This window comes from Patagioenas fasciata, chromosome 1 (genome assembly GCF_037038585.1).
Source record: "Patagioenas fasciata isolate bPatFas1 chromosome 1, bPatFas1.hap1, whole genome shotgun sequence".
In the NCBI taxonomy this organism is placed as follows: domain Eukaryota; kingdom Metazoa; phylum Chordata; class Aves; order Columbiformes; family Columbidae; genus Patagioenas; species Patagioenas fasciata.
This window is the reverse complement of record NC_092520.1, coordinates 146,814,160-146,886,042: the sequence shown is the minus strand read 5'-3', so window position 1 is coordinate 146,886,042 and position 71,883 is coordinate 146,814,160. Positions and strand designations below refer to the sequence as shown.

Here is a 71,883-nt window from a genome sequence, read left to right as displayed (position 1 = left end):
CCTAGAGGGCTTGGCCTGGATTCAGTGAGTAACTGAGATAATAACATACTAATGGCTTAAAGATTGGAAAAGTAAAAAATAGGTCTTAAATTTGATGTAACAGCTTGATTAACAGCAGGAAGCAGTTGCCATTTTTCAAGCAATTTTATCTATAGTAAAATAAACTTTTTGGATGGCTAAGTGTTTTTGGTCTCAGAGAGTTAATTACATTGCTCACAGCTACAAAGAGCATTGCTACAAGAGCTGAAGTTAGAACCTATTAGGTTTTGGACTTCAGATGTGAACCACAGTACATCTCTTTCATATGATGTGTAGATAGAAAAAACAAAGCACATAAGCCTGTCAAATCTAATAAGCCTTTGCTACATGTTGAGAGCATCAGCATGACATAGCCTGGATATCCAGATGAATCTGGCCCACTGCTCCTTGTCTTTCCCAAGTATTGAAACAGGTCTGTTTTGTTAATCTGTGTTTTTAATAGTTTTATTTGGATGAAACAGCAATCAGAGGACTAAATAACAAGATCTGCATTATCTAGAAGCTCTCAGAATTATTTTACTGTTGATATTTGTTATTGACAATGATTTTGTGGCAAACACCCATGTCATAAGCAGGAGATATTCAGGTTTTTAAAAAGCTGGAATATACAATCTTTTAAATCTCTCACTGACCTGTCTGATTTGTCATATATTGTACATAACTGAGTTGCTTATTACTATGGCTGTAATCTATGTTTCTGCAAAACTCTTTTTTCTTGACAAGTCACTGAATGAAAAATCCAATTCACTTTGGCATTCAGAGTTTCCCTAATCAGTGAAGGAGCAATGTTTTTTTCTGCTGAGTTTTTGATGAAACTGAAAGCCCCAAGGGCTCTTATGTGGGGTCCCCACAGGGCTGCCCTCACAGCTGTACTGACATCCATCAAAGGACACTCATTCTTGGAGTGTAAAAGTACCATGTTACTGATGTCATCTCTCCATCTGCCAGCTGTGCTAGTGAACATCTGCAACAGTACCACTGGGAATACTTCAGGAGCAGGGTAGGTTTTAAAAAATGGAACATGCTTCATGGTATTTTATTTTTTTTTTTAATTTCAGTTTACATGAACAATAAAATACTTTGGCCCAAATGAAATGTTTTTGTGAAAATTGACTTCAGCTGCATTATTTTCAGCAGGGTAAAAAATTTTGATGGAAAAGTTTGTGTCTGTAATTCTGAATCTCATACGTCAACACAAATAGCTCAGCAAACATTACTTGAAGTTTCCAGCGAGGACTAATAAAATACAGTCCCATCTACACATAATAGACAGATAGAAACGGCTGGTCTGATTTATTACTGCCATTGATTCACACTGATAAATCACTGAACCTTTTTAAGGACTCGGACACCAAAACTTTAGAAACAAAACCTGTTAGTGAGCAATTACAGACTTCTTATAAAGGGCCTTTATAGGAAGCTCTGCAAAAAGAAAAAGTTATGTAAAGTTAACAATTATTGCCTCTCTGAACCTCAATTAAAAACAAACTGGAATTAAAACAAAGCCTAAAACAAAACAAAAAAACCCCACAAACAAAACCCCAAACCAACCAAATAGAAACAAAAACCAACCAAATAAAAACAAAAACCCAAACCCACTAATGAATATGACATCAAAGATCAGTCCAACCTTCTCCTAACCCGAGTTGCTCTTCTGACCTCCTGACCTCCAAAATGCAAAGCCCTAGACCCTACATCACCTTTTCCAAAAGTATCTGTTTACTTTCTTTCATAGTTTCCACCAGTCATGGAAACACAGTAACTGTACAGCAGCATCAACAAGAAACTACCATCACATGGTATGTCTGATTATCCTGCTTTGAAAAGCTAATATTTGGTGTTTTGCTTGTCTACTACAACACAGTAGTACAAGATATGATGCTACCCTCTTTTTTTCAGAGTTCTGCTAATAAACTGTACCCACTGGGAAAGTAAGAGGGCATATCTACACCCCAGGTGACCAAGTAGAACCCCATCACTAGGCTTTGTGTTACTTCTTGGTGGCTCTGCATTGGTACCTCCACACAGGACTGCGTCACATACACTGCAATTACTGACTTGAGTCACTGCCAACTAAGGCTCTCTGTGTTTTTTCCATTATATGGTTGCTGGAGATGACAGAGGGGGAAACTTGGTATCACTTTCAAACCCCTCAACATTTTTCCATGTATGTTTAAAAACAGTAAATGTGACTCCTCCGGGGATAGAGTCTGGGCATGAGGGGGTGACTCCAGCTGAGTTTGCTCTGCCTTCCCTGAGTGAGTGGGTGGGTGGTCCCACTGTTCGGTGCTCCCTCTTTTTGTGGTTTGAACTTATTTTGAGCACACAAAAGGCTTGTTGACAGCCCCTTATGATGGACTGAAGGAGTGCTCCAAACAGACTGTTTTCCAGGGTCTTGTCCTGGCATGTTTCCTCATCTTTTACTGTTTGAAAAGCTGTCACGATGTGCCCTGAAGAAACCTGCAGAAGAAACTTTGGCCTGATTCCCACTTGGCCAGACTCCCAAGCATGACACTAAAAGTCAGTGTTCACTCCCGTGGAATCGCAGTTCTCTTCCACATTTGTTTTCCTCCTCTTCTCAGTCCTCTAATCTGATAAATCATGTGGGGAGAGGCAAGAGAGGGAGGGGGAGGAGTATGTGATGTAACCTCCACCCTGGCAAAGTTACAAGACAACACCACAGTGCCTGCAGCTCACAGTGGTTTTATGGTGGGAAACTCTGAATTGTGCTACGTTCCTCAGAGGCATGAAGATCCACCACATCTGTGTGAGATCCAGCAGGTGATGTATTCACCTTCAGTTGCGGAGAAGAAAGCTGAGCACAGTGTCTGCTTAATGACACATGCTCTCTCAGCTTCTTGTTTTGCTGCCTGTCACGTCCACCCGGAGTGAGAGTAGCGTATAACTGAGGACAATCCTCAAGAAAGGGAGGCTAGAAGCCAGCTGCACCTCTGGGGTAAGTCTGTTCACAATTCTTGGGTTTTCTCATTCATTACAGGCTGATGGTTCGGAGTAAGCAAAGGGAGCGGAATGAACCAGAATGTGTATGGAATGTTTGAGGGCATGTAACCATATGAAATCTGTGACGGATTGACTCTGAGCCAGCTGATAATCACTGACTAATCTCTCTGCTGGCAGATCCTGCGCGGATTACAAGGGCGTGTGTCTCTGTGTCAGGATGTGTATCAGACATGCGTGTGCTAAGGGTCTCGGGATATGTGTCAGAAAAACACACCAAAAAGAGGTCTGGCTTCAGTGATTGATTGCAGGAGAGAAATTTGTGCAAGTATGTTTCTGTCACTGACACAGTGCTGTGTGTGCAGTTGCATGTCAGGCTGTGAGGTCTACAGAAGTGTAGGTATAGCAAGTTTTGTTGACTGTTATGTTTCTCCAGAGTAAATCTGTATACAGTTGGGATACAGAAAAGCCTTGTTAATTTTAACAGGTTTTATCCTGATGTGCAAAGTCAAAAGTACAGTTAGTAAACAGTGCCAGGCATGCTCTATGCATTTGTAGTTCCAGGAGCTATGTGATCTGGGTATTAAGAAACTGTTTCTATCCATAACGCTCCTTAAAACACATTTATATAAGAGACCTTATATTAGACTACAGTATTCCCTGCTGTGCAATGCATAAGCTATTGTGCTGCAGGGGCCCAGCAAGCACAGAAGAGTAGGGGACAGGTCCAAAGGAGATATGGGGCTCTTATACTCAGCAGTCTATGAGAAGTCAAAGGTGAGAATGTGCTTTCCTCAGTACCAGGAGGATATGAAAGTGGAAGAAAGCTGGTCCTGTGTATTTGCTAATGAAGAGAACTAGCTGTTGAAAGTAACTGCAGTGTTTTCTAGGTGAACTTCCAAATGTCATCGAAAAGGTCTCCCTGCTAAAGAAAAGAAGGGAAGAGGAAGAGCATCATATTATATGAGTATTCTACTTTAATATACTATATTATTGAAGGTAAGGTCAAAACAATGTACAAACTGGGCCTCAGAAAGCCAAATAACTACCATAGCTCAGTTAACATCTTTGGAGCTGCAGCAGTACCGAATTAATTCCAAAGTGCCTGTTAGCATTGTGAATCTCCAAGAATGCCTGCAGAAGGATGCAGTTATGCCGCCTGGTGTGTGTCCTTGCGTGAATGCTGTGCCTACATTGCTTTAGAAAAAATATCATGTGATTGATTTCCCAACATGGTACACAGTGCTCCTGGCTCTGGTATTTTGAATGCAGCTACTTAAAATATTTTTAGAGATGAAACTTCAACAAAATATCAAAATCTGGAAATAGAAGTTAAACAACTAATCGTTACAGCAGTTTGTCTTCTTTCCTTTTTAAAACATGACTCTAATCCTGGTTCAAAATTTCAATTTCTACAGAGAGCAAGCTATTTTATTTTCATTAGCTGTAGTCCTGAGCTTTGGTCTAAGGAACCTTCTTATTCAAGACTTCATCAAGGCTAGGATAAATGGAGTTAATCTGATCCTGGGGATGCTAATTTTAATTTCTTTCCAGAACTTCTGATGGCTTCAACTTGGGAGAAAACTAAGGAATTCTACAACTGGGTCCTTGAAAGTGGAGGTAGGTAGAGATGCCTTCTTAAACAGGTATTTCCACATAAATAGCATGATCATGAAGAGCAAACCTAGAAGGAACATGATCCTCACATGAGATCGCTTTTTCTTCACTAGGCAGATTGTCACTTCTCCATGATCACAAACTTTCCTTAAGTCTTGAAACATATCTCAAGGACCCTCAGCTGGATCACCGTAAGGAATGAAGGGATGGGGCATCTCCCATGCCTGTAGCTGGGAACTCTCAGCAGCTTTCTGTTCAATGTACAACAGACTCTGACAGGATGATGAGCAATATTTGCTCGGGGATGCCAGTAAAACCTGTTGTCAAATGAAATATTGACAGAAACCAATCCTCAGTGTTTCGTATTTGACACTTTGCAGTCAGGAGACTTCAGATCTTCAATAGCTAGAGGTTCTGCAGATCCAGTGTGGTCCCACAGGGCTCTGTTGGATCCTCAAATGCAAGGAAAAGCCAGAAAATGGCATGAAGGTAGAATGGCAGGCCTGCATGGTGGCTTTGATGAGGAGGAGGACATCGGGCATGGTGCTCAGGCTGTGAATGTTTCAGAACTTGAATTTCAGAAGAGAGTCTAAATTGGGATTCAGGAGTGCTGATGGACTGCTAAATCTGGAAGTGGAATATCAAAGGGCTCTCAACACAGCTCATAACAGGAATAGTGAAGAACTGGCAGATTTAGAAGGGATGTGAATTAGCAGAGTCATGTGGGCTCAGATGGCATTTAAAAAAAAAAATACCCTGATGCCCATGGGCTCACCAGTGAGCCAAGGACTAGAATTCAGCAGAGAACTTCTGCAAGGTTCCTGGGGCTAGAATGGTGAGAAGGATCTGGGACTTGGGACTGACAGGTCAGGAAGCAAAAGGAGATGCTGAGGGAGTTTAGCAGAGCAGTGACCACAATGGGAGTAGGAGAGGAAAGCACGGATGGGAACTGGGTTTTCTTTGCAGATATAATGTGTCCTGCATTTCTGTGGGTCAGGGATGAGGCAGGATTAGGAGGAGCTGGAATGACAGACAATATGTTGAGATTCCCTTTCCTGTAGGACTGAAGAGCAGTTTTAGCAGAGAGAAGTGTTTTGTCATTTTTCAGTGAAATGGCATGCTTTCCAGAGAGTCCACCCTATAGATATAAAAATGGAGGGATGCAGAATTTCAGGTGTCCTGAGCGTTGTGGGGTGGGAAGGAAACAGCACCAGTGACTGAAGCGATTTTATCATTTAGTTGTGAAGATTTCCGCTCCTGAAAATCCAAGAACTCTTTGTTTTGTTCTGCGCATCCCTACTGCATGTGTCTTGAACTACTTCTTTCACCAGTGTGTGGGACAGTCTTGCAGCCTGTGGTGAGGGCTCCAGCTCGTGACAGGCAAGATCTGTTGACTGCTGTGCTGCAGAATACTGGTGCTGAGCAGAGCAGTCTGCTAGTACTACGCTCCTAACCTGAATGCTGTGTCTTTGAGCAGAAACTGGCACGTGGAGCTCCAGGGTAGGAGAAGGACTGTGGTACTGCTTTGTACAAACACATGAGATACCAATTTTCTTTTTGCCAGAGAGCAAGCTGCAAAGAGCATGCTGAGGGGAAGTAATTAAATATATCTGCCATACTGTGTATGAGATGTGCCAGCTTTGGCTGTGTGTTTTGCTTTTCAGATCCAAGGACAGACTCATGGTTTCTGGTCCACTCTCCACTTCCAGTCACGTTTCTCTTTGCCTCTTACCTTTTTGTTGTGGCTCTGGGACCCTTCTACATGTGTCATCGGAAACCACTGAAGCTGCGAGGCCTGCTGATCACCTACAATCTAGCCATGATGGCATTATCAAGCTACATGTTTTACGAGGTGAGGAGACAAGATTGGATCCTAGGTAAGCATCTGGGAAGTGTTTGAAAGTCAGAGCCATTTCAACAGCTTTTGCTGATGGACTCCAATGAAAGGAGTGGGAGCCGATTTGCACATGTCTATGTTTTGCCACGAGAGGAGTATTGTCCTGTTGAAAGCGTTATTTCCAAAGCATACCTCATTTCCTTCTGTTTCTCAATCTTACTCTTATTTCTTCACATTTCTCAGTCTTCCTCTCAGTCATAAAAATAGCATTGGAAGGTTCCTGAATGACAAAGTTGAAAGCTGAGATCTCCTTGGTAGACACAGAGATGTGGAACCTCCTCATTTTGTCTCAGGTCTGGCTGGTGAGGGAACCATCTCTGAGAATAAGAACCGCTTTTCCAGACTTATGCAGTCCTCTCCAAGAGTGCCAAGCACACTGCAGCTTCCTGCTGCTGAGAGTATTGATGATACTGTTTACTGCTTGTTCTCAATGCACAAGCCTTTCCAGAATACAAGCCTTTCCCTAGGTTATGTAAGCCGTCACTGAAAACTCTTCAAGACCTGAAATAGGTCTGGAAAACATTTTGATGTCAACAAACTTGCCCTTTTAGTTTGTAACACAATCGTTACATTTAGTTAAAGCAAATTTTTTTTAGTTTTTTTTTTTTTTTTTAAATTTTATTTTAGCAAATACTACTCAACCTGTGCTTGGTTGTTCAGTTATACTGGTTACTTGGTCAAGTTTTTGGTTTTCCAGTTAACAGGCAAATGTAACCACCAAAACAAAACAGTATGGGATCTTTGCAAAGGAACAGTGTATTTTGAGAGAGATTCTGAAACCTACATTTCACTGTTCCCACTGAAGCATTTTGGAGCACTCCAGTGATTACATAAAGAGGTACAAACACACCCAGACCAATTTTTCAGATTCCAACAAGGATGTGAAGTATTTTGTTTTGCTATTTGTTCAGCTGTATAGATTGCTTGGATTTTCTGTCAGTGAGTACTAGATTGAGACCCTATTACCTTAGCATTAGTGTGTACATCATTTTGAAACAGATGGCATTGAACAGAAAATGGATCTCTATTGCTTTTCTTTTTTTTTTTTCTTTGCAGTTTCTGGTAACTTCAGTCTTGGCCAACTACAGCTACCTGTGCCAGCCAGTGGATTACAGCCAAAGCGAACTAGGAATGAGGGTACAGTTCTATACAAAGCTTGCCTTGGGGTCTGCTACTCCCATGGGTATGCAGATTGTTTTGCTTATAAATAGCAATTTGCATGCCTAAGAAGGCTTTTACTCCAGTTTTCTGCTTGTAAAGCTGTTTGCTTTACTTTGCTTTATTTCTCTATAAATTAGTCATCTCGGTCAACATAGCCCTTTCTGATCACTGGAGAGAGGGTGGTCCTACAATCTGAAGATATATGTCTAGTATAGATATTATAAATTACCTCTGAAATATATGTGACTCTTTCCATTGACTATATAAAGATTCTGGCTGATCACCATTAGTGAGAAAGCCAATTTTTATATCCTCAGCTTTTCAAGACATACATCTTACTCATAATTTTTTTTTTAGCAGAGGGATTTGTATAAAACTCTTCCTTGTCTGGTCATCACAGGGTGAGTGGGTCCTTCCGGCTTCAGCTTTCCAAAATACTGCATGATTTTTTTAATTTTTTTTTTCTTTTTTATTTCAGAGCTATTATGCTTTACTTCCAGATATAACCAGGCTTTGAGCAGATGCAAAAATGTATATTAGCTTTTCAATTTTTCAAAAAACTTGCCATCAGGCTAGAAATATCCTTGTCCTGGCAAAGAGCAAGCAACTTAGTAAACCAATCACCTAACCTGTCAAGGCAACGCTGAATGCCATTCCACCTCCAGATGAAACAAACAAACAAACAAACAAACAAACAAAAATCTGCCATAAAAGAGCCCCTTAGATTTCCTCTTTTGCTGTTGATCCCAGGTGGGCAGTGTTCACACAGTGCATAGTTGAAAATCTCAGGCAGTGAGACTGAGAAGTGATTTTGCTCTGAGGTCTAACAGCGTTTCCTTGTGCTGCCCAGCAGATGGCAAGAGTGTGTTGGTGGTTCTTCTTCTCCAAAGTCATCGAGCTGCTTGATACGGTAAGGAGGACTCAGCTCGGCTCCACAGCGGGACTGGTTGCTGTAAATAAATCACTTCCTTGTCAGAAAGGGGCAGGATGCCAAAAGCTAATGTCCTCAGTTGATCCTGCGTTGATTTGGTTGATGCTTTTCAGTAAATGCTGTTTTCATTCGTTCTGCTCTGCCTGTTTGTGAGAATAAGGCTGAAACAGCATGTGACCTGCACGAGTCCAGCACCACTACTGGGTACCATACTGCCAGGCTTCCTCTAAAGCTCCTTTCCAGAACAAAAAAATCTCTGCCCTCCCATTTGCCCGTGTCTGTCCCAGTAGCTGCGTGCATTCACTCCCCAGCACCCTTCCTGCTGCTGGGCATTCCATCCTGTCCGCAGGGTTAGGGGAGAAGCTTTCTCTGTGGCTGTTGCTCTGTCCCCCAAAATCTTAGCTAGCAGTTGTTTAAGGCTGCCAGACAGGATCTGCCATTGCCTGTCTAACTGAATAACAGCGATTAGCTGGAGAGTAAAGAAACTGTGAATGTAAGTGTCCTGATATTTTTGCTGCTGCAGATTTTCACAGAGTTGTGGGTAGAAGGTTTGTGTCTCATGGGAAATTGAAAGTTCACCTGAAGACAGTGCCATCTTATAGCTTGTCTTCAGGTCTCTTCCTATATTATAAATAGCTGACTGAACTGACAAAGAAATGCCATTTCTCTGCTTGTTCATCAGGAATAAGTTGTATCCTGGTTTGTCTAAGACTTCACAATCTAGTGCTCTTTGGTGGATAAGTTGAAAACACACTGTCTGAAAAGTGAATCAGCATGTGGAGCCTATTGGCAGTGGCTTGACCAATTTTCTCTGTTTTCATCAGCAACAAAAGCAGCTTTTTGTCAGTCCTGAGTCCCTGAAAAACAAATTCACTTTTTGTGTGCGTGCATGCTGAAATACAGTGACCTGACACATATTCATGTAACAAAATAATTATCTTTACTAATGCAAATTCCAGAAGGGTTTGGGCATTCCATGCAGCACTTTTTCTTACAGATCGTTCTCTGGTACCAATAAACATCTAACCTATGTCCTGAAAAGGAGTAGACCCAAGGACCTGCAAATTACATGGAAGTTCAGTCAGAGGCTCAGATGTGTCCTCTTTGGACCTTGGGACCTGAATACAAAATAAAAATAGTTGGGGCTCTGTGGAGCAAATTCTACCCTCCAGTTTTTCCCCATTCCAAATAACAAAAGATCTATTGCATGTATTGAATTTCACCAGTTTTTATCTGCAGCAGAGGAAACAGGTTTAGGAGATTCAAAATCATAATTAATTGTTCTCATCACTTTTAATGTAAAATCTTTTGTCTAAACACATCAACTTAAGTTTTTCCTTTGTCTGGCTTCTTTCAGGTTTTTTTTATCTTGCGCAAGAAACAAGAACAGGTGACTTTTCTGCATGTGTACCATCATGGGACTATGCTGTTCAACTGGTGGTCAGGGGTCAAATATGTGCCTGGAGGACAAGGTATGCTTCCACAGACACCTTGTGTTTCTGTTTTTCTTCTGCTGTGGAGATAGTATAAACAGTGCAGATGGGCTGACTGGCAGGTAGGAAGCTCACCTGTTTCCGAAAGTGTGAAAAATGTGTGCATTTCAGTTGATACCATCTGCTCAGTTCTTTGGGCTGTTTAGGCTGCTATATTCACTGCCTCATTCAGAACAAGAATGTGCCAGTCATTTCTTGTCCAAACAGAAACAATAACATCCTATACAAGGTCTGTTTGTATCTCCACGCAGACCAGTGGCTCTGTCAGTCCCTGTTCAGCCCAGGTTCTGGCTCTCCTGCTCTGCCTTGTCCTCATTCCTTTTGGGTCTGTATCCTGACTGCTTCTCCATTTTGCTCCACCAAAGAGAAGCCTATGAAGCTGACACAGAGTGCTAGACCACTATAGGTAGGCACTGTACAAGATTCTGAGGTATTAATTTTTGGGAAGCCCTTTTGGCAACATGGCCTTGAAATGAAAATGGTATGAAATGCTTAGGTCAGAAGATCAAGAATTTTCTGCCTTTGAAGTTCTTCTCTGTCTCTGAACACTAGATACAGGATGGATATATGCTGAAAGAAGAAAGGAGAATATGACATACTTCCTAGACAGAGTCTGGATTGAAGGTTCATGCATAGGAGAGATACGATGTGTTTTGAAAGCATCATTATAGTGGCTGTGAAATCACCACAGAATTAGTCTTGAATGGTTAGTGTGTCTTATTCATTCTGACTTCTTTACCCCTCAGCCTTCTTTATTGGGATGCTAAACTCCTTCGTACACATCTTCATGTATGGCTATTATGCCCTGGCCAGCCTGGGACCACAGATGCATCATTACCTATGGTGGAAGCGTTACCTAACCATCATGCAGCTGGTAATTAATTCCATGTGTTCATCTTTGCACTCCCATGTCTTGGGTGTGATGGCCCCTCCTGTCTGCCTCTGTCTCCTGCCTGGCTCAAATCTTTCTGTATGCTGCTTATGGAAATCACCTTGTCCTTAGGTGTCCTCATGTACCACTGTGAGGGGTGAACTGGTTGGTGACCTGCTCTGAATGGTACTCAGAAAACTAGCAAGAGGACTCCCGTGACCATATCAACTAATAAGCCCCCACCTTTGTAACGGAAAGGAGAAAGAAAAAATAAAAATTAAACTTCTTCCTTTCCTGTTGTATATGACAGCCATTTCCCCTTTGGAGGTCTGAAAACACAGCTTGATTTTGAGAGGTGTGGGGCAGTAGCTTGGGGAAACTTTGGATTCTCAGCAGGGCAGGAGATTGGGGAGTCTTCATTCTGTTTTATCAAAAAGGAAAAATACGTCTAACTGCAGACAAACAGAGGGGAGTTAAGTATGTTTTACTTTTTCTGTAGAGAATCCTTCTGGATTTTCTTTTCCTCCTCTCTGAAGAGGTGACAAGTCCTGACAACCCTATGGTTTGTCAAAGACACAGCATAAAAGCAATGTTCCAGACAAGAACAACAATTATAGTTAAGCATGTGGGAGAGTTAATTCCACACAAAGAGAGGTTTTGCAAAAAAAAAAAAAAAAAAAAAAAGAAGTATGCAGTTACCAGAGAAAAGGAAGAAGGGTTAGAGTACATGTAAAATAGTGATGTACTGAAGGCTAGTTGAGAATTTTATTTATCCTGAGTGGTGAAAGCAGAACAAGAAAGCATTTCATGAAATGAAAAGGTATTTTTAATGCAAAATATAACAAAGGAAATCAGGTTTTATTTAACATAATTTCAGTAGGTAGAACTCATTGCTTCAGGATATTGAGATAGGTGACTTAGCAAAAAGTAATAATAATAAAAAGGATTAATGTCTAAATGAATAAAAGTAGCATCTGTAGTTCTTCTCTGTTACCTAAAATGCAAATCAAAATTGTTATGAGTATAATAATCTGATTGCCATCAGGGAATAGAAGGAGTGTCCCACCTTTAGTTTCCATGTTCCAAGATTTCAGCTACTGGCCCATGGCAGAGAAGTGGCACAAGGGCAATAGTCTGCTCCTAGGCGGGAGAGGCTGGATTCCAAACCTGCTTCTTGCAGCTGTGGGCAAGTCTCAATGTTTGGTAGACACATTATAGCCTTTCATGTTGGGAAAACTCTGTTGGGCTTCAAAGACAAGTTTTTCAGGGATATAAGAAGAGGCAAGCAGATACTACTCTGGCCTGAGGACACTGTATGTTGTGATACTCTTTATAACAGACCAAATGATCAGTTGGGGTATGTCTCATGTAGGATCCCTAACCTGGCTGCTTCTTTTTTCCCCTTCTTCCAGTGCCAGTTTGTAGCCATTGCTGTTCATTCTTCCTACAACCTCTTCGCCGAATGCCCATTCCCCGATGGCTTCAACATTGCAGTCTTCCTCTACATCCTCAGTCTCATTGCTCTCTTCCTACACTTCTACTATTGGACTTACACTAGGGGAAAGAAGGAGAAACTAATTTAAAGAAAATCAAAGAGGAGAGTCAGCATGGTCTGATGAACTTACACATTCTCTACTGCTTGTAACATGGTTGCATGAAGAAAATTTATTTCTGGAGTGTGTGTGAGGCTCTTGTATGCAAAGTCACGGTTGCCTTCAAATATCTCAAGTTAGGAAGAAAAGAGTGATGATGTAAACTCAGGGATTAAGGTATTGAGGAGCACATTTAATTGCAAAGCCAAGCCAAGTAGTCATCAACGTAGCAGTCTTTGTGAAATAAGCACCAGAAGATCTTCTCCTTTCCTTCTGTCTGTTAGCTCAGTTTGCAAGGTCTAGCATCCAACCATGGCTCATTTTGTAGGATAACAGAGAGTGAGTTCGTATTCATAAGACTATCTCAGCTTATCCTTCTAGATCAGGGAGGGTCAGGTACCTCCAGCCTGAAAGCAGTGCTCAGGTAACAATAGCAGCCAGGAACATACTGGAACTGCAGGAGGCACTCACCTATGCACTTCATCCCAGCCTTTCCTGCTCAGAAAGCTCCCACTGGGACTGGGGTGAATGACAGCTATATGGCCCTGATGTTCTAACTTTATATCAGCATAAACATGAAGGAAACTGTAAGTTTCTAAGAAAGAAAGTAATACAGTAATTATCATCATGTACCATTTTCTGGAATGCTTGTTTGTCTTTTGTTTCTTACATAACAATAGAGAACTTTTAATGCATGAAAACTACTTGACATTGCTACTTATAGATGCTATTTTTTAAACAGAAATAATAGACTGAGGTTCCCTATTAATAACTTTTTTCCTCCAATTTGTTGTTGTTGTTGTCGTTATTATCATAATTTGAAAATTTTTCTTCTCATCAAAGATTAAAAGTTTTACCTCACAATAAGCAACCATCTCCACTACCAACTTGTCCAAGTATTAATATAAAATAAAATAAAATAAAATAAAATAAAATAAAATAAAATAAAATAAAATAAAATTAAATTAAATTAAATTAAATTAAATTAAATTAAATTAAATTAAATTAAATTAAATTTAAAAAAAAAAAATTTGTAGGCTAGTGTAAAGCTGCATAGCTCCATTAACTTTATCATATCACTTATTGGCTCCTTTTTTGGTCTTAAATCAACTGCAAATAGTTTTTGGCACTTCTATTAATCTACAGTTAAATACTGTTAAAGTTTTGATATGGTAGTGCTTTGAAAATGCTAAATTCAGGTTTTAAACTAAAATGTGGTGTTTATACACTGCAGTCTACCTTTGTTGATTAGAACTATTATTATGGAGGAGTGATTTGTTCACAGTTGAAACATAAAACTCTTGAAGGAGAATATTAGAATTAATGAGTTGGATGACTTACCACTGCCAAACCAAATTCACCTCAAACTTAAAGAAGTTTTAACTCCTCTGGGAATGTCCAGAGGATTAGATGCTAGCCTCAACCTGGCAAATTGGTGTACACAAAAAAAACCTTTATACTCTACACCAATCTGGAGTTTAGTGGCTATGCAAAATAAACACAACTTGTTCATTGTCAGTCTGTGTTCATATAGTGTCTCTTCTCATTTTCACCAGTGAGTATGAAAAGCAAGGCAAGGCTTATTTCACATCTATCTATGTGCTAGCTGTTCTTCTTCAATTCAAATATTTCTCCATGCTGCTTGCAATATAAGTAGTACTGCTTCTGTTTACTAGAATGCTACTTTTGTTTAAGCTTTAAATAATAAGCCCCTGGGTGGGTCGTCTATCCTTTGTTTTGTAAGGCAGGAAAAAAAAATCTGCTGTGTATCTAACACACTGTATTCATGCTGAGGGTTTCCCCAGAGGCCAGCTCAGCATTGAAGACTTAGTGGAGGTAAAGTAATTTCATTACTCCTGTGCATTTAATGATGCCCTTATAGCTTTATCCTGCTTAAACTGTCAGTACATTTGGGCCCCTAGTCTCAAGGTACAGCATACTTTCCTTCAGCTGGACAAATTAGCTGTGCTTACAAAGAAACCTAATGAATTTAGCTCTTTTCCCTGTATGTGAGGGGATCATGAGTAGGTCTCAACCTCAGTTTTCCCTCACATAAACTTCTTCAGGTTGTAGGTACTAATTTCAAGGGCTTCACTGATAACTTCAGACCAGAGTAAGCATCACCTATTTTGATTTTCCTTGATTCATTCATAATTCTTGACTGCTTAAAAATTAGAAGGAAATTTGGATGAGATTAATCCAATGTTTCTGCAAATCCACTGCTTTAAAAGATAGATAAATTACTAAACATGTCATTTAACTTTTTTTTTAAGTAGCCTATGAAGTTTGTGTCTGTGTATAAGAGATCTTACATCAATGGATTCTGGACTGTGACATGTCCTAGACATGCAACCTTTGATCTATCTATTACTGTCCCTCTTCCTCACAGCCTGAGTGAGCAGCCTGATCTTGCCCTTTTGAACTGGTAAGAGCTTTTCGTCATATGGCCATAGGGTGAAAATGAAGTATTTTCAGTTGGACGATAAGGAGGGATCAAGTTTGCCCAGAAACACTGTGCTTTGGATGGTATTGAGTACAGCCATTACAAAAGTGTTGACGTAAACAGAATTCACTTGTGAGTGTACTTGCACTATCAGTGAAGATAAAATTGCATAGATACAGCTGTGTGGCTCTACAGGTCTTGATTCTTTCCTCCTTTCGACACTCACCTGTCTTCATTCTTTTGTTTTATAATGGGATATCACAGTTTTCACTGTCCACTTGGGGCATCCTGTTGTGACAGAAGAAAAAACCTGAGAGTAGAGGTACACGCTCCTGGAATTTCAAAGAGAATAAAAGCACAGAATGAGATTTCCCCTTTAAGAACACATCCCTTGAATTAAGGATTACACCAGGATAATGCACTGTTAGGTCAAAAAGACTGGAAATTATAAATTGCAAGTTTGGATGATTCATGCTGTCTGGCAGCATCCAAAGCTTTGAGGATGAAGTGAAAATATCCTGTCACAGCTGGATTTATAAAAACCTCTGGGCCAAAAGCTGATTCCACCAATATCAACGACAAAGCCTGCAGATTGCACTGGAAACAAAATGGCACAGCTGTGTGAAAAAAACAGTGCACTCAGCTACATGGCCTGCTTTGCATGTGAGCAGACTGTAATGTTATTCGAGCTTAATACATGACTTTTAAGGGGAGAATTGTGTGCAGGTCTCCCCGTTATAAAATGTGTGTCATTATGTGTTCTCAGGGTACTTCACATTCACAAGATGTAAAGCATAATGCAAGTAGTCTCTTTAAATGAATAAGCTTGATATCATTAGTGCTCAGCATCTTTCCTACTATTCAAGTCAATGTAAATTATGGATGTTCTGATCAAATTACTTTTGAATTAATCAGACCATTTACTCAATGCTTACTTTCTCTCTGAAGATAAATGACAGGGATTCTCATTTTAATCAAAATAAAATACAGAAAAGAAAATCAATTACATGTTTTTTCCATCAGTGTCTGATAGTAAGTTTCCAGAGGAACCTGGACTTAAAATTGCAAAACAATATAAAATGCAGGAACAGCTCGGTTTTAAGTACTGAATTTATATATAGATACTACCAGAAAATATGTATGGTTTTTAAAAACGGCAGGATAATGACTCAATTAATTAAGCAACACCAGAATACAGTAGTTTGCTTTGTACAATAAATAAAAATCTGTTGATCCAAATGTAAAACACCTCCAAGCCAAACACTAAAAAAGATCAGCTGATCCTATATATAGAACAGTGTGAATTTGCTGAATTCGTTAATTAATAACTTTGTGGATTAGGCCTTGAGAGATGGAGTGCTCACATCCAGATGTTTACTGTGATTTGTCAATGGCCTTGTACTTAATCCTCCTGAACAGGAAATAAGAGTCTTTTCTCTGAGGTCTCCCTTGGGGACTGTGGCAGTCTCTCTCTCTGGCCTGAATCATCTCAACACAGGATCAGACTGCTGGGGAATTAACCAAGTGGAGGAGGCACAGATTTGCTTTTAACCCCTTTGGTTTCTTCTGGGCTTGAGATTGACTTCCTCACCATCTGCCACGATGGGAATGTTATTTACTCAACACATGGAGAAAAAAAGGGTTCACGCATGTAGATCAATAATGCACAACTGTGGGGTCACTGTCGCCATCAAAGGTGTGAAAAGCAGACATGTCTAGTCCTGCTACCAGTGAGTGAGAGCGCTGTAGGCAGATCAAGCCTCTAGATGCTGGTGTATGTCTCTCTACATCTCAGTATCATATATTTAATTTGGTGAGGCTGCAGCTCCACAGCCACTGTCAGTAACAGGGATGGCCCAAGCGGGAATATTTGTGAAAAGAGGTGCCCAAGGTGTCCGTAGTCAGGTATTCCAGAGCATGTTCAGTGTGTTTGTGGGGAGGTAGATGAATGCAGCCTCTGCAGGCTACCCCGATGGCTTGCTTCTCAGCTTGCGAGGCCCCATATGTAATGGGTTACTCATTTTGTTCTGTGGCAGTGTCCCACTGAATGACAGCTCCCAGCAGCCACACCGCTGCCATTCTTCCTGCATAATGGCATGTTTGGGTGCTGCTCATCAAGCCATGACAGCCTGAATCAGGCAGTTGCATCTGTTGCAGTATCCAAGAGCAGGGGGAGGCTAGTAAAAAGCTGAAAATGCTGATGGAAGGCAGTTGGAAGGCATTTAAAGAAGTTTCCTATGTGGCACACATGATTACACAGGTCTGAGCATGGACATGTATTATTCATGTCCATGGCATGATGCTATACAGAGCATGAGGATATGGCCCTTTTCTTCTCATAGAGGGGTTGGTAAGGTAGCGTTTGTGACACAGACGCGCCTTCAGGTGGAAGATAAGAGGATCTCTACCTTACACAGTATTTCTTCTGCAAAACTTGTGTGAGACTCTCAATAGGTGCTAGCTGGTAGAGAATCTTAGAAGAATCACATTTAGGCAGTCCCTTGATGCTGCCTAACCAGGGGAGTCCCATTTACAACTGTGGGAGAACACCTGCAAATGAGGCTGCAGGATAAGCAACTAGTGCTGTGTGGACCAGATGTGGGGAAAAAAATACACATTCCAGTCAGAGGGGATGACAAAAGGCATTATAACTGGATTAGAAGAACTGAGTGGCAGTGGGAGCTGGAGAGAATGGAAAGGTTTGGTGTGGATGTGCTGGAATGGATGGGACTGATTACATGTGTGCATCTGTTCAGGGTAGAAAATACTTTTTGTTAAATCACAAGTATGGGGACAAGTAAATTCTTTGTCAGGGAGTACCTGGTTAAAACATTAGTAGCACATGTCAGCGCTTGATATGTCCCACTATTCTGCATGTCATTCTTTCTCACCAGTACCTGGGCATTCTTCTGGTAGGACTGCTGCTCTTCAAAAAGTGTTCAGAGTCTTTTCACCACACTCAGAAAACCAGGGATGCTGAATAAGAACTGCCTTTTGTAAATTCCCTTCTTGGAGCAGATGTTCTTCCCCTTTAACATCAACTCCTCATCCCTTTCTCCCCTATGCCTTTGTACCCGCATATACAGATACCATACTAGATTCTCAGAATCGTTATAGCTGCAAAGTAGCTATATAGAACATCCACTATACAGAGCAGCTGTATTTTCCTGCCATATCAATTAATAATGTACGTTTTCTTCATAGGCTTTTCAGAGAGGCATTCAGAAGGATGAATGTGGGCAAGTCTATATTTTTCCCTGCACTTTAGCATAATCCCATCTGCCTGCGAATTCAGGATGTGAACACTGCAACACAACATTAAGAAGGGCTAGAAACTTGGATTTTACTAAAGGGGGAATTTAAATTCAGCATAATCTCTCCCAGGCATTAGAGAAGTGCTGCTCCCTGTTGTTGATGTAGGAACAGGAGAATGGATAGAATCCCTTGAGAAGCAGCAAGTTTATGAGCCCTCTGTGTGCTTTCTTCCAATCTGCACAGTGCCCGCAGTCAGCCCCTCTAGACTGTGTCTCCAGAAGGCTGGCTGCCACAGTCCTGAGGATGCTTACTGCATAAGGAAATTTTTGAAAGTGCCTCTAGGATTGAGAAGGGAAGAGTAGGAAAAGGGTTGGGAATGGATGTGTTTTGTTTTTGTTTTTTTTTAAGAGGGGTGCTTGAAAAGAGGAGATCTGTGAGGGATGGCATGTGTATGTCCCTCTAGAAGGCTAGGGTTTGTTCTCAGAGCCTGTGGGGACTCCTGTAATGCAATGGCAGGTCACATAAATAAATGGTGATTGCAGGCAAAGGCTAAATGTGACCCTTGTGGGAAAAGATCCCTGGAAGGGGCTTTTGCAGGTGGGAAAAAGGATGTATATGTTCAAACACACACAGGACCAGCACGGTGAATACAAAAAAGCACAGAGTTGAGTGAGCAGGCACAGGTGCTGGCAAGTCATCTGTTTTCTGTTGTGTTACTGGTTATATGCATATGCAGATGAAGCACAGCTGAGTGTCTGTGAATGCCTGTGACTGGCCCTGTGAAAGGGACATGCTCATTGAGCAGACTCCGAAGGTATTGTGGTGGTGTGGCAGTTGAACACACCCTGATGAAGTCCAGAGCTTTCAATAGGGCAACTGATGGCTCTTTAGCACCTTTTGTGCCCCACTGTGGCCACCCTCCCCTATGCACCTTTGGTGGATGCTGACCATTACATCCCCTCCCCTGGGGCACACAAACACCAGTGATGTTCACCTACTCCCCAGCTGGGGGATAAAGGAGGAGCTTAGTCAATACGCAGGGTCCTCAGCCAACAAAGGGCCCAGGCCCAGAGAAGCTTCTGGACCGTGCTCATTATTACCACAGTCAGATCAAACCAGGCTATAAAATGGACCCCTGCTGAAGACCCCCTTGAAGTGGTCTTCTCAGAGCAGCAGGACTGTGATCAGAAGTCTACCCTTAGACTGGGGACACCATCTAAGGAGACTTAACAGGATTGTGTGCCCCCACTTTCTCTTTGGTGAGCGATTATTTCTTCTGTATATATCCTCGAATGAGTCCTTGGTCCCACCTCTGGACAAGTGATTATTTATTCTGGGTAGCCTTGAGTGAGAGAGGCTTCTCTTTTGAGTGAGTGAGAACATGCTGTGGATCATCAGTCTCTTGTGGTTGTATGGTAATAATATCCCCAACTGGTACATCAAGCATGCAGTTTATTAAATGTTGCCAGAGTGCTGATAGATTTTGAATTACCCCCCTGGCTTATATTGGTTTCTGTTGTAGGGTTTCGGTCTGTTCTTTGGTTTCAGTTCCAAATCAAAGTTGGTTTAAACTTACATTTGCTTAGAGTGGTTTTCAGGTGCTTCCATGACAGATGGTCAAACACCACAGTTCTTAGGGTCCAAGTTATTAATTTGACTGGCATTGCCTACAGGAGATCTAGATGAACTTACCTAGGGATGTTTTCTCTTGAAATAATTGATTATTCTTGAGGCAAGGTTTGGAGGGAGAATATCTTGCTTTAGAGGAGCTGACAGAGCTGGAAAAACAGAATAATTTTCCAGTGTGCAAGCCTTTCCTCTGGTTATAATCCCTGACATGCATTGGTAACAGATCAGCTGTTATATGCTGGGGCGCTCAGGTATGCCTGTATTTATTGCAGAGTCTGCTAGTCCTAAAGGGTATTATACTACATTTTGCGGTTTGATACATTATTCCATTAAATAATTGTAAATCAAAGGGCCGTTATTTTCAAATGGCTGTTCTAGGAAACTTACCTGTAATTTTGCTTCTACAAATTACTTGTGTGAGTAAAGTGGTCCTTTACTTCACCTGCACAGGTGAAGCGATTCTGCGCTCAGTTCTGAGAGGTACATTATAGAACAAGTCATGGGCAAATCATCACTTACAGTAACTATTTAATATAATTACAGTTTTCTATTTTGGCACTGTTTTTATTATCTTCGGGCATATTTCCTACAGAGAGGTAACGTTTTAAATTAAGTGAAAACCCACTAATCTCAGTGAATCTAGGTAAACTATTAAATGGAGCTGTGACTACCAACATAAAGATTCAGTAAAAATGTCACTTCAGTGATGCCAACTGGAAGGCAAAATCGTTTTTCACTTAATTTAATTTTGTGAGAAACCCAGAAACTCCCCAAGATCAGAGTGGTATGTATATGTATAAATTTTAATCCTAGAGTATTTGTATACATATTTAGTACATTTCACTCTAGACCTTGACTAGAATAGATCAGTCCATGGTTTGAATATAGAAAATAAGACCTTAGCATTGATTGTATTACTGAACTGTAACTGAAGTAATTGTGTAAAGCTTCTTCAATTCCTTTTCTCTAATAAAATGTGCATCTACTGAAATGTATCAGCCTTGTGCATGAAAGGGAAAGTACGGTCCTGTTTGTAAAGGTAAATGTGAAGGCAGCCTGGCAGAAATGTTGTCGTCTGCTGGTTTAGGAAGCACCGTCTGGAGCTGCACCAATTCCGTGAGAAACCGAGGGGAGGAAGGGGGAGAGCAAAGCAAAGCGGGGAAAAAAAATACCCAATCCCTTCCTTTGTTCTCATTACGCTGGGAGGAGGCGGGGGGGGTGCATATGCTAAGAGGCGCCAGGAATCCCCGGGGTTTACGATTATGATTTTCATTATAGGTGAATGGGGGTTTACAGCCGGAGCCCTCCCTGCGCGGAATCCCTTTAGCGAGTAATCCACGCGTGGGGGCCGCACAGTAATCCCCTGCTGCGGCGCGGGCGGGGGCTGCGTGGCGGGGGGCCGGCCCCGGGGGGGCCGGGGAGCGGGTGGTGTCCAGCGCGCCCCACGGGACGGAGGGCGACCCGGCGGTCCCCCACCCGGCCACAGGTGCCCCCGCGGCTGCGCCACTCCCTTTGTCCGGCTTCGCCCGTCTCAGGAGCGGTCCCCGTGCGGCCTCTGACGAAAACCACCCCTCGGCGCCGCAGTCCGACGGCACCTGTGGGCACCTGTGGGTACCGCCGGGAGCCGTCGCGCTCCCGAGGGCTGAGGTCCGCTGCACCGAGCGTGTCCCTGCCCCGATGCGGAGCACCCCACGCGGGGCGGGGCGCGGCGGGGCGGGGCGGGGGAGGATGCGGGATCCCGGTGCCCGGGGGAGGCTGCCATTGCCTGCATGGGGGCGCGGAGGAGAAGGAATCCTTTTTGACGTCAAGTGACCATAATATAATGATCGCTCGTTCATATCCGGGTCCCCAGGAGGCTCCCCCGGGCTGCGCTCGGCCCCGCGCCACCGCGCAGTGAGGCGGAGGCGGGCAGGGCAGGGCAGGGCGGCCGCCCGGAGGTGACCGGCGGCGGCGGGGAGTCGAGCGCAGCATGCCCGCCGCCTCATACGCGCCTGCCTCCTGCCGCCGCTGCCCATGGAGATCGCGCTGGTGACTTTGGAGAACGGCGGCGCCACGGCCATCGCGGGCAGCGAGGATGCCGCGGCCGGCAGCAGCGGCGGCGACAGCGCTCGGGCCCGGTGGCGGGGCGACTTGCTCCACATCGCCGGCTCCGCCGCCGCCGCGCCGCGGCTGAGCGACGGCAAGGAGGGCACCCCGCCACCGCCGCCGCTGCCGGCGGACGAGGAGCGGGAGCGGCCCCCGCCGGTCCCCCAGAGAGGCGGCGGGAGGCGCCGCAGCGGCAGCGCGGGCAGCCCCAGCGGCGGGGCGGCAGCGCACGGAGCCCCCCTGCCGCCCCAACCGCCGCCGCGCGCTCCGCGCCCCGGTGCGGGGGTGGAGATGGGACCCCCGGAGGAAGGGGGACACCGGCGGGGCATGGCCATGGCGGCGGCCAGCGAGGAGGAGGAGGAGGCGACGGCGGCGGCAGCGGCCAACCGGGGCGCCATGCACCACCAGCGGGTGCTGATCAACATCTCGGGGCTGCGCTTCGAGACCCAGCTGGGCACCCTCAACCAGTTCCCCGACACTCTGCTGGGTGACCCGGATAAGCGCATGCGGTACTTCGACCCGCTCCGCAATGAGTACTTCTTCGACCGCAACCGGCCCAGCTTCGATGGGATCCTTTACTTCTACCAGTCAGGGGGCAAGCTCCGCCGGCCTGTCAATGTCTCCATTGATGTCTTCACCGATGAGATCCGCTTCTACCAGCTGGGTGAGGAGGCCATGGAACGCTTCCGGGAGGACGAGGGCTTCATCAAAGAGGAGGAGAAGCCCCTGCCTCACAACGAGTTTCAGCGCCAGGTCTGGCTCATCTTTGAGTACCCTGAGAGCTCCAGCTCGGCCCGGGCCATTGCCATCGTCTCTGTGCTGGTCATCCTTATCTCCATTATCACCTTCTGCTTGGAGACCCTACCAGAATTCAGGGATGAGAGGGAGATACCTGTGCCTCTTCCTCCACAAAGTGGAGGTTTGAATGGCACAACCGGGGACTCCCCAGCCATGCAGCCACCCAGTAGCCTCACTGACCCCTTCTTCATCATTGAGACTACCTGTGTGATCTGGTTCACCTTTGAGCTCCTTGTCCGCTTCTTTGCCTGCCCCAGCAAGCCTGAGTTCTCTCGCAACATCATGAACATCATCGACATCGTGGCCATCATCCCCTACTTCATCACCCTGGGCACTGAGTTGGCCCATGAGCAGCAGCAGCCTGGAGCTGGTGGTAGCAATGGGGGTGGGGGCCAGCAGCAAGCCATGTCCCTGGCCATCCTCAGAGTCATCCGCCTGGTCAGAGTCTTCAGGATCTTCAAGCTTTCGAGGCACTCCAAGGGGCTACAGATCTTGGGACAGACTTTGAAAGCCAGTATGAGAGAGCTGGGCCTCCTCATCTTCTTCCTCTTTATTGGGGTGATCCTCTTCTCCAGTGCTGTCTACTTTGCTGAGGCCGATGACCCTGAGTCTCATTTCTCCAGCATCCCGGATGCTTTCTGGTGGGCAGTGGTAACCATGACCACTGTGGGCTATGGGGATATGCGACCTGTCACTGTGGGGGGCAAGATTGTGGGTTCCTTATGTGCCATCGCAGGTGTGCTCACCATTGCCCTGCCTGTCCCTGTCATTGTATCCAACTTCAACTACTTCTACCACCGAGAGACTGATCATGAAGAGCAACCTGTCCTCAAAGATGAACACAGTAGTGCTCAGGGCAGCACAGCAGGGGGAGATACAAAGAGAAGATTAAGTAGAAACTCTTTGAACAAATCTGTTGTGCACTTGGAAAACAGTGAGGGGTTCAACAATGGCACCAGTTCCTTAGAGAAAACCAATATCAAAGCTAAAAGTAACGTAGATCTCAGAAAATCCCTCTATGCTCTCTGTCTGGACACCAATAGGGAAACAGACCTGTAAGGAGAAGAGAGTTAGAGTTCAGAGATGCAGAAGGATTTGCTGGTGTCAGAAACTTGCTACTGTAACTGTTCTTTTTGGTACCAGTTAGTTTTTTAAATTAGGCTATATTTTATAAATTGATCACTGTCCTGAGCAGTCCTCCAGGAATACATGTTTTTATGTTCTTTTTCCATGACACAAAGGGTCACCTATTTTTAAAATAGACTAAGAATAAGCTACGCTCCATGATGCAGGAGCTGGTAAATTATGACAGTGCAAAATGTAATTTGTAGAAACTTATTTTAGCAAATGGTTGTTCATTTTAAATTAGTCATTTGTAACCAATCCAGTTGCTCCAAGTTTAGTATTAAAGAGTTGGGGGATGTGTGTGTGGAGAATGAATGGATTGGGAGGGAGGGAGGTTGAAGTTTTTTGTACTGTAGTTTCGAACTGAAATTATTCCAACATATTTTATATCTGTATAACTGTATTTATGGTCGAAAGGGAATTTCTTATTCCTGGGAAATACAACATCATTAAAGCACTAGGAACATTAGCAGATCAGCACTTTCAGAGTTTTCCACTTGTGATCAGTACAGATGTCATTATCTAGTACGTGAAGTGAATTTGGTGCTTTTAACCCTGTAGCAGAAAACTTTTATTGTCATCGATATGTTAGTTTCTTGTGAGCCTTAAATTATTAAATATTGTAGATATACTTCTTTATAAATAATTTTATTAATTACCTTACTGTTTCAGAATTTCTAAATGATTCAGTCCTATGCTTGCTGTCCCCACTCAAAAAATGTATGTGCAGCTTATTTCTTTTTCTTTTTTTGATAGTTTTACAGTTTTATACCTTCATTATAGTTTTGAGACCAAAAGAAAACTATATTGTCAGCTGTTACTTGTTCGATCCAAGTGCACAACAGATCGAAAGCATTAGGGAATGGACAGATTAACAACAAAATAGAATATGAGTGCAATATCTACAAAATTACTTTCATTGCACACTCCAGATTACTTTGACATGTATATCAGTCACCTTTATGTATCCATACCATTTGTGTACACAGTTCACTGGTTTTAATTATCATAGATGGGAGATGGATGGCACTTAGTGTCCAGCATGGCATGCCGTGCTACTTAAATAACCATTGCGTGGCTTATGTCTTGGACTCAGATGGAAAGCATCACCTTTGATCAAAAAACATCCTTGTTTTCCTTTATTTCCAAACAAAACCATTTCAGTGCTGTGGATTTTACAGTTAAGATGCTGAAAGACAAGTGGCACGTTCTCTTCATCCTGATAACACAGCACTGTACAGCTTACTAGTGGAAGACTGACACAAAGTTGCGTCTTTAAATCAAAGAGCTGTATTACTGTTTTTCTTGCAAAGAACATCTCTGTTTTTCCCTCAAACTTCTGTTTTATTGCTGAAGGATGTTTCATGCCTTTACCACATACAGTGACACAGCAAGAGTAGCAGAGAAAGAAGTCTTGATTGTCAACACTCAAGGTTTGTTTCTAACAAATTTTCTTATGCAACTAAGTAAATATTAAATCAGGATTATAATTTATGCAAGTATCTCAGATATATACAATGTGATAAATTTAAATCAGCTTTATAAAACAGTGTTTTGACATTCATTCAGACACAAATTGCTTGTCTATTACCATGCTCTTTAAAGGTAATGGCCAAATGCATTATATTTTTCCTTCCTATCCAGTGGAACAGGCATGGTAAGTGCCAAGCAAGTAGTATTTTTCATGTTAGCTATAAAGAACTGTCACAAAGCTCAGCATAAAACCCAGGGGTGAGGAGGAAGGAAATTGAATCTGATAATAGAGAACAGGATCTTTCACATTAATTTTAAATGTTGATTTATTGATTGGTTTTCTTGTTTGTTTAGATGGGGAATTATGCTGTAATATGCTGAGAAACTGTCTGCAACAAGACAAAGTGCCCAGTCCAGCAGCACTCCAGACTCGGGCAGATCTGTTTGCTTTAGTGAGAGTTTTTGCATCAAAGTGAAGTGCAGAATTATCCCTTTGGTGAGGCTGAATCTAAAATGAAAGAAAGAAGTGGTGTAATTGTCTGTTGCACATGCTGAGATCCATCTAGATCCTTGGTGGACTTAGAGTGAAGCTTTTTACTAAGGCAAGTAGTTTGATTTACTTTCAGTGATTGCATCCATCCGACTTCCCTGAATAAGTACCAAAACAATTCAGTGAGTCTTTCAGGATCAAATTTTGGTTCTGTCTTCCTCTAACTACCACCCTCACCTTCCCGACGGCTTTTATCTTCCATAGTTTGCTCTTCCATTTGCACACTGTGCTGAATTAGACTGTCAGCTTCAGGGTGGGGGGGGCGGTGCGCAATGTGTATATACAGTCCCTTGTTTAGCAGTGAAACCCGGCTTATGGCCAGGACTTCTGGATGATAATCGTCTGAATTACATAACGGTAATTGTTGCAATTAGTGGAGTAACACTGGTGTAAAACTGATGCAGGTGAAAGCAGATCAGGGCTATGGGGAGTGGGCTTAGCTGATCTTAGAAGCCTGTTGCTGATGGAAAGAGAAGCACTTGTCTTCGTCCTTCCTTCTCAGTTTTCTTCCTCCCATTGTGTGCCCTTTTGTTGCATAAACTGAAATGGTTCTGTCCTTGTGCAAGTACATGTGCCAGTGCTGCCTTGTCTTCCAGGAGCTACTTGAACTCACTAATCTGGCAGAAAATCCCAACACAGCAACAACAGCAACAAAGTAGATACTCCTCTGTCAGTTTGTGTGTTGGAGAGCAATTGGGTGCCAGAGCCACTGTGAGGAAGGGGTGGGTAAGGTTGGTGGTGTGGGGAAGTGAGGAGACAGGGAAGAGTGGCAGTGCTCTTCAGTGGCAGTAAACTGTTTGATTATCACAACTGCTTGTTGAACCTCACTGTCTGTTTGCAGAGATACCACAAGATTTGGTCTTGCAAAGTGCTAGGGGTCTTTAACTTCCCACTGGAGCCAGTCTGCAAATCAGCTCTAAATTCTAGCATGTGTGTCCTGCTATAGCTGAGAGTAGGATTTGTCGTCATTGAGCTCAAGCTCTGTGAGAGCTAAGTTCCCTGATTGCTGCACAGGGCTGTATGCAAGTTTGTCAAATAATTCCTTGACCTTCACTTTGAACATGCTGCGTTTTTCCATAATAGAACAACAGAACTTGCCAATAAAAAGAAAACCAATTATTCTGAAAATATAGTTGAAAATATTGTTTGGCTTGGCTTTTTAACAAGCTTGTCAAGCACAGATTAGGCAAACTCAACTTTGACACCTTCCTTACAAGGATGTGTGATTTCTATTGGCTTATAGAGCAGTAAAGGATTTGCTTTCTAATGAGGCAGGTTACTGCCAGACAGTAATGTGACCAGAAACAGGGTTAGATGAAAATTCAGCAAAGCGCTTACCATGGGCTCAGCTTTAAGCACATGTTTAAGTGAAGCATCATTCAGCAGGTATCCTACATGTACAAGACCTTTGCAATCTAGATCTTTGTGATTGTTACTTAAAGATGAACTACCTACCCTGCTGAAACCTTACAGCCATCAGTTCCCATTGCACTTTGGTGTGGATTTTTAGGTACATGGCACAGTTTGTGAGCCTGAAAACCAGTGGTGCTGCAGGACACTGCAATCAGAACACCAGATTCTTACTACAGAAAGAGAGCTGGTTCCTGCTCATCAGAGCAGTCCTCTTGACATGACCAGTTGCAAACTTTAATACCAGGATTGTCTGCATGAAGAATTGCAACTTTGGCTTGGATGAGTGTATAGTTGCACTTTTCAGCAGTGAGAGCCTGCTTTTGGTGTAACCGATTTCAGTGTTGAGAAGCTTCATTGAGTTCAGTAGGCACCATGTATCTATGCCTGGGATAGAAACAGTGCAGAAGCCTTGTCACATGCCAATGCAAATTTCTGCTGCAAAGGAATATGAGAGAACCAAATCACTCAGAAAGCTCCTTTAAACGCGAATCAGGGAGAGAGTTTAGGCCGTGTATGCCAATTCCAGGCTCATTACAAGAATGAAATCTGTCCAAATCATTATTGATTTTATGTTAGCTGACCTGGAATGAAAAGCAAGCTGAATGAAATCTCTTTGGAATACCAAAAGCCACAAGATATCAGAGCTTAATTAATAGCAAATTATTGCAGATGTAAAAAAAACTCAAAACAAACAACAAACTCTTGTGACTAGGAACTACATCATAGAAGATTTCTCATGCCACACATGCCTATATGCAATAGTTATTAATGGCTTGTCACTTTGTATGAGACAGTATGTACTGAAATGCATTACCCTTCCATTCTTCCATTTTGGGGATGCTGAAGTGCATATTCTTTTGGATCATCAGTAACGTAACTTTAATTTGCTTAGCCTGGCCCCAAGGGGAGTCTATGTTCCCATTTTACTTTTCCATCATTCTAAAAAATGATAAAACAGTAACTAGCAGTTATATAGCACCATTCATCTCCTAGCACTTTATGAACAATAGTACAATCTTCTATACACAAACATTGTAAAGGCTGTGGAAGGGAAGACTGAGCCTTTTAAAGGGGAGGGGACTAGCAAAGGCACAGAAATGAGTGGGTTTGGCTGGACTTGGATTTTTAAAATGTGATTTTATGGAGGAAGGGAAGGAAGGACAGAGATTCACCCTGTGGACCTGTGGACTTCTTTTTGATCTCTTGCATGGCTCTTGGTGGCTCTGCAGGCAAGGGCTGTGTGCCAGCATCTGTGTATTGTGACCCATCTGGTGGGGTCACTGAACGCAGAGGGACAGTTAATGCTGCTTTGAGCAGCACAAACAAATCCCTCTTCTATGTGTTTTTATTTGGGCTCTGTAAGAAGAAAACGGCACTTCTGCTGGCTGTTCCCTGGCCTCTTATGCTACAAACACCACTATTGTGATAGTGGTGATAGGGCCTCTTCATTCACAGTACACTGAGCAGTGCTCTGAAGTATCTACCCTTCTTCACGCACTGCCATTTACCTCTAATTAGGTTGCAAAGCAAGTATCAGTACACTTTGAGTCTCACAGAAGATATACGTGTACACAAAAAGCCTTATGCTTCTGAAAAGTATCATTGGAGCTAGTCCTGAGCTAAAACAGGGAGATCATTTAGCAAGATGCAACAACGCCACTTAGCCATAGTGAGGAATGTACCTACCTGGCTGAGACTTGTTCAGGTCATTTGACAAGATGTCATGATCAGTAGTGAAATTTGACAAGGGTCTGCAGGCAGATTGCTGCCATGCTAAGGGAATAATAAAAACAGGGCTTTAGAGACCTAATCAAGACTTTGGCCTGGCTACTTGGCCATTGATGGGATCGGTACGGTACAGTAGTCAGTGTGCTGGAGAGACCTCACTAACAGTGAGGTTGATCCTGTTCAGGACAGTGGGGCAGCAATGGATGTGTGAGATAAAGCTTTAACATCATCTGCCTGCCTTTGGTGTAGTTTTAGGTAACCTCCCTCTGTAAGCTAACTTCTTAAGTCACAAAAATTTAAAAAATGAAATCAAAAATTATTTACAAAAAGTTAGCCTAAACCCAGTCAAAATTGTTGATCCAAAATCGTTTTGCTAAGGCTTACATAATATTCAGCACCACAAAATATTTTTAGAACATGGCATTTAGTGTATTTGTAGCCTTTGTAAGTTGTGGGTTTGGTGTTTTTTTTTTGTTTTTTTTGTTTTTTTTTCACTTTCTTGCTGTATGCATTAATTGCTTCCCAGTTCTCCTTGTCAGCTCATTAAATTTCTGTTGCTCTTGCCTTAATTTGGGACCTAAGGGTGCTGATACTCTTCAGTGAACCTGGGTCGTGCTGTCTGATGTCAGCATGTCAACTCATAGTATGAATAAGCGCAGAAATTCTCCGGTAACAACCTGTGAGTCCATTGACCAGAACAACCTCCATATTTGTATGATGAAACATGGTGAAAAATGTGGGTATGGTATCATTAAGATCGTACTAATTAAAAAACTTTATGTTAATTGGAATAAGAAAAAAGTAAAGCTCATAGCAATATGACTAAATAATTACTTGGAATTAGAAGCTGCAAAGATAAATATCAACTTGTTTAAAGAACAGCATTCATACGCAATTAACGTATATATTGCAGTGATTTCTCACTTCTGTAATCTATTAATGTAATGTCCTTATTTGGTATTTTTTGGTTTCCAGGTATCTGTAGTGTATTTTTGCCAGGGCTGAAAAAGACAGAACCAGAGACAGACCCACAGCTATTGTGAACCAGTGCCTTGAAGACAGCTTGTTTACATGGAAGCATGTTTTTTCTTTTATCAGTAATACCAACTAATGCCATAAAACCCATTTTTTCTCTTTGTAAGTACTGCAAGTAAGCATATTTGTATAGTTAGCATTGCTGTGTTGAAATCACCTAAGGATGGAACACAGTAGCTACAGCTCCAGATTCTCACCACAGTATCAGCACTAATTTTGTTTTGTTCCCCACTGCTCTAAATGCGTGGGACTTGATTCTGTGCTTGTATGAGGCTTTGTGCCACTTTCCATTGAATTTACAGCTCAGCTGCCCTCTGCAAAGTAATTACGTAGTTTTGCCAATGTGATGGATCTGACTCAGCTAAGAGTTTGCCATTCTGCACCCTAAAATCCCACTTTGGTGGACAATGAACAGGTAGTCCAACTTACGACTAGCTTTGCATTGCCAGCTTTGGGGCTTTCTTTAAGAACTTTGTGCTAGTGACAGATACCTGAATTTTTTCTTGTTGATGTCTGGATGAATCCAAAACAGTGCTGTTAAATCCAGTGGCTCTGTCTGCAATCTTGTTTCCATTGTTCTGAAAGAGATGCAACATCCTTTGTTTTCAGTGTATTTCTCCTTATTTGACTTGCTGTGATGTGAAAATGAGGTTACCCTTACCAATGGAATGATATTACTTTGAATTTTCAGTGAATTTACCTGATTTCCAGAAATACCTGATCTAGTAGTCAAATCCATAACTTAGCTGGCAACAGAGTGCTTCCATTAGAGCATGGGCTTCCCAGCATACATAGGCTATATGATTACTGCAGCATTAATAATTTTCCAGATAGAATTTAGAATTTACCAAAATTAATCTGTAAATTCTGTATTAGTAATTCACTCATGTTCACTGTCACCAAAAGGATGTTTCCAAATAAATCAGTGCAGGTTTTAACAGTTTTCTGACATGCAGAAGACAAAAAAAGAAATGTATATCTCATTTCTGTGTTTCGGTGTGCTGTGGAGACTATCATTTGCGATCTTGTGGGAAGCAGCTTTTAAGTAGCTGAAGATAATTTTTTTTTTTCCTAGCATTCCATGTTGGTTTTTTTCTCTATAGTTTATGTCACCCATTGCAGTCCTTCTCACATGAGTAATGACTTAGACTCAGGGTTCCCCAGTCTTCACTGATGTTATCTGAGAAGATGCAGATCCAAGATGAAGAATTGTTTCTGAAAATAGGAGTGATTTGCATTTTTGCCTTCTCTTCCAACTCTAGTTATTTTATTCTTGGATAACCCTGGCTCTTGCCCTTTGGATTAATACCTTGTTCACTTTCTCCCTTTGCTTTTATCACACAATATACGCCACAGTGGTAGCAGTCATTTCTGCAAAGCAGTAAGTGGCAGAGCTGTCCTGCTGCTGCATGTAGTAGATGTGAATAGTGCTGGGCATTCTAGAGCTGCCTCTCTTCAGTTTCAGAGAAGCCACCTTGGATGGAAATCCGTAATACTTCCCCTCTCAGCACAGCAGTAATTCTGCCCTTCTCCAGTTTTCTTACAAAGTCAGTTTGGAGATAAATATTCTTGAAATACACAGTCTCTTCTGTCAGATCACATCTCCAACCCGGACTAGGCAGTGGTGGTTTCTGTGTGGTCTGTTTCCTGTAGGTGAGGAGTACAATGAAACCTTGTAGCTCTTCTCATGAGAAATCAGTTGCATGATAAATTCTCATATTCAGGGTTTCAGTTTGTATGAAGATACTGGAGGAAGTGGTGCAATTTGAATATACTAGGTCGGTAGCACAGCTATCTAAGGCTCTGCAGTATGTATAGGGATCAGAGATTGGTAACATTAAAATTCCTTCTTTTGCATGGTTGCACTTCAATCATGATGTCCTAGCACTTTGTAAAAAATCTCAGAAATCCATGCTAGGGTTTTCTTCGCTCCCTCCAGAGTTAGTAGGGATTAGCTACATTCAACCGTACTTAATTCTTTCAAGTAAGTTCTACAAAGGTAAAACTTCTTTCACCTCCTCTTCCTCTATCTAGTCCCTCTTAAATTCTAAGTAGAAATGCATGTGATTGGAGGTGTGTGTGGGGGTGCTGACAGATGAAAATTATTTGAATTATTTAAGCAGTGTAGCCTTATAATTTTTTTCTGTCTTGTTTAAACTGATTTGAAAATCTGAGGGGGTGTAATTGAGGGAAGGCTTTAATGTGAATTTGCAGAGCAGATTTTATGAGTTCCTTAGTTCAGAAAACACTATAATTTTCAAGGCAGTACTCCATAAGAGACTTACTTAAAGACAAGAAAGGTTAATGTGAAAATACATGCTGTTGTTGTTATTATTTTAGTATTGTGCAATTAACTCTAGGAATGTTTCAATTAGGAAATATAATCTTTAATGTGCCGAGAAATTCTGGCCATGCAAGAGAACTGATGTGAAGAAACGATCTGTCTGGAGGGTGACAAAGATTGCCCTGGGAAGGATAAAGCCCTCTAGATAAAGCTCAGCCACTGTGCTTTGAAGGAGCCAAATAAGAAGCAAAGGGAAGACCAGGAGTCTGTACCTGAGATATCAGGACACTTGCCTAGGAAAGGCATGGTGGCTCCCAGTGTTGTTTCAGCTACTGGGCAAAATACCTACACAATATCTCAGTATCTCTCAGGATCATGTTTTAAAAGTCTGCTCAGTGCTTCGAAAGAAAGGATAGACATATCTGTCTTTAAGAGAGTATGCTGAAGTGTGGATCTACTGGCACCTTCCTGCAGGCCTGATGGACTAAGTCCCAGTAAATAGCAAAATTTTGGTCAGATTCCCATAAACTACTTTTCTCACAGAGTATCTCTAAATGACCCATTTTTTTGGGTTAAGATACTAACTTTAGTGGCTCTGATGCCAGTATGTTGACTATTTAGAGATGCCCCAAACTTCTCTGTAGGCAAAAATTCTGTAGCCAAGGTATTTCAATCTGGAGAGAAAGAGTTCTTGCCATTCTGGATTGAAACCATCTTAAGCAGGTTCTGGAAAAATACCAGGGTATGTAAAAAGGATCTCAGTGATGCGTACTGATAGCGGAGCAGAGACTGAGGAGCATAGAATTTTGAAGCATGAGAGAAATCCTTCCGGAAGTCCTGGAAACACTGTGCATTTCAAAATGGAATTTGCAGTGCTTCTTTCTAGTGAAAAATTATGTAGGTTCTGTTCTTAATAAGGAAGCTTGATATTGACTACATCTGTATTAGAAAATGAAATGTGCCCAGGACCATTCTCTGGTACTGAGGCCAACTGGCATGCAACAGCCTGGGTTCATACTGCTAGACTCTCCCTCCAGAACAAGGTGGTTGGAGGCAGACTGCCTAATGGGCTGAGTTCCTGGCCTCTGCTGATTCCCAGATTGTGCCTAGGAAGTATTTGGGAGAGAGCTCTGTGGTACAGATTTACAAGTGTGACCAGAAGCCTTTGACAGGATAGCTAATTGTGATTAATTGCCTGGGAACAGTCCCTTAAAGTGTTTAGCTGACAAGGGTAGACATTGCTCAGTGCACACTTAGGACTGAGAAGTGTGCCTTGCTTTGATGCTATATGGCATCTTGCCCTCAGGCAATTTCTTGGAGTATCTGAAAAGCTTTACACACTCCCCCTATTGCTGCTTTCTTACCTTAAACAGTAATCAGTATCTATTCATTGAGCACAATTATTTCTGCAGAAATATGTTCTCATCTAATTATTCTTCCACCTGAGCTCATGTATATGCAACCATACTAAAAGTCACTACACAAACCCCTGACTTTTCTAAGTGCAAATGGAGGAGCACAAGTGAATCTGACAGTGAGAGCAGAATGCTGTTGCTTGGTTTTAAACTGACTGATTTTCCTGTTTGCACAACCCTAGTGTAGGCTATACCTTGTGTTTCAGTCACTGCATCTTGGAATTCTGCTTAGAAACTGGTATATGGTTGAGGCCCTGGTGGCCAAGAGCATCCCCTGTTCTTGCTATCTGTCAGGCTGCACTAGAAAATAACTGTAAATTAAAAAACAAACCAACCAAACAAACAAGAAAATGAGTGGGGAGACACTCCTAACTGTATGCAAAGAAATTCAGGTAGGATGAGACCTTCAGGGATCTCATTGAAACCAACCTCATTCCAAAAGAGGTAGTCAACCTCTTGTAAATGATTTTATGCAGATGTTTGCCTGGCCTGTACCTGACATGGAAAAGGCCCTTCTGGGGTTAAGAGTTCTTCCCTTTGCATATATGCTAAAAGCATAATTTGGTCCTAAAGTAATTGCAACCTGAAAGGGGAGTAACTAAAAGTCAAAACAACTCTGTACTTTCTGAACATTGTTAGCTTCCATATGGCTTTGACATCTCTAAATCCATTGAGATATCCTCAGAAAAAGGTGTATGCAAGTGGGGACTCATCTGAAATTATCACCAGGCTTCCCTTACAAAGTACTGGGATCTTGGATGTAATACTGGAAGCAAAACTATTACAGGTGTGTGTAACTGTACTACTGCTTCCAGTGCTGTAGAACCATGGGCAGGAAGTGGATCACCACTAGAATTCTTCTGTAAATTGAAGGTGAATCTATATGCCAGCTCTGCTGTTATCCCCAGGGACTAGAACATGAGTTAAGTTCAGACAGGCTGAGAAGAGTGCATGTCTAGAAGTAAACTTCCACTTGAAATATTTTCTGACACTGTATTTGCAGCTCAATTGCAATAATATTAGATATTAATGCTGCCAACCACCCCAAAAAGTGGGTGAGAAGCAAGTCCCTCTGAAGAGACCACTAGGGACAAATGAACCTATCAGTGGCTTTCATTTTTTACTTTTTTTATACAGAAGCATCCCATATGATCTTCCAGTGAACACAGTCCTTCTCCTAATGACTCTGTTTTCTCCTTTGTCTCACTCCTCTGACAGAGGTTGTCATCCTTCAGTAGGAGTGGCAGAATATGACTTCTGATTACTGAAGGCTTGTTTGATTATGGCAAATGTTCTAGACAATAGAACTTGATGACTGAGGAATTTCTGCTATGGAGGTAGCTTCTTCCAGCAGATGAGTGGGCAGGTAGCTTAATGTGGGTGTCATCTCTTAGGGGTCTTTAGCAAAGACCACCCAAACTTGGGGTCTAGAATGCTGAAGTCCACCACTTGGAAAGTCTGATGAAACCTTTTACATCAGGTTATCAGTCTTTAAAGACTCTTTCAAAAGTAAGGTTAAAAATTCTGTCTGTCATATGTATGTATTATTCAATAATTTAGAGGCAGTATACATACTTAAAATGGACATGTAAAAAGCATGTAGATTTGCAAGAATGCAAAAGGACAATTCAAGAGCCAGACACATCTTGGACATAAAAGAACAAAATCATAATTGGAAGCAGTAAGGGGAGGAGGTCCTTCTATTAATTTCCCCTACAGAGAGAAGTCGTAAAGTCATTACTGCAGCATCCACGGACAGTGAAATATGTATATCAAATATTTCAGGAGCACATCCTGCTCTCTGTTTACTCTGTAATTATGGATTAGTCGTGCTGAAGTCAACTTTTGTTCCATTCCAAGGATCCTACTCAGATAGACTTGAGGGCAGCAGTCATATCCTTTGTTTTCCTTGAGTCTTGACAGACCAAATTAAATAGTGATCTCTCTTACAGTGATAGCATGCTGACAGCATGTGCTGTGGGGAGAAGAGAGTGTGGAAACAATATTTCTTATTGCCTGAACTCAGCTTGCAAAATGGTAGTGTGGCATGTCTTGTTCATCTATACTATTTTCTCAGGCAAAGCAGGTGATTCTGGGAAGGTGTGTGAAGGGTCCAAATTTGGAAGAGAAAATAATCAGAGACTGATGACTGGAACAAAATGCTCAAGCCAAAATGCTTCCTCCCTGGAGAAGCACTCCCACAGTCAGATGTAGTGTTGTTTAGCTGTCTGGTTTTAATTCCAGGACTGCAAAGAAAGCATGGCTCTTAAGGCCCTGCCTGGGACTTTTTTTGTCTGCTGTTGGGTAACGAACCTAAACATACAGGAATCAGGCCTGAATAAGAATCTCACGTACCATCCACTTCTCATCAGTGAAACCCATACTGTTCCCTCATCTGATTTTCTAATTGAATTGTCATGGGTGTAAAATCACACTGCAAAATTTCCTCTGGTTATTTGCACAGAGCTCAGAGGCAGGAGCCAATGTAACATACTTTGAATTTGTTTTCCTTTTTAGAAGGGGCTTGCATTTTAAGTTTTTTTTGGTTTTGTTTTTGTTTTTTTGGGGGGGCTAATGTACATGTGATGTCAGGCTTCCCAGATGAGAATGGTTGGACTGGCGTTGACATTTTTAGAAATATGTGCGAATGGAAAAATATCCTGGGAGTGCTGCCAACCACTGATTCTGTAAAGCTTTAGTCTCTGTTGAATAGGAAACATGAGCCAGGTACCTTTACTAAAAAGAAGACTTACTCATGAAGTGTCTCTACTCAGGTGTGTGTGCAACCCATGCCTTCTTAATTTAAGGAAAGGGCAGGAGTGAATTCCAGCAGGCTGTGACTCACTCAGGCAATATTCAATTCCCCTTTCTGACCAGACAATAAACAGACAATTAGCATCTTTCTCAAAGGGAGGAACAACTACAGCAAAATATCTTGGCAAAAAATGGATTTTTCAAGGTTTAACTGTGAGGATAACAAAACAAAGTGGTTCAAACAAATCTCTTGCCTGATCCGTGGCTGTTCCTTCCAGTTTGGTGCTGACGTGACTGAGACGAAACAGGGTAGAGCTGAGCTGATTTGCAGTGAATCAAGCCTGCAGCTTTCCATTTCACAGCGAGATGGTGGAATTTGGAGGCTAAGTGCAGCTGATTAATGGTGCTATGAATGTCAATAATTTTTATAGGCTTTGCAGTATGTGCATTTTAACTGCCTCATCAGAGCAAATGTCTTGTTAACAGATAGTAGGCTTTCATACAGTGCAGGTCAAGTACTGCTCTTCCTTGAAGAGAAGCATACCACGCTAAGTGAACAGGGGGTTAAATTAGTGCAGGACATTGTACAGGGGTTAAACCAGTGCAGGACATGCTCTAAGAGTGCAATATCTGTGCTCGCTGGGAACAGATTGGCCATGTCTATATCCAGGGCTACAGCCAGCTCCTGCTGAGTTGCTGGCTCTGTTGAATTTGGATCTCAGTAGGAGCCTGGAGCCAGGAGCTGGTGCTTTTCACTGAGGCAAAACAGTGCTCAGTGAGTGGCAGGGCCTTGCAACTCCAGCTGAGCTCAGTGCTGAGCCCAGTATGCCTCTGTAAGAAGCAGAATCTGCTGAGTTGCCCCATGGGTCAGTGTTCAATAGGAGCAGCAGCTCTCCCTGTGCTTCAATAGGCATATTGCATGCAGCTGTCCCTCTGTGGTCCCCTGATGAATGGTAGAATGCTTGATTACAGCATGGTCTTGCATGCCGTCGTTCTCTCAACACTATCTCTCTTTTGCAGAGTCAGCAGTCTCTTGTAGAATCATTATAATGGAATCATTTTGGTTGGAAAAGACTTTTAAGATCATCGAGTCCAACCTAGCACTGCCAAGTTGACCACTAAACCGTATCCATAAGAACCTCAGCTACATATCTTTTAAACATCTCCAGGGAAGGTGACTCAACCACTTCCCTGGGCAGCCTGTTTCAGTGCCTGACAAACCTTTAAGTGAAGAAATTTTTCCTGATATCCAATCTAAACCTTCTCACTTATCATCATCACCTCTCTTCTGTTTCCTTTACTCTCATGTGTTGACAAGGGCAAGTGGATGGGGCTGTGCCTGGTGCTGGATACACCAGCCCGTGTGCTATGAAGTGCATATTCTGGCTTTTGCAGGGCTCCCCAGACTGGCTCATGTTCTGGATGGCTCCCTACACAGGGACACTGTGGCTTAGTGGTAGCCTTAGCATGAAGTTTACATACAGTTGTTTTCACACATCATTTGCTGGTGGGATTGTAACTGCTGCATGGAGCATCACAGAAATAGATTATACCAACTTTACAGAAAACAGTATGTTGAACTCAACTGGATTCTCTCTGATTCATCTGGAGGAGGGTTTTGTGGTTTCCAAAGGAAACAAAGGGTTTTTAGTTGCTCTTTTGTTTATCAGTAACTTTTGCTTGTTGGCCGTTTTCAAGCAAATTTGGCAAAAGGACACCAACCTTGAAGAACATATTTTTTTTTACAACTTTTGTAAAGGTAGCTGACTGCATGGGAGAAGGAAAGAACTGAATTAATACTACTTCTCTTAGGGAAAAGCTATGGCATGAGGTCTCCTAAATTGTTTATCAAAACAGGAAAGAGATGATGAATGAAATGGACTGTCAGCCAGGGTATGTTCAGACATGACTTCTCTGAAGTGTAGCAAAAATTGATTAGATGGGATTTACAGAACAACAGTGAGAAACAGCGTTGTGCTTAGAAATAAGGTGAATAGTGGCTTGCATATCGAGATAGTTCCTTCCGTCTAGCAGTAATTTCAGAACATTTTTCAGGCTTCTAACTTGTTCTAAAGTCTGTAGTAATTGGAGAGTGGGGCAGGGAGAGAGACCCCTCTTGATTTCAGCGACTTTGGGGTCAGGTTTGTCATGGTCCATCTCATGCCATCCTGGTGTTTCACAAGTTGAGGAAACAAAATCTTGAAATTAAAGCTCGTACCCTTTCCCGCTGCATTGCAGTGGTGAGCTTGGAGGGGCAGGAAAAACGGATGGAAGAGTTTACAAGAAGACTGAACCTTTACTCTCAGACTTTAAGTAGTCTGAGTTTAAGTAGATTGTCTTGCATGCCCCTTAGCATCCCTGCACAGCAGCTATACTAGCTGCAGCTCCTTTGCTTCTCTGGAGCTGAGTAATAGCTCATTCTATTAGCTTTTCTAAGCATAAAGCACTCTGCAAAGAGTTGGTTGATTCTTTGCTACTCACTAACCAAGTATCTGTGCATATAATACTCACCAGTGGCATTTGCTATAGGACTTTTTGGCCTGATTTGAGAATGGGCAGGAAGAAAAGCAAAGCAAAGCATGTTACTATGCTGTGTTTAAGACCGGACCTGAAAAACATAACTGAGCTCTAAACAGCTTTCCCAGGATCACACAGTGCTGGGATGCAGAAGAGACGGCACATTTCCTGATGGGGAGGCTAATACTTTAATTTTAAGAACATGTGGTCACACTTTTTGCCCACATTTTTCAGTCAAACTAAAATGAAACCGTAAGGTACAACTAGCCAAAATAGCCATCAGTTTACTGCTCTCTAGTGAGATAGCTATTACATGCACTTTCTGTGTTATCTGCAAATATGTTTGTTGCTCTGATCACTAGTCTTCACCCTTCGGGTCTAGCCAATGCAATCTGTTTTATTTACATTCTTATACTGTGTTCATTACCGATGCTGTGGATGAGACCCTTCAAATGATGCCATAAGAAATGTGGCTAATAGCCCTTGTGTGTTGGTTCTCTCAGCCTCTCCTCATGACAGCTGTGAGCAGTGAAGCAGCTGTGTTTTTTTGGTTTGTTTGTGTTTGGTTTTGTTTCATTTTGTTTGTTTGTTTTTGTTGTTGATGTTTGTTTGTGTTTGTTTGCTTTTTTGTTTTAATATAGATTCATATGTATCAGCAATTAGTGATTTCTGAGAAGAAAGTACACCTTGGAGTTTGTTCTTTATCATCCAGACTTTGGCTCTATCCTGAAGGAAGTGTTATGTCCTGGTCCCTTATGGCAGGAAGTTTGGTTGTGCTTGAAGAAGAAATTCACTTGCTGTTACTATCAACTTGGAGCTCTTAGCTGATTTTTTTAATACCTTGGGCCAAGGTTCTTTTTCCTCAGGGTTGAATTCTAGGACCAGTTCTGTCAAGGATCTGAATGCAGAAGTTGAATGCACCATTAGTAAGTTTGCTGATGAGACCAAACTGAGAGGTGCTGTTGACTCTCTTGAGGGACAGGAGGCCTTGCAGAGGGATGTAGATAGATTGGAGCATTGGGAAATGATCAATGGGATGAAATGCAACAAGTCAAAATGCTGGATTTTGCACCTGGGACAGAATAATGCCAGACACAAGTATAAATTGGGAGAGGAGCAACGGGAGAGCAGCTTTGCAGAAAGGCACCTGGGGGTGCTGGTCAACAGGATGCTCAGTATGAGTCAGTGGTATGTACGCTGGCAGCCAAGACGGCAAATGGCACCTTGGGGTGCATCAAGCACAGCATAACCAGCCGGTCAAAAGAGGTGATTATCCTGCTGTATTCAGTGTTGATGTGGCCTCACCTTGACCACTGCGTGCAGTTCTGGGCCCTACCATTCAAAAAGGATGCAAAGGTCTTTGAATGCATCCAGAGGAGGGCAAAAAAGCTGGTGGAAGGGCTAGAAGTCATGTCCTATGAGGAGTGGACAAGGACTCTGGTTTGTCTAGATTGGAGAAAATGGGGCTGAGGGGTGACCTTGTGACTCTCTACGGCTTCCAGAGGAGGGGTGTGGAAGGGGAGGTGCTGAGCTCTTCTTGGTATCCAGTGACAGGACATGTGGGAATGGTTCAAAACTGTGCCAAGTGAGGTTCAGACTTGAAATTAAGAAACATTTCTTTACTGAGAGGGTGGTCAAAGACTGGAACAGACTTTCTAAAGTGGTGGTCGATGCCCTCAGCCTGTCAGTGTTTAAGAGGCACTTGGACAATGCCCTTAACAACATGCTTTAGCTTTTGGTCAGCTCTGAAAGGCTCAGGCACAGAATCACAGAATACTAGGGACTGGAAGAGACCTCGGAAGATCATCTAGTCCAATCCCCCTGCCGGAGCAGGAACACCTAGATGAGGTTACACAGGAATGTGTCCAGATGGGTTTTGAATGTCTCCAGAGAAGGAGACTCCAAAACCTCCCTGGGCGGCCTGTTCCAGTGCTCCGTCACCCTCACTGTGAAGAAGTTTCTTCTCATATTTAAGTGGAACCTCCTGTGTTCCAGTTTGTACCTATTGCCCCTTGTCTTATCATTGGTTGTCACTGAGGCAGTTGGACCAGATGATCACTGGTAGGTCCTTTCCAACTGAAAGTGTTATATTTTCTGTTTTTCTACTCTATTTTCTAAAGTTATGGATCATCCAGGACGCAAGGCAGTTAAACTTGATTGGTTCCCATACAGACTAATCCGTGTAGGGATTAGAAGACATTTTACCTGCTGCCATTGTTAAGAATGACTGCAGCATTTTGACATCAGTATAATGATGGATTTCTCATGAAGTCTGTTCAAAAACACTGGGAGATGCTCACCAGATTGGACACTAGGTTTATTTCTAAGTTTATACCATATGAAAAACATAGTATCTCTAACAAGCCAAAGGAAAACAGGAAGACCCCAACATTTGAAATCTGATTTTTATATTAATCTTATGACACTCTGAAGTCTGACTCATGATTGTTGAATACTCAGTCTATCCTGCTCTGTCAAAAGGCAGCCTGATTTTGAATGGTAAGAAATGCTGTAGAAGAGCTGCAGAAGAAGGGCGGAGGCCCAAACATCCTGTCCTTGTAGCCAGTGAGAACTTCCATGTTCTATACAAATCATCAGTAAAAGCCTTGTGCATTATTTGGTTTCTCTTTATACTCTTACTGCTGCAAACTAAATGTAACAGTCTGCTGCAAAACAAATAGAACATAATAATCTGCCATTTTCTTTTGACCATTTTGAAATAGTTTGCTAGAACAGCCAAAGAATGGCATGCAGGCAGTTTGCAAAATCATTTTGCATGAAGGGATTTCAAAAAGCTTCCTCAAAAGCTACCCACAAGTTATTAACTCACATTTGGGGACCATCTGCCTGGTAGCTTTTGAAAATAATGCTATAAGCACACTGGCTAAAAGCAAGGAATATCTTACAAAATCATATTTTCCAGAAAGAAAATGGCAAATCCCCAAATAATTGAGCCTTACCATTTTTTATAACCCATAGGTGATAAATCCTAAGGTATTTGGGAACAGAAGTGTCATCTGGGGCGCTGACACAACATATGTATGTTCTGAGAATTCTCTTGCAGTTTCTGTTGCAGAATTTTGATGTATTTTGGTGCAGCTGCATTTGTTTGAGGAAAATGCATTGTATGTAACAGGGATATTACTACGTCTCTTCAGGCTTTACAATCAGGAATTTACAACAATTTTCTTGGTGTAGAGCAAGATCAGAATTGAAGATAGGGTGTTTCTAAAGCTGTAAGGCTTCATCTTCACAGGAACACTTCAGAAGCCTAGCCTGAATAAAAACAAACAAACAAACAAACAAACAAACAAACACAACAAAACCCACTAGATCTGAAGTAGGATGACTTGAAATGGAACATAGCCCTCTGTAAGGAATTGCATTTTGAATAAAGTAGGCCAGACTTAGGTGTAACTTAATTCATTTCAGAATACTAAATACTCATTTTAAATGAGAATGACTAACTGCAATAAAGATGTCTTTTCCATAGGTAGATAATCCCCATTTTAAAAAGTCATCTGGGAAGTCAGGAAATACACTGAAAGTCTTTGGAAATCAGACATGCCATCTCTACAATTTTCTGTACAGAAAGACCACAATTCAACAAGGTGCTGAGCAATATTTTTTTAAGGTGCTAAATTCCTTTTGTCATCAGTGGGTGTTGGAAGGCAATTGTGTATCACCCATGATGAAGTACAACTAGCATGGAGAATGACCTGTACTGCTCAATATGCAGATATATCATAGCTCGTATCAAATTTTGTGGGTATTGAATGAAGAGTAACTTAATCCTATAAGGTATGAAAAAACTTTACCATTTTTAGCTGCAAAACATGGTGATGACTGGAACTTGGGCCAGAGAGATGCCTGCTCCACCCTTATTTGATTCAAGTTGTGTTTGGACTCTGAAGGCCTTTTCTTCCACTGTAGAATTGAATGGAAAAATTGCAACTGGCTTCAGCAGATGTAGGATCAAATAGAACTGCTGCTGCTTTCAGTAAACTTTCCCACTGCTGGTTGGAACGAGTAGCATTTGGTCTGGGCCGTGTTCTGAACTAGTGAAAAAAATCACAGACAACACACTTTGAAAAAGGGTGTGAATGAGATAATTATTATTCATGCTCAGCCCTGAGCCTAAATTATGAGTCAGTCTGTTTCAATGCTCTCTAGAAAGGTATCACATGGCATCATATAAGACTGGGTGTCACTGTCAGTAAGTAATGCTTAACTTGGAAAAAATTGAGCTGCAGAAGGTAGAAGGAATTTGAGGCAAATGAGACTTTTGGACTTCCCTTAAGAAAACTTATCTGAGGGGTTATAAGTGATGAACTGATGTTTAAAGGCCTGATGTAGCATCAGAGCATGCCACACTAGTACAAAGTATTTGAAAAGAGATCTGAAATAGCAGCCTATTCCATGTTTTTGTGTTTTGTAGTTTATAACTCTGGATGATCTGGATATTCCTATAAGTGTCTTGTTTTGATCTAGTTGTTTCTGCAAATTTTAGGAGGCCAAGCTAGGCTATTGAGCACTCTAAGTTAAGGGGAACAGCAGTGAATGATTAAGGACTCCTTTGGACACTGTGTGACCTATCGTCTCTGAGCACAATAATCCTATTTCTGAGATGTTCAAATGTTGTAGTGAGGGTAAAACTGTGTGTCTTGGGTGTGTGGGACTCTCCTGAAACATGTTTTCATCTTTTGCTCTTTTTCAATTGTGAATGGCCAGGGTCTTTGTACAACTACCACAGCTGTTGGCGAGGCTGCCTTATCAATCTGTCCTGCTAGTTTTTACAGCCTCTGTGAAGCTCAGAGAGACAACACTTCCTACGGGCTCTAGCAACACCTGTTGAAGTTATATGCTGTCAGACTCAACATCGCCTTGCCAGCCTGAATTTCCCTTTGTAGACAGGCAGCTGGTAGATGTAGAACCAGGAACCTGACCTGATACTGCATTATATTAAGGGGGTTAGGACCATTTCAGAGAACCCTGTGTTTTCCTGATGGGAATGTGCTCCTGGTCTACATTCCTAGTTCACAAAGTCTGCCCTCACAGAACCTGTGTAGAAGCGGGAACAGAGGAAAAGTGATGCCTCAGGATGATTGCTCTCATATCACTGAACATATCAGGGTGAATCTAATTAAACTGCATGCATAGAAATAAAAGAGCTAATCTAACCCTGACCATGGTAGTCAAAGTGTGCAGTTTAGGTAATTGTCAGTGTCTGTCTTAAAAACAATAGTCCCATTCCCGAGGCAGTTGAAGATACTTGGCGTTATGCCACTGACTTCACGGGGGTCAGAACTGAGCTCAGTTTTCTATTTTAGGCAGAGCACAGTTCAAGGAAGGGATACTGATCTCTGTCAATAACTTAAAACTGAGTCCAGTTGTCAGAGCATCAACTAAATTCTTAGGAAAGTTTGTTAGACTTTTCATTATCAATACTGGGTTTCAGAGGTATATTTGCCAAGTTACTCTTTTGACAAAACTCTTTAATAAGCAAGTCTGTTTGCTCTCCATATGGTGCTGATCTCACTTAAAATACAGTGAGATTGGCAACTAATTCATTCATAAGTACAAAATTTGCATAAATCAGTTAATACTGGTGAGTCCAAATCTTACCTTTAGTTTCTTAACAAAATGAATTATGAGCCTTTCCTCTTAGGACAAAAACTCTTTGTAAGATAGAGAAATATCTCACACATGTCTGGTGCTGAAATATCAAGTAGTGATGTTTGTTTTTTGCAGATTCCTTTCCTGTTAATTCTTGTTCCAAATATAGTACAGTCTTGAAACTGGTTATGCTTCGTGTTCAAGGCAAAATTATTGCACTTTAAAGATTCAGTTTTATCTTTAAAACTTTAATCAGTAACTTTTAAGTGCTTTCCAGTGATGCACCGAGCAAGGAACTAACATCCTTCTTTGTTTTTTTCGGTGTCAGATAACATGTATATCCAATGGCGGGCCTCCATTTGCCATGAAGATGCAGTTACAGGGGATGCAATGAACAGATAGTAAGCTATGTGATCAATGCTATCTGTAAATTGTAATGATTATATATATTTTAGGATTTAGTTTACCTTTTAGGTCCCAACTCCTTTTCCTGATTCACTAAAGGAAAATCATGATTGTTTTATTTTTTTCTAGAATCCCTACTAAAAATGTTGTTTAAAGTGAGTATGGGAAATCCACTAGCAGATAAGGATGAAACTTCCCAGAGACAAGATTAAAATGGAATGAGTTCAGAAGAGAAAAGTACTTGTGTGGCTTTATGACTTAACAGTGACAAAAGACATTTTTTCAGGTGAGGGTGTGAATATCTGAACTAGAAGGCTGTATTGACACACACCAACAGTCAGAGAATCAGAGCTTCACTGACCTTCTCATTGAATGATCAGGAAGGGGGTTGGTCTTGATGTCTCAGGCTATCAGAGATGAGTGAAACCTCCTGAAGGCTTGAAGTAGTGAGAAAAAACTGTGAGCTGCTCTGTTTAACAGGCAGCTGACCAAAGTCCTGTACAATCCACATTATCATTCACTGTGTACTGTATTCCCCACCCAATAATTTCTGTTTCCCTTTCTCTATAAGGTCCAACTATTTGATTTTTTGTGTGAGATGAAAAGATGATAGCACACCTCATAGTGTGAGAGTCTCAGGTCTATAAACAACGTTAGATTCTCAGGTTCAAGTTCTTAATCAGAATGCTACCAACCTGGGGTTTGAAATGGCCCTTCAAAGTTCCAAGGGGACATCTGCTAAAGGGTTAGGTTTCTACTGTTGCACTTTTTTTTTTTTTCCTTATAAGCAGTCCCATCCAGTACCTAACATGTATCAAAGAATAGTGTAGGCCAAGCTTTGGTCTCCTGGCTGCTGCATCTGGGAATATGGCAAGACACAGGAATCCTCCCTTTTAATTTCTCTTTTGTGATCTTCTGCAGTATGTTTGATAGTGTTCAGTGATATCTTGTGAGGTCACATTAAGTGAGATCATTCTTTGCATTGTTTTAGTTAGCAACATACCTGGGCTGGGCCAGAGGAAAATTATACAATTACCATCCAGGATATGTGGTCCTTCAGCCTACAGTGCCCTTGCGGCCCATGAGCCATGTACAAGCAGCTAACAAAAAGAGATGTTTCAAGACCAACCTGCTCGAGCTTGTAGGAACTATGATTCATTGTCTGCTAGAGGTAGTAAAGAACATCTCTCCCATCTGACTGAGAAAGCTTTTCTCAGAGAATTCTGAATTGAAACAGGCATGTTTCCATGAAAAATGTCACTTCTGAGGACAGAATATCCTCCAAAGAAAATGGCTCACATTGGTGAAGGGTTTAGAGGGGAAGCTGTGTGAGGAGCAGCTGAAGTCACTTGGTTTGTTCAGCCTGGAGAAGAGGAGACTGAGGGGGGACCTCATCATGGCTACATCTTCCTCACAAGGGGAGGAGGAGAGGCAGGTGCTGATCTCTTCTCTTTGGCAACCAATGGCAGAACCCAAGGGAATGACAGGAAAATGTGCTGGAGAAGGGTTAGGTTGGACATTAGGAAAAGTTTCTTCACCCAGAGGGTGGTGAAGCACTGGAACAGGCTCCTCAGGGAGGTGTCACGGCCCCAAGCCTGACAGTGTTCAAGAAGCAACTGGACAATACCATCAGACACATGGTGTGAATCTTGGGGTTGTCCTATGCAGGGACAAGAGTTGGACTCAATGATCCTTGTGGGTCCCTTCCAACTCAGGACGTTTTATGATTTGCTCTGTTCCATATACCAATTGACTACAAGTGAGCACAATGAACTGCATCTTCCTTTCCTTGTGTTTGGAGAACACAAGTGGGAGGAAGTAGGAGACAAGTGGAAGGAAGTGCAGAGACCCAACACCAATCTCATGGGAATGAAGAGTTACTCTTTACAAGTGGTTTCCTGGCTATTCTGAGCAATTGCTTTCCTGGCCTTTTGTGCCTCTTGGATGATAAGACAAAGCTGAGAAGTAAGATATTGTAAAAGTCCCACTTAATTTGTATAGTCAGCTTGGAACAGCTGCAGACAAATACAAATTCGGGACAAGAGACAACAGCTCAGGACAAACATTACTACATTACTCTAAAAGACTGCTAATATGAGTTTGACAAGCAAAAACTTGTTGTTTAAGTCAGTAGTACCAAGGAGCAAGAAAGCTCACAGCTGCTCACAGCAGGACACTGCTGCTTTAACAAGATTTTCTCTGGCTGCTCCAATTCCCTTTAGCTTTAGCTTTTTTTTTTTTTTTTAATTTTTTTGGTAATAATCTTTCAAACTGCAGCAGCATTTGTTGTCCTGAGGTGCTGACTCTGGTGGAAGAGATTCTAGTGGAAGCTTCTACTGCAGTTTGCGCAGGCCTCATTTCAGGTCACTAATCACATCTTTCTCAGGCTCTCCTCAGGCTCTTGCATTACTCGTCCTCCAGCTGGATGAATTGTCTGAGAGAAAAGACGTGACTGGTGTGTTGAGGTCACATTTCTAGATTGAGGGTGGACTGGGGGAAGATTCTGCCCTTTGGATTCAGGGAAGATGTGACATTTGAATGTGGTGTGGATATGCAAGCCTTCACTCTTCCTTCTCTGTTATGCACATCTGCTGCCCTCCAGGCAGACAGTTATGTTAGGAAAGAACAAGAAGAAAAAGCGGAGGATGTGATGGGTGACTTGAGCTGGCATCTAGATGCTGAGCAGCGAAGTTTCTCTGTTGTACTAGGCCTCTTCACCAACAAAAGACTCATGCACTATTCTCGAAGTCACCAAGAGAAATCCACGTGAAGGACTTGAGTTGAGGTGACAGGATAGAGAGTTTGCCGCAAGACAAATTTGGAGAACAAAACAGTCACAGAAATAAAACATGCTTTATATTTCCAGTGTTACCTGTATAACCAGATTTGATAGAACGGAAAAGCAGGAGGCCAGGGGATCTAAAAACACGAGATGAACGGCTAGTTGAGATCCTTTGGTGCACTTTTCTGTGAAAACTGGATTAACACAATGGAGCATGAATGATCTTTCTGCTGACCTTACTCTAGAACCAAGATGACTCCTACCTACCTTCTCAGGGAAAAGGCAGATTACTTTGGGTAGATACACACTATGGTCCCTGGAGAGCTCATTACTCCACTACCTGTGTAAGAGGAATCTTGCTACTGAGTGGAATTCTCAGCCCTGAGTTAGGATGTTATTCCCTTTCCGCCACATAAATGCCTTTTTTTTTGGCAAGATGTAGATATTCTTTGGACAAGACTTCTTTGACTCCTTCCAATGAAGTTCATGTTTTGAAGTGACAGGGCAAAAAAGGAGAAAACATGACATTCTAGTCTGACATTTACTAGTTATTTTCTAGTAAGAATATTTTTTGAAGTATGATATGGTGTCTAATTGCTAATTCAAATGGTATTGAAGTACTCTCTCTAGCCTAGGGAATATTTGCTTGTTCATATAAAGAGTGAACCCTCTGTGATCTTGTCTACTGCCTGGTTAGAAAATGTGCTCAGGAAGATGGAGATAAAAGTTCAGAAACAGGCAGACAAAGGAAGGAATTTGGATTCTTGAGCAAGGGCTCTTAAAATTCAACTAGGAGGTAAAAGAAAATAATTATGCTTCCTCCGATCACCCCAATTTCTGGGTTGTAGTAGAGTTTAGGTTCCTCACCAGTGAACTCCGTGTTACTTTTGGATTTAAACAGAGGCCAGAGTGCAGGCACTTGGGAAATGGAGTCCACTGAGTCCAGGATTATACAGCAGCAGACTGAACTGGGATTTTGATGTTCTACATTTTGGATCATAGCAGCTATGCATGCGGTTAGTAAGAATTTAAGCATTTAAATTCCTCTTGTGACCTGGCGTTTCTATCCCATATCAGGTAACCTTGGTTTGACTCCATGAAGCAGAGATCCTTGATGGTTTGTCTAGTGTAACATCGAAGATGATATCCCCGAGGTGATAAAGTTAATGAGGACATGTGTAAGGAACAGCTCTTTTACTGATGCTGAATTTCATTAACCGGTCTCACAAGAGCCCTTTATCACCTCACAGAATAAGTTCTGTAATTTTTCTAATGGCTGGTGCAGTGTCAGCTTTCCATGTGACTATCTGTAAGTTGAAACACTTTCACCACTTTATATCCAGCTATGTCACCAAGGCTGTAAAAACAGGAAGAACTGCAACCTTCAGAAATGTTTTGGACAGTTTGCTAAAGCGACTACAGTAGTCAGAGCAGTTATGTGATAAATCAGTAAGTGATGTTGTCTCTCTTTGTTTTTAAGAGTGACCTGGAGCTCATGTAGTAGCACTATTCTCCAGATGGCTTTCCACAGCATCGTCTTCCATAACACACCAGTGAGCCACGAGACTGAGACAGAAATTCCTGTGTGGGGAGGGTGTGAGTCATGAGATGGTGAGTGAAAGAAACAGCAGGATAAAAATAACAGAGCACAGTATGATGCAGATTATTAATCTCTTACCCTGTGTTATCCTAGCTTGTATTACATATACTACTATGTTATACTGTGGATGCCCTACTGCTCAAAACAGATCTCTCTATGCTACTCTGAAAGATTATGGCTCAGGATGCCAGATTGCAGGGACTTCTAATACTTGTATCTTTAAGTTGGCTGAAAATTCTTAATCAAGAAGTTTCTGCACTAGAAAATGTATAATCAAAGAGTATCAAGACGCCACTTCCGACAAACATTCATAGTTTTTATATTTTATACGAAAACATCAAGTTCAGTTAATTTAACATCAAATGAATGTATTTATTTTTTAAAAAAATGAAATTATATCTCTTTTAAAGTATTTTTCTTTTCCCAACCTTCCTTTTTTCTTTCTTCTTCCTTCAGAAGGAAAGGAAAAAAAAAAAGTATAAAAATACTGTGAAAAACTGACATAGAATGCAACCTTGATTCTAGCTAATGTGGTTCAGTAGAAAAAAAGTAGAAAAAGTATAATCAGTAAAATCAAAAGAAAAGCCAGGTATTTTATTTTGAAATGTGAATCTCTATTTTTCTTCTCAAATCTGCCATTCTGTCCTGGCTGAGCTTCATTCTGAGTTCACTCTCAACAAAATCAGGAGCCCTTCTAGGGAGCTATTGTTTTCAGCTCAGCTAATTTGAAGTATTTCAGTAAAAGCATCTAACCCTGTCACCTTGACATCTGCTATAATCACTGGAGCAAGTCAGTGATCTTCAGAGAGCTATTCGCAGCTTAGGAAACCTATTACCATGTTATTTTTCAATTCAGTCAGGAATCTGGGAATCATAAAGACAGCAGGAGCTTTTCCTAACTTCAAAGGGTGCCAGCTTTGGCACTGAGTCTTCACTGCAGATTAACATATGGACAGCTCTTTTGATAGAAATTGGCTCTTTGTTATTTGGGAGTGGGGAGAAATGTTTATTTCACATGGTTTCAGTTAAAAATCTTTCAAATAGGTTTCACTATGCTTTTTTTTTTTTTTTTTTTTTTTTAATGTAAATCACCGTTGGGTTTTGTCAGTACTGTGGAGAACTTTGCCAAAACTGGGGAACATACAAACAAATGACAGGGCAACATTTTCTGACAAGCAGTGAGGTGGCTGCGTGGTTCCCATGCTACAACACTCAGAATGCCAGTGACCAATCTCTGTAGGGCTCTCCCTCCTCTTTGCCCTTTCAGGGCTACCTGATGAAGTGAGGCATTTGCACACACACTAGAAAAAGACGTTGTTTAATCATGATCAATTTAAGGTCACTTGATTTAAGGCAGGTGTGTGTGCAAAGTAGTATGGTTTAGGTATGCAATTTTTGTCTGAATACTCCTTGCTCCCTTTCAGACCCTGTTGAAATCAATTTCTTTGATCCCACTAATTTGAAACATCTTTGAAAAAAAACTGGGTTTTTTTGTTTGTTTGTTTGTTTGTTTTTCTTTCTATTTTGTCTTACAGAAGCTGCCTGGGAAGCTACTTGGGAATAGCTTTTCTGTTTTTAAAATACTGTTCTTTAGCAATCTTTTAGTTTTTACATTTGTATTTCCATCTATTTAAATTATTCTCGTGTATCAAGTCTTTTTATTTTCCGACACGTAAAGAAAAAACCACTTTTTTTGAGGTTATACAAAAATGGAAGTTGTAATCACCATTTGATGTCCTTGGAACACATTTTATTTACTATTCAATAGCCACTGTTTTTATTAGGACATTGTTTGAACGTAACTTTAAGCTCAATAAAGTTCCAAGGCTAATCTCCTGGGACAGGATATTTATGGTCCATATTTCCAGAGAGGGAGATTGGAAGTAGAAAAAGGCCGAAGTATTTAGGCCTCGGTTCAGCTCTGAAGTCAGGGGAAAGTTGTCCATTGCAAACAGTCATTTCACCAGTTGAAATTGTCAGTTACATATTCAAACATCCAGTTTGAAGGGGTAGTTGCATTCAGTGAATTCATTGCAAGCAGAGACGTAAGTCTCGGATTGTGTATATTACTGCAGGGGAACTGACCTATTTTTTTCTGGAGAGAAACGCCTACCATAAAAATCTAATTTACAATAACTGTAAGAGTGGAAACAATACTGTTTTTCTCTAGGATATATGGTTATGCAAACAAATTGATGAAGAATACATTACCAGCAGGAAAAGCACTGATGGTGCTTGGTGTCTACTGAATTAATATTACTGCCTTTCAAAGGGAAGTGAAACAGTGGTGCATCTTTCACTTGGTTCTAAGCCATAATTCTGTATCAGAGTGTGGAGCCTAATGATTTGCTCTTGATACTTACTATAGCTTTTTGCGTTACAGAAGTCTGACTCCTGCAGATAATGACCATTAGGAAGACACTGCTGCAGAGACTGAAACCAAATCCATTCATTCCTTGTTCTCAAGTCACCTTGGGTTAGAAGTTGCCGAAAATTTTTTTCCTGGATGAATAACTATGATGACCCAATCAAGCATATGTTCTCAGTGAATTTGATTTCTTCATTCAAATTGTTGAAAATCTGTTCTGCTTGGAGATTTCTCTCATAGAGGAATTGTTTAGCACCATATAAGGAGTGCACAGGGGTTCTATAAAAGTTTAAATGCTTTGAACTCACTCCCAGGCACAAGAAGACTTTACTACTTGAGATTTTGTTTGGAAATAAATGAGTTCTTGTCATGTATTGGGTATCTTCTGCTATTGTTCTTACTTTTCAAAATTTGTCATCATTCTGGAAGAAGATTCAAGTGTTTGTTCTTTTTCTATTATTGGCATTCATCTTTGTTTATTTATTTTGCATTCTTGAGATGTGTTGCATCTCTGGAGTTTGTATTTCTACTTTTAGCATAAAAAAGCTGTACATACAAGTCTAGAATGCATCTGAAGTTTAGTCTGTTTTTTCATGTGACTTTGACTTGAACATTTTTCTGTTTATGTTTATATTGCTATTTCAAAAATGTGCATTACCTGTATTTTCTATGCCTTTTTCCTATCTATAACTCAATAAAATTCTGCCCCCATTCTGCAGAACCATATCACATGTGCATAACAATAACAGTTTTTGAATAATAATGACTGATAATTATAAAGGGGTTAATCTGTGTTTTTATTTAATCTACATCTGTCACAGCCTGAATTTTTTTTTTGATGTAGGATCTGAGATGGTGAAAAAATTACCAGTGAGCAGTAAGCTCAGCCCAAAACAATTCTTCATAAGGCTATTTGGACTTGAAAAGTTTTTTCTGTTCCCTAAAGAAGTATGTTCTTTATTTCAGTTTTCACCATGACTAAGTTTAGAACTGATATGAGCCATGTGAGCCAATGGAGTGTTACCCATTTTATCAGGCTGCACTTGAATTTATGTCATTGTACCTCAGGGATAAATAAATGACTGCAATATGCCCTCTGTCACAAAATATGCAAGTTTCTAAGGAGTACTAGCTTAATCTTTCAGAGCTCCCAGTTGCTGTATGACTAAGGGATATAGCCCAGGAGACCTGCCACTGGTCTGGAACAGCAAAGGCTTGGGTTACATTGAATGGACTAACATGCATTTTCTTTGTGAGAGCAGGTGTATTAGATGAGTTACAAGGATCTGGCTCTCATTGGAAGCTAAGAAATACTAATTTTAGTACAGCACCTAAAATTTCTGTGAGAATCCACATTCTGCTGACTTGTTCATGGACCCTACATTTGAGGCTGAGCACAGACAAAAGCAACGTCTTTTGATGAATGGCTGTTCAGTGTATGAACCTAGTGAGCATCACAGCAGCGGATCCAAGGGATGGAGGTTGTTTTGCTCCGTCATTTGAAGTTAACACAAAAGAGAAGGCTCTGAGAAGTTTGTGTGAGGACACTACTTTCGTATGCTCTTTTTGAACTGAATGGTGTAGGACCTTAAGGCAGATTCTCAGCTGGCATGAACTAGCCTAGGTTCTTTGACATTAGTGGAGCTCTTCTGATGTATGCGTTCTGAAAATCTGAGAGCTCAGCTGCATTTAAAAACCTTGTTTATATGAAGCACATCCTTCTTAAATGAATTTGTTTTTTTCTCCAGTAAGGAAAAGAAAAGAGTAACTTGACCTGGGGAATCTATGAGCTGATGCGAGCCTTAGGCCTTTAACTGGTTGACCTTCATCGTTGCCTTGTAGATATTCAGGTTTCTTACATCTCCCATGATTTTCTCTGCTTTTCTTTTGTAGTGGGTAGATCTAGCAAGATGCTCAATTTTGTGCTTAAGTGTATCCCTAGATGACATGAACAGACTGCACACATGCATAAATAGATGCAGGACTGAGGCTTTAATGAATAGATTTTTGAGAGTCTGGAAATAGACTTTGATCTTAGAGTGAACTTATCAAACTTCTGTGGGCTATGAGCATTCACAGACATTAAAATCCCTCAGAGCAAGGACATGAAACCATCCAATGCCTCTTCTGCTTTGTGGAAATTCATCTTTTCTTGGCATATTTGTTATAAGATGTTAACTGCCAGGAGAAACTTGAGGCAATTTTACAACAGTAGCTCTTTGCTACTGTAATATTCCTTTGGGTCTCCAAAGTTTAGTGAAGTCAATGGAAAATTTTCTATCAGTTTCAGTGTGTTGGGAACATGTCCTTGCTGCAGGTAATACTCCATCAAATACAGTTATTTACAAAATATTCAAGGAGGAAAGGCATTTCTTATCTTTGTCCATTTAATGCTGTATGCCAAGCCTGTGTTCAGGATTTTAAATCATATAAATTGAAAAGTGCCTCATTTAAATAGAATGAAGTCTGAACCAATTCAGTCTGCTACTCTGTAGGATACTTGCCACAAGGAAAAGACAACAGGACCTTGAATGAGATGTCTGAGGACTGTGAGAGATGACAGTGGTCATGATGGTAGGTGACTAATCTGACTCTATAGACTTACCTACACTAAGAGATATCTTCCTCACTGCACTGTTGGCTGTGTTCATATTTTCTCCTGTACACACAAATGACAGCTTTCGACAGCTGTTACATCTTGGAGATATAGTATGCACATCTAGACATCTCCAATCAGTAACAAGATATATTTATGTAAACAAACAGCTGGGGCTCACTTATAATTGGGGTTAATAGTTATAGGACATCATTCATTTAAGCCAAGTATTACTGCTATTCTGCCAAAAGCATGTTCATTAATTTCTTTCTAACTTTTTCTTGCCGTAATTAGAGGACACAAAACAAGTTTTGACCTCCTGGAGTAACTTGTTTGCTTTCACAAATTGCTTTATTAAATATGGTAAATGGCCTTTCTTTTCTTACCTTTCTTGCACTGTTCTTCTGGTAAAAAAAAAAATCAACCAGGACTTTGTGTTTACTTTCTGGTGTAGTAAAGCCAGCAGAGCACAACCTGAATAAAAATCTTGAAAAAGAAACAGTTATCATAGGATGCAGCCCCTGTTTCAGGAAGTCCCCTAAAACTGATTGACTGGGGACAGGAGGATAAGTTCTGATTCTGACATTCCTCCTTAAATGTCTGCCATAGGATGAAGTAGATTTTGTTTTTCTCTAGTAAAGAATTTCTTGATCAAGGAAAAAAACCTCCAGGCAAAGGATAACAACAAATAATAATGTGAAAAACTATGATCTTACATATGTGGGCTGCTCTAGTAGGAGCTGTACATCTAAATGGATCAATATTTCCATGATAGACTTGAAAACCTGTGATGGTGCATGCCAGGACCAAAGCACATAGGTAGCTGAACTGGGCTTACTCATTCTTTTAGAATTAGGAAGTTCTGAGAATGCTTTCCACTTTGGGTTGGGATGAAAAGCTAAAACAGCAAATATATTAATGGTTTAAAAAAAATTATATTTCAGACTAGATTAATCAAATCACTTTGATTCTATTTATCAGCTTTTAATTTACAATAAAAATTCAATTTAGATGAAAATATCTGCAACCTGAAAAAGGGGGTTTGCTTAGAAACTGACTCTGACCCTAACCAGCTCCTAGCCCTTTGCTTGGGCTTTGTGCCTATAATTACAGGAAGAAGTCCAAGGTAGACAGGAAACGCAACAGAAAAGTCTCCTAATAATAAATAAGGTGATAGACTGAAATCCACAGGGACCAGTGTGGTGCAAAGGCCTGGCTATGACAGGGTGTTTGATCATAGTATTCAGATCCACAGACTTATGGGTGTGTTTGCAGCAAAGAAATGTTTCAGAGCGCATGCCTGCAATATGCCCGGCTGAATCAGCTGCCAACACTTTACTGAACACTAAGTTCATTCATTATTATTGCTGGGTTTTTTAGGAGGCAAGATGAGCAAAATCAACATCAATTTCCAACAGATGGGACTAGAGAAGGGCAGCTGCGGGCATACGGTGCACTACATAAGGCATGCAAGCGCACGTGGAATCCTCTGCCCCTGGAGGTCTGGCATTTCCGTTACACAGGCAGCAGGAAAAACACAATTATCTGAATTAACTGTCACTCCACAAATCCCTCTACTTTGTGCTGCCCAGCTGGAAAAACAGGCAGAACTCAGGAAATACTTGCTACAGAGGCGCAATTTGTCATGTGTCAGCAAGGGCAGTGGTGAAAGACTGCGTTACTGCCTACGCGAGATGAGCAAGGGACATTCCTGTGAGTCTCCCGCCTTTTCTTTTTTATTCTTGGTATCTCATTTTGGTTTTTTACCTTTGGGGCTGAAAAGCTGGTAAATAAGATTACAGTAAAGGCATGCAGAAAATAGAATACAGCAGAAACATGTGTAAACAAGATTATTAGGCTAAAACAGTGCCTTTCAGCATATTAGCTGCACTGTGAGGGACATACAGCTGGGGCAGGCCTTGAGGCATTTTAGCCTGGGTACAGCAGATGTGGGCAGAAAATACTAATGCAGTGCCCTTGAGTTGAAGCTGCTGTCATCCCTGTTCATTGAGTGTAGACAAACTGAAGGTGGGAATGAAGCATAAGGAATTTTATTTATTTGGAGTATTTTTATTATTCTTTCTTCATACCCCAAACCCCTTGAAATCATGTTGGATTTCCACAACTTTGAAAGGATCTCACCTGTCTCTTATGCATGTAGCCCCATACACTTTCTAGTTCTGTAGGACAGAAAGATAGGACACTAGGAATTACCTTAGAATGAGAAATCTGATAATGACATATTTTGTTGATGATAATGAGGGGATGTTATTGGGTGGGCTGTTCCTTGTGGATTTAAAATGCTTGAGGTTGTTGATAAAGCCCCTGTCTGCCCAGTTGGGTAACCTCTCCTTAATACAGTTTTCAGTGCTGTGAACTCTTATCTTCAAGAGCTCTACCTGAGGAACGGGCTATAGGAGAATAAAATTAGCTTGTGTTTGAAAAAAACAAAACCACATCACGACGAGCCCTCCACCTTTCTGCTTGCTGGCAGAATCTCTGCTCCCTCCCATGCAGCCCCAGCTGGAGAGCCTTTGCTTGCAGTGAAAGCTACTCTGCTTGTGCCAGTGTGTTTCCACTCACTGCTTCCTCTCCCTTCCTTCCTCATAGACAGTAGTAGGAGCAGCAGCTGCAGCCACAGCAGCTCTCTTTGTTGGCTCCAGAGTGGTGCCCCACTTATGTGATTTGCAGAAGGCAAAGGAGGAAAACTTGTATTTGGTGCTGGATGGGGTCAGAGTGATCTTCCTAGCTGCAGAAACTGACAGGTCCTGTTCTGCAGTGAGCATCCTACTTCACTTTCAGGTTGAAGTCTTTTGTCCAGACCCTGAAACTGTCTCACCCGTAAAGTCAAAGCAGAGGAGCTCTGTGCTCATGTACTTCTGGGTTCAAAAATGCCTGTCAGGCTACAGTTGAACCTGGTGTTTTGAGTCAAGCTAAGTTAACGGACTATGAGGATTATGGCCATGTGGGAGTTTTTTGCATGTGACTACCAAAATTTGGTCTGCTTTGGCAGTGGAAGAATCAGTGCTGCTGCATAGGGGTCCTCTAGTGAGAAAGACCCCTTATTCCCCTCTCTATCAACCGGGGCAAGGAGAGACTAAGTTAAGTATTTTATTGGGCCATGCTGAGTCCTGGCAGAGTTAAGGTCCTTCAGTTTCTATCCATAGTGAATAAAACTTAAATTAGCTTTTGGGAAGAAAAGAGAGCAGAAAGCAGGAATTATTTTTCCTCTGGTAATCCTGGGGTCTGCCCTATTCACACTCATCAGTGAAATGCATGCTAGTGCGGAAATTAGAAACAGATGCGTGCTCCACTAGTTAATGAAGTGTGAGTGGCTGCTTCCCTTCTTGCTTAGGAAGCACAGGAGAGCACTTGCTTTTCTGCCACAGGCAACTCTCCAATCTAACAGTGACTCTGAAGCTCGAGTAAGGCTGCTAGAGAAGTGTCAAGTGAGGAATAAGCTGAGCAGCCTTTGGGAACTAAAGGGGTTGCAGCAGCTTCAGTACTATTTATATGTGGCAAAGATCTATCTTACAAATGGATCACAGCTATCAGTCCTCAGCTGCAGAGGTTACAGATCTCTTGAAGGATTACCAGTAATTTGGATTAATTTAAACAACTGAAAGAAGAAATGCAAAATGCCATTTTGAGAAGAGCATTCTCCTGAAGTGTAAAAAAGGTGCAAAACTGACCAATTTACCAGGTATCTGCTATTTACTTTCATATGAAGTCACCAAAGTACTTAGAAACCTGTTTTTCTTCACATATTTCTGTGATTCAGCTTTTTATAGAGTTGGAGGTTATAATGACTTATTAACATGGATTGTCAGGTAACTGTTTGGTAGGAGGATTATTGTAGTCATTTTGAAAGAGCTTTTAGGTTTCAGAAGTTGCCCAAATATGAGTAACAGAAAAAGATCCACGTGACTGAGATAGGCAGGAGCATATCGTGGCTATGGGGTTACAACCAGAAGCTCCCTCAAGCTTTACAATCATCTGCAAGAGTTTGGAGCTGAGCTATCCATATAAATAACTTATCGGAGAGTCACAAATAAGACTGTGGGGAAAAAAAATCCCATCTGTCAGTGGAGAATTCTCACACAATTTGTTACTCTGATATCCCATCGGTTTCTTTCAATTCTTTCTCTTGTTTTCCCTTTACAGGTCAGGCTGAAAGTCAAATAGCATGTAAGAGCAAGCCCTTTCCTATGTGCTTACAGAAAGATTGCCTTTGTTCAGTGATGCCTGATGAGAAATCTATGCTAGAGAGCAAAACTCTTCCGTCAGAGCCCTTGCAATGCCATTCTCCATCCTACATTGTGCATACCTGGGCCCCACAGGCACTGCCTGGCTATGCAGGTGGAGATTTCTCAGGCTCAGCACCTCACCCAGGGGAGCTTCTGAGTTGTTTTGGCTTTGCTTGATTTTTCTATGTCCTTCATGTTTCATCAGTGTGACAAAAAACCAGTCTGTTCCCGGCATGCATATGTTACACACACAAATAGAATAAAGAATAAAGATCTTATAATGCTGAGGGACATATTTTTCTACTTAACTTTTTCCAGCCTGCTTTGCCAAACTGGCACTCCCAGGTCAGCCTACTTTGGAAATCTCCACAAATAAAGCCTGTAATGAATACTTTCAAAATGTGAATAACCATAAAGATAATAACCCTGACGGTTCATGGCTGACCAAAATTTTATTCACTGGGCTTTTGTTAGGCAAGGTTTGGCATCCTGGAAGAGAAAACTCTAGTGGCTTTGTTTCTTTTTTGTTGTTGTTGTTGTTGTTTTGTTTTGGTTTTGTTTTTGTTTTTTGTGTGTGGGGTTTTTTTTGTTGTTGTTGTTGTTGTTTATTTGTTCGTTTGTTTTCAATATCTGTTTAAAACACTTTAAGACACCAGGATGCAGTTAGCGATGCATATATAGAGGCAGTTTTTATCACTAAGTGATCATCTAACAGGCTTTTTGTGTGGAATATGAACAAGATCTGATGGGAAAAAGAAAGGCAACAGTTAATGCTAGTTTTTAAAACTAGCAGTCCAGGTTAGTGTGGCTAAGTAAATGTGACAGCTGAAAATCTGACTTCCTTGACTCTGTCTATATAAATTGCTAGTAAAACAAAATATCTTGTCTTCCACTGAGATGAACACTTCCCCTATTATAGTGATGTATGTCCTGAAGAACTCCAGGGTGGCGCAAAAAAGAACAGAAATTCCTCCTCGCAGCTTTATTCATGATATAAGGAGGTTTCAAGAATAAAATATAGCTAATTATCTTCTGATCCACTCTCCAAAGCATGAAGCTCAGTCATAAAAGGATCTTTACACTTGTGGTTGTCTAGTTTAGGAATTTATAATTTTTATTGTGATTCTCACAGTGTTCAGGGTAAGCATAAGGGAAAATATTTCAAAAGTGATCCTCTTAAGAGCTATAGTCTAAATAAAATCAGAAACACATGAAAGAGTATGGATGGAATATGGGGTAATAATAGATTATGATTGAGTATTGAGGTGGACTGTGAACTGGCTGAAGGAAAGAAGCCAGGAAGTCATGGTTAGTGGCACAGAGTCTAGTTGGAGGCCTGTATCTAGTGGAGTGCCTCAAGGGTCTGTAGTGGGACCAATATTATTCAATATATTAATCAACAACTTGGATGAGGGAATAGAGTCTACTAACAACAAGTTTGCTGATAACACCAAGCTGGGAGGAGTGGCTGACATGCCAGAAGGCTGTGCTGCCATCCGGCGGGACCTGGACAGGCTGGAGAGTTGGGCGGGGAAAAATTTAATGAAATATAACGAAGGCAAGTGTAGAGTCTTACATCTAGGCAGGAACAACCCCAGGTTCCAGTATAAGTTGGAGTTATTACCTGTTAGAGAGCAGTGTAGGGAAAAGGGACCTGGGGGTCCTGGTGGACAGCAGGATGACCATGAGCAACAGCACTGTGCCCTTGTGGCCAAGAAGGCCAATGGTAGCCTGGGATATATTAGAAAGGTGGTGGTTAGTAGGTCGAGAGCGGTTCTCCTTCCCCTCTACTCTGCCCTGGTGCGACCGCATCTGGAATATTATGTCCAGTTCTGGGACTCGCAGTTCAAGAAGGACAGGGAACTGCTGGAGAGAGTCCAGCGCAGAGCCACAAATATGATGGAGTGGAGCATCTCCCCTTATGAGGAAAGGCTGAGGGAGCTGGGTCTCTTTAGCTTGGAGAAGAGGAGATTGTGGAATGACCTCATTAATGTTTATAAATATGTAAAGGGTGAGTGTCACAAGGATGGAGCCAGGCTCTTCTCGGTGACAACCAACGGTAGGACAAGGGGTAATGGGTTCATACTGGAACACAAGAGGTTCCACTTAAATTTGAAAAGAAACTTCTTCACAGTGAGGGTGCCAGAGCACTGGAACAGGCTGCCCAGGGAGGTTGTGGAGTCTACTCTGGAGACATTCAAAACCCATCTGGATGCCTTCCTGTGTAACCTCATCTATGTGTTCCTGCTCTGGAAGGGGAATTGGACTAGATGAACTTTTGAGGTCCCTTCCAATCCCTACCATTCTGTGATTCTGTGATTATATTGCCAAGACTGAAGGCCAAGAAATTGGGATATATGATAAGCAGGTGCATCAGATGAAAATGAGATAAGAATATTCTCTTGTTCTCTACTTGGACATAGAGACCTGGCAGGTCTGTTCTGAAGAAGGTGCTTTGATTAAATTGAAGCTATTCTCAGGTGATGTGACACTTCACTTTTTTCTGTGTAGAAGTGAACGCCAAATATAGCACAATCCATCTTTAGCAAATAAATGTAGCAAATTCCGAAAGGGATGGGGTGCTCCAGAGGCTTCTCACATCCTTATAAGGAAGGTATGAAAGGCATGGAGAAAGAGGTTTTAAAGAAGTTTGTATGGTGGGGAAGAAAGTGATAGGGAATACCTCTAAAAAAAAAAAAAAAGAAGTAATTGAAGCACTGAACCTCAGTGCATATAGAGTAGTAAGGTATTCGATCTGTGAATTTTATAAATAGGTAAATAATTTTTTATAGTGTAGTTCACAGATGATGTGAACAGGCCAGTGAGATCTCTTTTCTCAGCCTGTTAACACAAAAATAGAGTGGGCGTGTGAGTGCCTTGCAAGTCAGCAAGCAGACTGCTTAATTGACTTTACCTTTTTGTATATTGATACCAAAAGTATAAAACAGTTCTTATTAAGTCTATGTGTAAGTATCAGAAAATCACAGACTGGTTGATTGGAAAAGTCTTCTGGAGGTCAGCTTCAAAACAGGGCTTGTATCAATGTTGGATTAGATCAACGACAGCTGTCTCTATCCAAGTCTTGAAAATCTCCAAGGCTGGAGTTTCAATCACTTTACTGGGTCATCTGTTCCAGGGCTGTGCTACCTCTTGGTGAAACACTTCTTGATCACCGGCTTGAACCTCACAACACCTAAGTAGATATAGGGTGAAGTGGAAATCACACTGAGTTTCTGTTTCTTTAAACTGTTCAGTCCTGTGGTTTAAGGCTGCTATGGCAAACCCTGTGGAAGTTCACAGTTTTCTGTAGCCATGGTGCCATAGTAGTTATCTTTGCTATGAGATGCTCTGAATTAGACAGCACTATGGTCTCTCTGCTTTGTGCTGAAAATGTGGCCCTGCTAGTCACAAAACAATGCATGCAAGAGAAATGGAAAGTGGGAAAATTTACACCAATTGGTATTCCGAAGTGAATCTCTTCAACACAACTTTTGGAAAAAAAAAAGCCTGATGTTCAAGTCATCTAGGGCTTCATGGTTATTAGGGAAGGTGTTTCCCACAGAGGACTTTCCCTGAACACAAATAAAAGTGCACATTTATTAGTGTACATTTTCTGAGTGAAACCACCTGTTACCTATTTCAAACATACTATCTTACGTCAATGAACACCCAGAAGTAGAGCTGTACTGTGCACTGTGTCTGCCTACTGAAAGGGCTTGCATAGGTATCAGTACATATTTAAGTAAATGCATATCAGCTATTAATACCTAGTGCACACTGTCTTGTAATTCTGCATCTGCAACGGTGGTCTCTTGGCTTTTAAAATAAGAAGGTGAAGAAGAGCTAACACAGAGTTGCATACACAACGCTAGGATTTATCTCAACAGACTGTGTTGGGAGAAAAGTTACAGCTAATGAATTGATACCAGTGAATTAAAAGGCTGATGCTGACACAGTGTTATCTTTCATAGAGTGGATTGATTCCATGAGCCTTTTCCTTTCAGTAAAATGCCTGAGTACAATTGATATTAGTATCTCTGAACTGGATTCTGCTGATGATATCTTAAGTGAAAAAGCCATAGGACATACAGGAAGTTTGTCTCTGTAGTCTCAAGTAGCCATGTTATTGAGAGCAGTTTTCTTGATATTTCCTGAAAGAAATTGTAAAAAGCAGCTTCACTCAAGAGCAGCATTACTCATGTAATCACTTTTAAAAGACTCTAGAAAAAGTGTAAAAACTTCAGCTCCATTCCAACGTAAATTTCTGATTGTGAGGCACATGACAGTGTGTATTACTTAAAACACAGACTGTTTAAGAAACTTTTCTCCTCCTGAAATGGATTGATGCATAATAGTTGTTTATAGACAGTCACTTTTCATATCACTTGCAAAATTCTTATTTCTCATATTTTGATTTTTTCCCCTTACATTTTGTCCCAAATTTAGAACAGAATTAAAAATACTTTAAGAAAGGAACTGAAATATTTTATAAGGTAGCAATTTTTTTTTTCATAGCTGAAATGAAACACAGATTGCCCTGAACAGAATATGTATGAAATTATGGTTACACTTAAATAATCTTGTTTGTACTGTCATATAAATCAAATAAGAAGGTGAAACAAAACTTTACTCTTACATTGGTTGAAACATTTTCATTCACCCAAAGTATGTCATTCAGCAGAACATTGTTCTAAATTTTTCCACTAGCTCCTTTTCTGCTCAGAATTGCATGAGACATGTCCTATTTGCCAGGATATTAAAGACTGAGAGAACTATAGTGATGATCAAGACAGAAACTGAGAGTAAATAAGGTCTGCATTTATTCTACTGTGGAAGATGATCTGGTCTGGTGTGTGTGGTCAGCTTTCTGTGGCTCAGAGTAAGGATTCCTGTCAGCTTTTTTGTAGACTTTCCTCTGTCCTTATAGTCTCAAAGCATCTCCAGCAATTCATTGGAAACCATAGAAAAACACATCCTACACTGAACATGCTGACCTAACTGTGCTGGAAGAATGGTGTGGAAATATGAAGAATAAACTGTGAGGAGAGTAGTCTCATATTTCTCATCTCCATTCTAGGAATAACATAATTCCCTTCCAGTGATACAATTCCCCAGATACCCTAAATTAGAATAAATAAGCATCCCATATCTCAGAGTGTGTTTGTCAATGCAATATCAGGAGGAAAACCATGAAACAGCTGAGACTTGTGTTAGAGTTAAGAATAATGAACAGGATTAAACCAATACCAGCCCTACTGAGGTAACAGCTCTGATGTGCCTCCCCCTAGTATTATAGCCCTTGTGTTTGTTTCTCTATTGCCAGAAAGCTTAATGGGAGATAAGGTATCTATCAGTACTTGAATGTTTATTTTGATATTTCAGATACCACAGAACATCACTCAGGCAAATAACACAATTTCCTTGAAGCAGCATTGATCTAATTTGGACCTCGTTTTATTTTGAGCTCTAACAAGTCGGAAGAATTATCTTGATCACAAATGAAGCAACAGAAATGCTTTTAGTATATGTATATTAAAATAACACAGTGTGATTGCATCTTGTTCCCTTATGTAGGTTGAATTAAGGACAGTCTGGCACCAGGACAGTGTTCCAATAGTGAACTCTGTTTATGCAAACATTCCCACCTGAAAAAGCTCCAGCTTTCCCAAAAAATTGTCCTTTAGCCCCTCATAATATCTTTCAAATTCTATTTTTTCTTTTTTATTGTAGTTATTTATATTTTCTTCTTAAAATGTAAGAAAAGATATTTCATTTTTAAAAATCTATATAATCACTGATTGTGTATGCTGTCATATTATTGTATCCCATGAAATTTCCCCGTCTCTGTGGATTTTACTCTTTGCATTTCACACTTAGATGTTTATGAAAATAATCTTTACATCTGTTGCTGTGAAACTTAGATTAAATGCTTGTGGTTCCCTTCTAATATTTGGTGGTCAAGGTGGCCTGACAACAATTATTTTTTCACACAGCATTAAATTTAGATAGTTCTGCATCCTAATACTATCTGATGGTATGCAAATATGAAATTACTGTGAAAAACTACAAAGTTGCACTCAATCTGTGTAAGTGCAAATATATGCACAAAGTAAGGACCAGTGGAAAAAACTTTTCTCTTTATTTATCACACTGAAAATTTAGAGCTGGTCTTCAGATAAGTTAGTCCAGTTCACATCAGGCGAGTGAGAGAGGATTCTAGGCCAAAGAGATTGAACTGATTACAACATGAAGAAAACTTGACCTGACAAAACAAAAATCTGACCTTACATTAGCTGCAGGATATGTGACCTCAGTGGCTCTTTCCTCTTTCTCTCCAGTGATTTGCTTCATGCACCATCAAATGTGCATTAGTTTGACAGCCAGCAGAGCACTGAAAGATGGAAAACAAATATTACAAATGTAAAGTTCTTGACTCATTGAGTTCATCTGGCAAGGTAGATGTGTTTTGTCATGTATGTTGTTTTTTCAACTCGAAAGCCATAAAAGGACTTTAAAAAGAGTCAGGGACAAAAAGAGGTCTGTTTAGATCCCTAATCAGCCCTGTAATTTCTGATTTCTTTCCCTTCTCTCTTGTCCACTCTTCTTTGCTCATATAACACTTAACCAGAAGTCAGATTTTTGAAACAGCTCAAAGCATTCAGTGTTCGAAGCAGAAGCTTTGCTTCTGGTCACTTGCAGTTAATGCTGTTTTCTCCTTGTCCTGCTAGAAGATAAGAGATTTTTCTAAAAGCAACTGCCTGCCTAGGAACAGAATTTGGAGAGCTGGAATTCTGGGGATTAAATTCAATTTTCCCATGTAAGAGCACGTATACAGTGAGATACATGCCATTCTGTTTACTCCTCTATAGAGTCCAGTGAAGACAGCTTCAAAAGCTCACATACCAGGACAAGTTACTTCTCAGGGATGAATCCACACTAAATTTATCTCAATTCCATCAGTTTTTAGTGTTATAGTTTATAGCAGTTTTTATTTTAAAAAAGAACCTTCTTTCTTTGCCTTCCGAGTCTTAAGGTTCGCTTGGGAAACTTTTCTCAACAACTCTGTTTTTTTCTTCCCTTTCAAGTAAAATCATGAGCTGCTGAAAGGTACCAATTTTAGTTCTATGGGGCAACAGGGCCCCCAAAATTGTCTCTGCAGAAATGACTCTTGGCAAAGGCCACATGCCTGCTCTTTGATTTCCTGTGTGAGGGTGAAATTTCCACTGCAATATCCAGTGCCATGGGCTGGAAAGTGTAGGTACTATGTATTCCTGGAAGACAAACAGTCAAAACATTAATAAGCTTAACCTCAAAGTGATGGGGGGGTGGAGGTCGGGGAAACAGAGAACTTAATGAAGCAGCTAGGTAGGGGTACAAATTGTGGGAATACAATGAGAAAGGCAGACAAAAAGAAGGGTATGGGGAACTTTGTCTTCTACTCTGTGAAAGAGTCTGTGTAGTCAGTGCATGCCACTGAAAGGAAATCTGCCTGCCTTCAGAATGTAAAAAATAATTAGAAAGAGGCCCCATAGCCAGAAAACAGCATTATAGGATATTCTCTGGAATGACTGCTCTGAAGCATTTTCATTCCCCAGTGAAATAGGTGTAAAATACATCGAGGATTTGTAATCATAGTGTTTCTCATTGTTCTCAGACTGTCAAGCTGAGTATAGAGAAGGGACCCTGCAATCAGACTAAGTGTGTAACTGGGCTGATACCTTTCTGATACACTGTTTTGCGGTGGGGTTTTTTTGCTATTTTAAATAATCATCAAATATTTTTTGTAAAATGGGTATGCAGTAGTAATAGCTGGAATGCAAAATGACTCTGGTTTTTTTGTTCAAATTTTTCCTCTGTGACTTAAACCTGGAATCAGTAAGTGGACCTTTTCTGCCTATGCAGGCTCATATTCCCTCTTCCTCCAAGTTCTTTTTGACCCATGTACATTCACATTTTTCCCTCTTCCTCCAAGTCCACTGACTTCAATGGATTTTGAAGCAGGTGCCAAGAATATATCAAGTAGAGGTCAAAGGTATTCGTTTTCAGATATGTAAAGTTTAAAAGTGTAGAGCAGTTCTAGTGGTTCTAGGGTGCTAGCAAACTTTATTTTTAAGAATAAATTTTAAAATAAATCATAGAATCATAGAATACCAGGTTGGAAGGGACCACAAAGCCTACCTGGTCCAACTTTTCTTGGCAAAAGCATGATTTAGACAAGATGGCCCAGCATCCTGTCCGGCTGAACCTTAAAAGTGTCCAGTGTTGGGGAATCTACCTCTTCCCTGTTTTTTCTTTCTTTGTTTTTAAGAGGTGTTGTCAATACCCTCTCCCTGATAACAAAACAAAGGGATTCTTTTGTTTCTTCTGAAGACTCTAAGAAGAACCTGTAGCTTTTAGAGGGGTGGGCAGATTTAATACAGATTTATTTTCTGAGAAGCAGGTTCGTCCAACTCATGTCTGAGCTGAGTGGGAGTTCTTGAACATCATGGTGTTAATAGAAGACATACTTACGTAGAGTAAGTGCTACCAGACTATGCAGTAGAGCACGTGTAAAATACATTGGTTACATGGTGTCAGTAGGTAAATAGTTAAAGGTCACCAGTTCCAGTGCATACTTTTGTAGATATGAAATTGCAGAACAAACAAATGTTATTCATAAAGTTGATGTGAAAAGTGCAGTGGAAATGCAAGCATTTGTTTCAAATTCTGTTCCCAGCTCTGTAGTGAAAGAAAGTATTTCTTTGTTGCAGTCCTGAATAGTGAACTTTGAGTAAAAGGAGGAGAATTGTAGATTTGTGTACAAGCACTTCTTTCTTGGGAGAACCATTCTATCTCTGAGATGTGCAGCTGAGTAAGCTAGGGTAAAAGTAACGAGTCAACTTAATCAAGAGAAGCAGAAATTGCAGAAGTACAAGCAGCTTGGGGAATCATACTGAAATTTGAAGCAACCTTTGCAGGTCTGGAGAAAAAGATAAAAAAAATAGGATGTAATTCAACAAGGAAATGTCTGTGGACTTAAACTCATATAGTTGACAATTTTAATCTAAATGCAAGCTGGAAAAGAGTGAAACAATGTTTCTGTAGAAGAGGACCAAAGAGTTACATTGGGGTGCAAAGTGACTGTGAATCTGCAAAATCATACAACAATAGAAAAATTTAAATTTACCCTAGCTTGTATAAATAACAATGTTGAATGAAATATCCTGGAAATAATCCTTCCTCCATATTGAACATAAACATGATCTTGGCTGGTGCACCTTGTCTCCAGGTCTAGGAAAATGAGCACAGATTGGAAGAAGTCCCCATGTGAACAAAACGAATGAGGCTCAAAAAACATGCCTTCCATGTAAAAATGAAATAGTTGGGTTTGCTTAGTTTGGAGAGGAAAAGTGTAAGGATGGTTTTCATGTCAGGCAAAGTGGAAGGTAATATCGTTTTGGGGAATTTTGGAAGTCGGATGAATGCTGGAAGACATCTGTGAATGGAAGCAAGACCAGCAGAGGAACAGCAGGATGATTTATTATGTGGGAGGAGAGAATAAGGGAGCTGGGTTTGTTCATCTGGGAGAAGAAAAAGCTAAGAGGGATATTATTGTTTATCTCCTGGGATATTATTGCTCATCTCCTCTTACCTATTGGGTGGTTGCAGAGAACAAAGGGTCACGTTCTTCTTTCTTGAAGGTACACAGTGATAGACTAGGGAGAAACAGACATAGTTCACAGCAAAAGAAATTCCAATGAGATATGAGAAAAATAAGACTCATAATGAAACTCACCTGTTTTTCAAAGTTCCACTGGAGAAAGCCCTGTGCAGCCTGATCTAGCTTTCAAGTTGTCCCTGGTCTGAGCAGAAGGTTATACTACAGACTTCCAGAAGTCCCTTCCCACCTGAATATCTCTGTGATTTTATGAAAATAAATACAGGTTAGAAGTCAGAGGTCCTTTTTTAATGGTAAGAATAGGAAGAGTCTGAAATAGTCTGTGTGGAAAAAACAAGATGTCTCAATTGCCAGAGGTTTCCAAGGACAAAGCAGACTAACATCTATCAAAAGCAGTCTAGAAAGAATAGTTCCTAATTCAGAAGAGATATGTGGTAAAATGATACTTAGAATCTCTTTCAGTCCTGTTGTCTCTGATTCTCTGAGAAAGGTAGTAGGGATGCATTTATCCAAACCCTCATAACTTTGGTTCTCTCTTTGGCTTATCTATTTGTCCTAGCTAAAGGGAAGAATGGAAAAAATAGTTTCTGGACTGAAGTAGTGAATGCCTGATAGTGATACCATACACTTCATTGGATCTTGGACAGGTGGGTTTAATAATAAATTTTCAGACATTATGCACCTTTAAATCCTCAGCTGCAGAAATCAAACTATGAGAGGGACAGCTCCAGTTTTTCCTTGCTTATGTGTAAAAGATCTTCCTGCCTTTAGTGAACATGTTCACCATATGAATGCAACAGTCTAAGAAGGCAAAGTGCAAACATCATCATTTCCTCTAGTTGAGGTTAACAGTAGTGTAAGAGTTGGGAAATCAAGACTCAAGAAGCAGGCTTGCTCTTGAGTTTTTATGGTGTTATTTCATTACCCTAACAATGCCAAACCTCAGAAAAGGAAAGAGTTTGTAATCTACAACCATATAATCATAGCAACAAAGTGTCAATGGAAAGTACCAGAGATTAATTTGTTTCCCACAGGATTTTTCCAGCACTGCCTGTGTTAAAATAGTGCCTTGACACCTGAGATCACCCTGATATTCCAGGAGCAAAACAAAACAAAATCCTGGTTGAAACTATATCAAAATACTGCTGACCATATGGGAGAGCTTACCTGTTAAAGCCAGAAAAAAGAGAAGATTGAAATCATGTGAGGATTACCTGAACTACTCCACTACCCCTGCATACTGTCCCATGTGCTAGAGGAATAAAGCAAGATAACTGATTGACAATACAACTTCAGTCATTCATTTTAAAAGGAAATAATGCCCTGTTAGATTATTGCCTGCTTTCATTAAATAACAAACACAGTCTCAAATCTTAAGGACTGCAATCTTCTGTATAGAGGAAACCATCTTTAGTTTATTGATGAAAAGAAGCAGATGTTCTCTCCTTTATGCACTAATCTTCTTGTATGTTCCAGAAAATTAAGGTTTGGGGAGTGGAGCTGGGTGGGGGCAGGGTGTGAGGAGTTCTGGGAGAGAAGATTCAACGAAAATCTCTTCAAATAATTTCACTAAAAATGATTTGTCTTTTTAATGGATCAGTAACTTGCAGGCTGATTGCCTATTGCTTTTCCAGAGAAATAACAGCTTGTTTTAACAGTTTTCTGTTATGCAACCTTTTTGTATCCATCTCCTCTTGTGCTGTTCCAAATTTCATATAGGCTATATTGTGTCAAAGCAATGTTTTCTCTGCTACCAGATTATGTGCAAGTTCTACTGTGGTTCAGTGCCAAGTGTTCTTCACTTTAGGGTGAGGAAGGCAGATTCTCATCTGGGATTTATTCTTATTCTGCTTCTTTTGTGCACTTGAGATTAAAGACTTCCAGAATTAAATTCAGAGATTGCATATCTGAAGAAAACAGGAAATTCTAGGCTAACATGGGTCTAATATATGTTTTTATCATATAATGTTTGATCTAATCATATAAAAGTGAGTATCACACTTCCAGTGGCTCTGCAGGGAGACTGTTCTGAGTGAAGGTTTCATCTGTTTCCTGAGGGTTTTTATGGGTTTAAAGTTTTGGGTTTGTCATGGGGTGTGTTGGTTGGTTGGTTGGTTGGTTGGTTGGTTGGTTGGTTGGTTGGTTGGTTTGTTGTTGGCATTTTGACATGTGGTTCTCTAAGGAGCTGTCCTAAAGATCGCCTCTGACATCCACTCAAGGTAAACTCAGGTTTGCATTAAGAAATAGAGAAGTGTCCGGAAGTTAGGAAACCTGAGGATTTTATTTGCCTTGTGAACAGCAAGGAGTCTATGCTTGCTAGGGAGGCACCAAAGGTGTTCTTTTTTTCACTGTTCAAATCAGTTATCAATGTAGTTAGAAAACACTGAACGTATGGCAATGGATCTGAGAGGACACTTGGACCTTTCTGCAAGTAATCTGTCAGGTACAGTATGACTGCAGCAAAATAACTTACAGTGTGACTTATCTAGCAAGAGGAGTGTGCAGGTTATTTTGCTGATAAACCTGCCATAATCACCAGTGGAGAAATGGTCCCAGCCTCTTCCATGAGTAGAAACCATTCACCACCCATTAAAAGAAGGAATAAAGCCCATATGCATCTGGAGCTCCCTTGAATGAATTGTTCCTACTTTGGAAAGGACCACTCCAGTCCTTGGAGGCTGACAAAACTGGAGATAAAAATCTGAAATGAGGAAAGTTAGCAAATTTAGAGATAGAGAGGAAAGTAACAAATACTTGAAAGCAGATGTTACCTGCTTGTCTATCAACTGGACAAAAGTATGAAATCTACTTTGTGGAAAACAAGAGAAAACTTTCTGCTATATTTTGGTATACTATTTTTTTTTTCTGACCACATTGCTGATTTGTCACTACATATGCAGGAATAATAAGGGTGTGCAGGCTTCTATGGTCACAGGATTTTTTTTCTGTTTCCTTACATCTTGTCTGAACATGACCACATGAACTTCATGAAAGTTATGATCATGATTTTAAAGCATAAACATAGAAATGCTTTCCACATTTCCATCCCCCCGATTTTAATACAAGTGACAGGAGGAATTGATTAGTACAGTGGTGGTGTGATGTTGCATCAAAAGCTGATCATATTTCTTCAATATGTTATATGATGACTCATTGCCATCATGACCTTCAAAACAAGGTTATAACATGCAGATGCACACATCATGACCTGTGAATTAGTGTTGTGATGGCAAAGCTAGGTTTCCAGGGCCTTTGAAATGAAGTTGACTGAGACTTGCTTTTCTTAAAACCAGCTGTTGTGCTGCACTGTAGTCACCTTTGTTGCTGATCCTAATGAAAAGCATTTGCGATGATACATGATATAGCCTGCTAAAGTTTTGGAGAGGTGAAAGCCAAAGGCTGGTGTGGGGTTTCAGTTAAGTGATTTAATAAATTAACTTTAATGTGACCTATAGTTCCTTTGTCAAAGAATAAGTTAGCAAAGGAATTTGAATATGTATTATCTGAAAGATGAAAGCTAATGTTAACATCTGAATGAGACCTGGAAA

The 71,883-nt window shown here is 41.0% G+C and overlaps 2 protein-coding genes across 4 annotated transcripts; both read left to right on the top strand.

Annotated features, from left to right (window-relative positions):
- The first annotated feature begins 4,515 nt into the window (after positions 1-4,515).
- Positions 4,516-13,452, top strand: LOC136112446 (very long chain fatty acid elongase 4-like). Its single transcript, XM_071817030.1, has 7 exons — positions 4,516-4,617; positions 6,279-6,466; positions 7,568-7,648; positions 8,523-8,582; positions 9,961-10,075; positions 10,843-10,970; positions 12,380-13,452. The coding sequence occupies exons 1-7, from the start codon at positions 4,560-4,562 to the stop codon at positions 12,548-12,550; spliced, it is 801 nt and encodes a 266-aa protein (XP_071673131.1). The 5' UTR covers positions 4,516-4,559; the 3' UTR covers positions 12,551-13,452.
- A 7,774-nt stretch (positions 13,453-21,226) lies between these two features.
- Positions 21,227-52,560, top strand: LOC136113328 (potassium voltage-gated channel subfamily A member 1-like). Of its 3 annotated transcripts, XM_071817011.1 has the most exons (4): positions 21,227-25,327; positions 48,768-48,882; positions 49,347-49,477; positions 51,850-52,560. In XM_071817011.1, the coding sequence occupies exon 1, from the start codon at positions 21,900-21,902 to the stop codon at positions 23,826-23,828; it is 1,929 nt and encodes a 642-aa protein (XP_071673112.1). In that variant the 5' UTR covers positions 21,227-21,899; the 3' UTR covers positions 23,829-25,327; positions 48,768-48,882; positions 49,347-49,477; positions 51,850-52,560. The 3 variants fall into 3 exon arrangements, with proteins under 3 accessions (XP_071673112.1, XP_065714524.1, XP_065714538.1); XM_065858452.2 differs by lacking the exon at positions 48,768-48,882; XM_065858466.2 differs by lacking the exons at positions 48,768-48,882; positions 49,347-49,477.
- The last annotated feature ends 19,323 nt before the right edge of the window (positions 52,561-71,883 follow it).

Excerpts from the sequence above, each read along its gene's own strand:
- LOC136112446 (XM_071817030.1), top strand. The coding sequence starts at position 4,560 with ATGGCTTCAACTTGGGAGAAAACTAAGGAATTCTACAACTGGGTCCTT. Across the intron at positions 4,618-6,278 it reads CTGGGTCCTTGAAAGTGGAG|ATCCAAGGACAGACTCATGG; the intron begins GTAGGTAGAGAT and ends TTTGCTTTTCAG. Across the intron at positions 6,467-7,567 it reads CAAGCTACATGTTTTACGAG|TTTCTGGTAACTTCAGTCTT; the intron begins GTGAGGAGACAA and ends TTTTCTTTGCAG.
- LOC136113328 (XM_065858466.2), top strand. The coding sequence starts at position 21,900 with ATGGAGATCGCGCTGGTGACTTTGGAGAACGGCGGCGCCACGGCCATC.